Source organism: Abramis brama, assembly GCF_963993115.1.
Source record: "Abramis brama genome assembly, chromosome: 13".
Lineage (NCBI taxonomy): Eukaryota > Metazoa > Chordata > Actinopteri > Cypriniformes > Leuciscidae > Abramis > Abramis brama.
The window spans coordinates 39590095-39662183 of record NC_139975.1 but is presented as its reverse complement, the minus strand read 5'-3'; positions in this window follow the sequence as shown (position 1 = coordinate 39662183).

Sequence of the window (72089 nt, the reverse complement as noted above, 5' to 3'; positions counted from 1 at the left end):
ATGGAAAATGCATATTTTGGCCAATAACTTATGAACAGTTTGTCAGAAAATTATAAACTTGGTGTCTATCGATTCCTTGGGTCATGACAAATCCGTGGATATCGATTTTGCCATGATGGGATGTACCACGTGTCCGCCATTTTGAATGATGTCATAATTTGCAATATCTTTTAAACTATTTGAAATTTCTTCACCAAATTTGGTATGGATCATCATTAGCATGGCCCGAAGGTACCTGAGAAATTTGATCACAGCGCCACCTAGTGTTCCAGAGATATCATTGTTTTTTGAAAAAACGCTTATAACTTTTGCTAACATTGCTTGAAATTTGATTTCTTTATGTCAATATATTCCTTGGCTTATGCCGATTTCAACGATATCTCATATGTTATTTATCAACAATGTGACTGGCCGCCATATTGGAGTGAATGTAAAACAGTTTTTTCGCTACTCCTCCTTCAAAATTGGTCTAATTTTGTCCAAACATGTACTCAAATGATCTTCGGACTGAGCCGCATAAAAGTACTGTCCCCGATTTTTTTGCTATACTGGAAAAAAAAAGTTATGATGTCGCAAACTTAATGAGGTCAACCCATAATTGGTTCAGAGGCTGTAACTTGTGAACAGTTTGTCACAAAATCATAAAATTGGTGTCTATCGATTCCTTGCGTCATGTCGAATCTGAGGATATCTATTTTGCCAGCATTGGATGTACCACATCATAAGCTATATTAGCATTAAGTTAGCTTAGCATGCTAATCTCGTTAACATGATTTTGTGTGCTCATTCACACACTGAAGCCTCTCCTCTGCAGCTTTGTAAAACATGTCCTCTGGGTGGCGCAAGTGGTTCAACCATGCGTCATGAATCCCGAACCATTGTGGTCGTGGGTTCGAGACCAGTGTGGGGCGACTTTGAAATTGTGTATAAAATAATAATTTAAATTCCTTCCGGCTCTGCACTGCTGTTGGTGCTTAAATGCTAGCTGTGCTGCTGTAATTGATGTGCTTACTGTGCTTGATGTACATTAAATTTCTGATGTTTTGCTCTTCTGGCTCCGCATTGCGCTACAGCGGCTGTTGCTTGCTCTGCCTTGCAGGGCTTGGCCCCGTATTGCTGCTTGCAGCTATATTAGCAATTGTTATTGTCAGAATAACAATTCTTCTTCTTCCCAATGGAAGTCTATGGCAGCCCTATGAACCGTAAATAGGAAAATGATGAAATTTGGCACACTTGTAGTGATGGCCATGATTAGTAAATGTAGCAATTTTTGAGTCACTAGGACCAACTCTATAGCGCCACCAGCAGTTCAAAAATTCAACATTGAAATGGTTATAACTTTTGAACCCTTTGATCTAGAAAAATGAAACTTAGTACACCTGATTCATCTCATCATGCTGATCAGAACCAATATCTTACATTAAGACTCCGCCCATTACAGTAGTGGCCATTTTGAAAAGTACAGTATGCAGTTTTTTTGCTACTCCTCCTTCAAAATTGGTCTAATTTTGTCCAAACATGTGCTCAAATGATCTTCGGACTGAGCCGCATAAAAGTACTGTCCCCGATTTTTTTTATTCTTCTCTGATCAAAAGTTATGACGTCGCAAAGTTAACAAGGTCGACCTAAAATTGGTTCAGCGGCTGTATCTCGGCCAAACTTTGATCAATCGAAACGAAAATTGGTACACTTCATCGGAAGCATGATCTGAGGTTCCATGCCAAAGTTGGGAACAGCGCCACCTACGGGTCATGAGATATGGAAAATGCATATTTTGGCCAATAACTTGTGAACGGTTTGTCAGAAAATTATAAACTTGGTGTCTATCGATTCCTTGGGTCATGATGAATCCGTGGATATTGATTTTGCCATGATGGGATGTACCACGTGTCCGCCATTTTGAATTTTGTCATAATTTGCAATATCTTTTAAACTATTTGAAATTTCTTCACCAAATTTGGTATGGATCGTCATTAGCATGGCCCGAAGGTACCTGAGAAGTTTGATCACAGCGCCACCTAGTGTTCCAGAGATATCATTGTTTTTTGAAAAAACGCTTATAACTTTTGCTAACATTGCTTGAAATTTGATTTCTTTATGGCAATATATTCCTTGGCTTATGCCGATTTCAACGATATCTCATATGTTATTTTTCAACAATGTTACTGGCCGCCATATTGGAGTGAATGTAAAACAGTTTTTTCGCTACTCCTCCTTCAAAATTGGTCTAATTTTGTCCAAACATGTGCTCAAATGATCTTCGGACTGAGCCGCATAAAAGTACTGTCCCCGATTTTTTTGCTATACTGGAAAAAAAAAAGTTATGATGTCGCAAACTTAATGAGGTCGACCCATAATTGGTTCAGAGGCTGTAACTTGTGAACAGTTTGTCACAAAATCATAAAATTGGTGTCTATCGATTCCTTGCGTCATGTCGAATCCGAGGATATCTATTTTGCCAGGATTGGATGTACCATGTTATAAGCTACATTAGCATTAAGATAGCTTAGCATGCTAATCTGGTTAACTTGCTTTTGTGTGCTCATTCTTACACTGAAGCCTCTCCTCTGAAGGTTGTGATTATACGTCCTCTGAGTGGTGCAATCTGCTAAACCATGAATCTAAAATCCTGAGCCATTCTGGTTGTGGGTTCGAGTCCCATGTGGGATGACTTTAAAGTTGTCATTTAAATTCCTTCCGGCTCTGCACTGCTGTTGGTGCTTAAATGCTCGCTGTGCTTCATTTACATTTATATTTAATTTCTGCTGTTTTTGTTCTTGCGGCTCTGCACTGCTGTTGGTGCTTAAATGCTTGCTGCGCTGCTGTGCTTGATGTACATTTACATGTATATTCAATTTCTGCTCTTTTTGTTCTTCTGGCTCCGCACTGCTGTTGGTGCTTAAATGCTTGCTGTGTTGCTGTAATTGATGTGCTTACAGAACTTGCTGTGCTTGATGTACATTAAATTTCTGATGTTTTGCTCTTTTGGCTCCGCATTGCGCTACAGCGGCTTTTGCTTGCTGTGCCTTGCAGGGCTTGGCCCCGTATTGCTGCTTGCAGCTATATTCCTTATATTTGTTATTTTCATTAAAGTTATTTTCTCATTTCCAATTTATTACCCATATACAGTTTCATCTCTCCAGCTTTTCAAGTTTGATTTTTACTTGATTGCTTAATCTTTCTTAATATCTTACTACTACACATTATATATGATTTCCTATTGAATCTTTAGCACATTGTCATCTAGAGTTATAACTTTAGTCATCTAAAGTAATGCTATCTTTAAAAACGTATTTTTTCCTTACTGAATTCCTTTTACTTTCTTAAGGTTACTTCAGCTTTTATTGGTTTCACTATACCATTATAAATTATAAATTAGAATTCTTAATCTCTGCATACTACTATTGTATACTATTGTATACTATTCCTCTCCATTGTTACTAAAATGTATTCACATTTTTTGTATATTATGGTATATCTCACTTTTACTTCAGTGTCTTAATTTATTATAGTCAAATTCTTATTAAATGTTACTATAACCCAGAATACTAACACAACTACTGCTATGTTTATCAATGTTACCATAACATTTGATTTAAACAAGCCTTTCTCTTATCACTGTGTTATTCTGGAACATCTCTGTTAGTCCAACATCTCGATTCTCCCTTTCCTGAAAGATATAACATAAAGTTGAGCTTTCTGTAAGACATCTCTCAGTCATTAATCATTCGGCTCCTTCTTAGTCACTCTTCAGTATTCACTTCTAAAGTTCCAAGTTCTTAAGATTACAAGTTCTTGATTTATGTGTTAGAAGATTTTTCGCTTTAAATTGAGCTTCATTCCCCTTCTAGAAATCTACTAACACATATTCCCCTTCTGTCAAGGATAGTCTTAGTTTGTATACTTACGGTGTCAGATGTCCAAGCCATTACCAACAAATTTACAGTATTTGTTTACAGCCTCATTTACTTGCTCTGCCATATACAGCCTATTGTTTATTTTGGCTTTATTTCATTCATATCATGTTATTAACCGGTTTTAATCCTGTGTAGCTTTGCTTATTGTATTCCTTAACTTTAACTGGCTCCATCCAGAGACATGCTATCAGTAGTTTTATTACCCCATTACTCTGCATTCTTGCTGTCTCCCACACACACTGACATGCTAGAATGAGTCTGTTCTGTTCTGTTCATTGGATTTTTATCGCAGTTATCACAACTATAGGTAAGAAACCTATATCTTTATATTGTTTTACTTTCTTTTTACACACCAGAGCATGTTAGAGGTAATTCATACTCTTCTTTTCTCTTTTATTCCTTTCTTTTCCTCAATAAGTTATTCTACACTGTTGGTAAGAGCCTCTGTCTTTCCTTCCTTTCTTATTTCATCAAACTCAAATTTTTCTTAATCCAATGCTTAGTTTCTAATAACTTTATTGTATATGTATCAACTTTTTTAATACTTTATCTTTTGTAGTAATTAAATCCTTAAAAGGTTTAGTTGATAATAATGCTTAATTTATATAGTGCCTCTTCCAAGCACAAGGATGCTTCACAACAACAGTAAAGAACAATCAGGTTTTTTTTTTTTTAGATGGCCAATATAATGACTTCTCACTCTTTTCATTCGATCTTATGTTCTTATGATTTGCTCTAAATACACGTTGTAAAGTTCCTACTGCACATTACACTGCTTTCTGGTCCATTCCGCAAAGCTTTGTGCAAAACTGTACGCTTTCCATATAACCATAACTTTCCTTTGACAAAGTACATTGTTTTATTAACCCTAATATTCTCGAGTCTAACTCATACTGTCAGTAACTCGATTGCTTTTATAAAGGTATACAATAGTGTTCTTACCAATATTTGCCCAAAGACTATCTACTGCTACTAATATATATTTATTTTTAAACTGTAACCAAGTACTTAAAGGTCCAGCTATTTCCAATCAACACCCTTGGTCGATTCTTTCTGGTGTGATTGTAACATAATCACTTTTTTATTCTTCCCCTTCTAACACAATTTCAATACTTTACTCAAACTTGTCTCTATTCACTCCTCAAATAAGAAATACTAATATGCTTATTTGTATTATCACTTTTAGTTTTACAGAATATTGCATATAATCATGTATTTTTCAATACAACCGTCTCATTTTCTTTAATTATAATTCTTCGTATTATTTTTGTTTATTTATTTAATTTATTTTTTAAAGCTATCTCTGTGTTTTACTTTGACTTCTGATAAATCACTGCTAGGTCTAAATTCCTAACTTGCTCATTAATCTTCTTCCCTAATTCAGCATATTTTTTACTGTTAAACTTAGCGTACCTATTCTGTCTTTAAATGTCTAAGTTTTCATTTAAACTTGTCTCAGTCTTTTGGTTGTCCGTTATAATAATAATTTGTGTAGCTTTTATTTCTTTCAGCCCTTCTAGTGCTCTTAAATTAATACAGCTGTAACTTCTACATATTGAGCTGTACCCAGGACTATTCCCTGGTCTCTTATTTCTTCAAGAGTTTTTAATTGATCTATCTTGCCTTTAATTTCCTTTCTATTTCTTCTGTCACAGCTTACGCTCTTTATTTAATATCCCCTCTTTTGCATCTAAGCATGTATTATCCTACTGTTGCCCAAATAATTTGATCATTTTTTCATTTTATAATTATCTCTTAGTTTAATGTCTTTTCATTGTTTTATAGATACTAATTAATTTATCCTTTTAATTATTTATTTAAGTTGGTTCCTATTACAAGACTTTGTAATTCTGCATATCTTTTACTCATATTTGCTTATTTCTTCTCTACAGAAAGAAATGTCACTTAACACTTTAACACACTCTAATATACATATTGGTATATTGTTTTTCTTATTCCTTGCTATAAATTAATAACCAGTTAAATCTATCTATATAGATCAACCTCTCCTCATCTCTCCCTTCTAGAAGCTAAAAATCGCTTTTTTCCACTCTAGAAGTTTTCTTCTCTGCCTCTTCACTACAGTACAACTTATTGCCTTTTATTGTATCATTCATTTGTCTATCTTTCTGAATAAATTCAGGAATTATATTCCTCATATGATTCATGAGCCCCTTTCCTCTTTTTGTATCTTTCTAATGCTCTCTGGGGTTCTTAGACCTGTTATCCACTCTTTCATCAATTTCTTAAATCTTTTGTTTCTTACAGAGACATAATATCCTAAATTAACCATATCTGCCATTACTGCACTTTGTTTATTTATTTTATTTTATTTTATTTTAATCCAGCCCTGGTAAGCCAATTAATTTAAAGCCTTTTTTATCATGGTTTCAATATGCTCTTTTTCCTTCTTTATAACTATTATTTAATTAATATAAACATCCACAGGTAATTCTTTAATGGAAATGCTGCTGAGGAATTTATCTATCCCTTTGGTAAGCTCTAATATACTTAATGTTTGTTATTTTTAGTAAATTAAGTATTTTCTTGACTAATCTCTGTTAAGGGAATTGATCAAAAAATCATTAGCCAAATACAATTTTAAGAGAAATTTACCATTCCTCGATTGTTCAGTCGTATTACTAGCATTAATACCATAATGCCTATTTGACTTTATTACTCTAATTAGTGTTTTATAATTTGTTACTTGTAAAAGTCTCATCTAATTTTGGTGTTTATTGTACAGGACTTTTTGTTATTCCTTGCTCTAATAACTCTTGTATTGCCTTATTTAATTTTCCTTTATCCATCATATTAATAGGATATTATCTTTTTAATCAGTTTTTTATGAGTATATGCTTTACTAATTACTAATAGACTTTATTCCACAATTGCTTTTATATTTTCTTAAATAGGGAATTTCTAGTAAAGCCCATAGTAATTTCTCTTTTAATTCTTAATATTATCAATTCATTCCATTTTCATTTATATTCAATTATATTCAATATTTACTTTTAATCTCAAGACTTTCTTTAAGTCTCTTCCTTCATGTAAATTGTCTGCACTCTCCATCATTTTAATGCCGAATTCTTCTCCTACTTATTCACTTTCTATTCTTTCATTGAATACAAATTTTCATCTGTAAATAGAATTGGCTCTGCTGTTGAGGACATCTGAGCAGCTTTGTCTAATATAAATTAAATTTATTTAACCTATTTAATTAACAAAACAGTTTTTATTTTTATTACACTCTTTGGTCACACCCATTTCTTTTTAACAGCCTAAATATTTTCAATGTATCCTATCCTTCTTTTTATCCATAGCTATTTTTATTCATTGAGCTGTATTTCCTTTTCTATTGACAATTTATTCTGTTCAAGTCTTTTTATACTTGATTTTTCTATTTTACTCATCACCTATCTTCTTTATTCTAGGGTTATCTCTTTCCATTTATCATTAGATATAACTTATCTATTGTATACCATTTTTATTTTCATCCTCACAAATTCCTGTATTATTTTCTGCCAGGCTCTTGTATTCTATTCTTCTGTATTAATTCAAGTCATCTTTATTTATATAACATTTTGTGCTATCAGAGGATCTACTTTTTTTTGTTTGTTTCTATATTCATTTATTTGGAGGCTGCTTTTTCTTCACTATTCTCACATGCTGAGAGCTTAAATCATACTCAGCTATATTTTCCTCTATTTGTTTTTCAGTTACAGTATTCAAAATTGTTACTAATTTGTATCTATTTGATATTTCCTGACCTACTTCTCTTATTTATCTTACTTTATCTGTTTTACGTATTTCATCCTCTTTGATAGCCATACACTTAATAGTGTAATGTGGTCTTTAGATGCATTAACATCTCCTCTCATTGCCAATATTTCACTTCTGTCCCTGGCAAACTTCTCATTTTGTCAATAGCTTCTTGCTTTTGTTATAGCTATACTGACTTAATCAGTGTTATATCTTCTCCACTTAAATCCGCATTTTTAGATGTTTTAACAATCTGTATAAGCGTTGTGGTCTTCTCTTAAACATTTTAATTCTAAAATCTGTTTTCCAACTGCATCTTTTAACTACAGCCTCAAAAACTTTTCTCCTACACATTTCTTTGGGTTGTTGAATTCCAGTTGTCTGACTGGATTCCTCTCCTATCAGAGGTCAAAAAGGTCTCCTTCTATCATCCTCTCTCTGCTTTGCGTCTACACTCTTTTAGTTCTCAGATATCTCTGAGTTTAAGGGCTTTATAGCTTGCGGACCTTTTTATTGTTTCCAGCATTCTCTTTAGTCTCTTTATTTCAGATGTTTTAATGATTTTATAACTCTTTACATTTCTCTCACTATTCTTCTGTTAAATTCAAAACTTAAAACATAATTATATCACGTTATTCTGTTCTCCTGACTTTCACAATCCCTTTTCTTTAACTATTTTTTGAAGCCGGAGGTATTCGGCTGTTTCTCTTGCCCATAAGTCAAGTCTCTATAAGGATCTCCCTGTTTCTTATCAGCGCTCTTTTCACTGCTAGGATTCCTATTTAATCCCTTTAACTTATTCCTCAATTTGTTTAGTTAGTCTTTTCAACTGCAATATACTGCAATACCATTTTTTTTTTTTTTTTCATAGTTTTGTCATATTCCTACCTTTGTTTCAGTATTTTCACTTTCTGTATTATTTATTGATGAATACAATTCATCATTTTCCTGCTCTCCGTCCGAGCTATTTTCAGATGTCCCTGGACCTGTGTCTGTCTCCCTGGAACTTCAAGACTGCTGTTACGGCAATCATTGCTGCTACTTCTATCTTATCATACATTTGTTTAAACTCCTCTTCATTTCTATTAAGAGATTCTTCTTCTGAATTCTCTATTATTCTTCCATTAATCACATTTGTTACTTAATTTCCAATCTGTCCTGTCTCTATTAAGGTTCAATTCATTATTATAACCTTTACTCTTATTCCCTTTTTGAATTAAGGACAATATTATTATTTCAGCTTTTTACTCAAAGCATTTAGTAGTACACCATAGTGTTACAATCTGCCATCATAGCTTATGCTACTCAATTCCAAGTTATTCTTACTGGATTACACTTTTAATCTCCCTTTTACATCTTTTATCTCTTTAACGCCTGTATTTCTAACAGGTTAAAAGCTGCACTGCAGTCCCAACAATTATTATTTATTTATTTCTATTAAAAACAACCATTCTCTATATAGCCTTAACTTTAGATCATAACATTGTTATTTTTACTTTCAATAATTTGTAATTATTATTTTTTGTTCTTTAATTAATCATTAATTGTTCTCTTATTCTATCTCAGCTTGGAAAAGCTCATCTTAGTATTTCCAAAATTAATTATTTCTTCTTCATATTTCTTAATTTTTTCCTCTTCTGCCTATTCACCTGGCATTCTGTCTAGTTTATTATCATATATTGTTATTGTTCTCTCTTCTGGACTTTTCAACAATATACTTTCAACTTCTGTATCTTTACACTGTATACAGAACTGTCTCTGGCACTCTCTATCTCGTGTGCTCACTGTATTACTGCTAAGGCTACTTTTGTCTCATTAAATTTTTCTATTTTCAAGTGGTCTCTGGATGAAAACCAATGCACTAATAGATCTGACTCTATTTCTATCGCCGATCTATTTGCTCTTAAAGCTTTCTTTTCCCACACAAATACACTAAGATCCCTCTAAATGTATAGTTTTATGTGGGTCTGTGCTGTCGTGGCCATCCAGTGAAGCGTCCCCCACTGAACAGTTATACAGCTCACAAGTCCTTTTCTTCTTCAGACTTAGCTAATCTCTACAACTCATGCGTATCCAACCTTTCCTTTAGGTTGCTTTAATAATTCATTCTTGAATTATTTTCTCTATTAAGTTTTTTTTTCTCTATTTAAACTTAACACTGTAGAGATTATAGTAGTGTTGTGCATGCACTTATAACCCTGACCAGGTTATTTTAATAATTCTACGGTGAATTATTTTTCGTCTATAGGATTATCTTATCCTTTTTTAGACTTATCTCATTCTTTTGAGATTATAACACTACTTCTTTAATAACCCTTCCTTTGGGTTTCTCCAATAATTTGCTTCAAATTATTTTCTTTAGGATTTTTTCCTTACTTCTTCCTAAGCTCGCTTTTTATCATGTAATTTACACGACGGTCTTAGTTTTTCGAGCAATTGTTTTATTGATTTTGGCCAGAAATCAATAAACAATCTGCCCCTTAAAGTTGGGCGCCATGTTTTATGGTGCTTAATTTAACCCCTTGTTTGGGTCTTAAATATAGACACCTTCTACCTTATTTTGTTTATTCTCAGGTTAGGTAAAGTCAGTCGAATTCGTTCTAAACAATAAGTATATAAATTTCCATACTTACAATTCAGTCGAAAGACTGCTCCGTGGTTTAGTTCAGCTCAATATTTAGTAAAACAGAGACTTAAGGCAGGCGAGCTTCTTAATTTCAATTATATGTATTTTTTTATTAAATACAGGTTAACTAGTTTACATAAAAGGTACTAATATATAAAATAAAAATAAAAGCAAATCCAAACCAAATAATTTGCAAGCTTTCATCTTCATGAGGCGCAATGGCAAGGCATCTAACACCGGAGAGGCCGTCCTTGGTGAATCAGCGTCTGACTGGACATGTCATTCCAGCTCTTTTAAAGTCCATCAACTTTTGGACATCTTCAGGAATCTCCTCCTGGAAACTCCCTATAACTTGTTCATTGGTCATCCTCTCCTGGAAACCCCCTAGGACTTGGTTATAAAGCCTTTGTCTCTCCGTCCTCCTTCTTCTGGACCTTTTCTTCATCGCTGTATCTTCTGTGTCTCGTCCGCAACACATAGACGGTAATGATTGCATTTTTCTTCTTTCTTTGGTAAAGCTCTTTCTAATACATTTTCAATTTCTCTCTACTCTGCCATATGCTTAATAAATGCTTACAACATTCAGTGTGGTCTGTTTTTCTTTATAAACCATCTTCTCAATAAATGACTTTACATCACCAATTGCAGTGTCTCTTTTTTTATAAACCATCTTCTCAATAAATGACTTTACAAACAACAGTTGTGGTGTCTTTTCTTAATGACAATTTCTTAATAAACGTTTATAAAAACAAGTCTCAGTGTCTTTTCTAATGAACCAGATTCAAGGGTTTCTTATAAAAACTCTTTACAGTGTTTTTCTTAACAATAAGGTTTCTTATAAAAACCTTTTACATCGTTTCCATATAATAAGGTTTCTTATAAAAACCTTATACAGTGTTTTCATATAATAAGGTTTCTTATAAAAACCTTTTACATTGTTTCCATATAATAAGGTTTCTTATAAAAACCTTATACAGTGTTTTTCTTATACAACACTTTTCTTACACAAAGTTACAATTATACTTAATACCCTATTAGAAGCCTATATATTATGAGGCATAAAAGAATAAATTGCATGTTTCACACAACAATATATATAAATGCAGAATCTGAATTAAAATGCGTTTGATTTAAGCCTACATTTCAAAATTTTGTGTCATAAAATTTCTTGTTTTTAAGCCTTTCGCACATACGATCACACCGGTGTAATCAGTCTAGGCTGGTCCCTGGAGTATGATCACACCGGTGTGATTAGAACGGTCAGTGCATCACATGATCAACTGCTAAATTCAAATGTTGAATTTAGCCAGAGACAGGCGCGCTCAGAGCTGTCATATATCACAACTTTTCAGTGTTTTCAACCACATACTGTTTATTTAGGTTTCAGACATATAAATTCACATAAGTACTAAAAAAAACAATACATTTAGAATTTGTAAAATACACATTGATGTCTATGGAAGAGGTAATAATAATCCTTTCCATTATAATTCGACACGTTTTATTTTTTATTATCAGATACACATTGTGTAAGTAACTTTAATGTTTACTCTATTCTTCTCCCAGTTCACCAGCCACTTACTTTTATGTATTTCGGGAGAAGTGGATGAATTCACGTGTTGTAAATTCTCTGAACTGCGTCTGCGGCACAAACTAACATGCCGGCACCCATCGCGCATACAGCTCAACTAACGCGATCGTTATAAAGGTGTTTAAACAACAATACACTTCCACTCAAGGGCGTAGATTTGGTTTGAACATTGGGGAGGTTGAAGTTTGGGTATGCCTCCTTTTCATGTGATCATGGTATAAATATTGGGGGGGTTGTAATGCATAGATTTAAATATTGGGGGGGGGTTATCTCCCCCCCAACCCTCCCACAAATTACGCCCCTGCTTCCACTTGCATGTTTTTGACAATCGGAATATCAGATATTTCATGCCATAGCTAACACATTTGTGAATATTCTGAATAAAAAAGGAAAAATGACATAAAAGCAGATCATCATTCATTCAGTGCTGTTGACATAAGCGCTCCGTGGATAGACTGAAGGAGTGCTCCGTGGAGCTCGCTGAACTCCAGACACACACGGCCACGTTTTCTGCGCGTTTATGACCCTGCTCTACGTAAATGCATTGCCTCTTTTGACGCGTTTTGACATAGATTTCATTGAAGGTAAATTGGAGCGGCCACACTGAGCTGTGCGTTACGCCCACAGACGTGAAGTGAACGAGACAGAGGCTGTCCGGTACTGTCTGAAATGGCTAACTCTGTGGCGATGCATGTGCAAAACAGATTTAACTAATCATATAGTCAATCAGGATACATAACACAGCCTACTATAGGCCTACACTCCCCCCCCCCCTCCTCCTCTCTCTCTCACAATATAGTTCCCACGTCCCTGCATAGCATAGCCTGTTTTGTTATGATTTTAGTATCATAATAATTAATGAATGAACGCACAATTATCCTGAACTTGATTTGAACAAATGCCTTTCAACTTGTGTGTGCAAAATTCAGAATTAAATGAATGTGCAGAAATTTGTACAAATAGAGAGTCTGTAGGCCTATACTGTTGTAGCCATTAAATAAGCGCATTTAGTTTCATATTTGTTAAAATATTATAATGTTATTTTTTTTCCATGTATGTTGATTTATGAAAAGTGAACAGCACGAGTAAGATAGGATGCACAATATATCGAGAGACATGGAGCGGGTCAGACATGATTTTGACCACTTCATTAAGTTTTGTTTTGAAGAAAACCTTTCTTTAAAGTGAATTTCGTTTTGTATAAATTGTATCTTAATTTTAATAAATTTTTCATCAACCAATTGCCTGGATTTAATAAATAATAAGCAAATAGGCTATAACAGACAATAATATAATCATGCGCCCGCGCGGTCACTTGCACTGCACGTGAACTGGAGCACATCTCATCCTAAGTTAACGAAACTCAGTGTATGCCTCACACAGACATGAAAAATACATCAAATACACAAAGCTTGAAATGTCTAAATAATAAATAACTAAACGAAATAATTCAAAACTAAAAGAAAAAGGCTACTCTGATTATGTAATCCATTATGTGCATTTCTCTCTATAGGCGCGTTCACTACGAATATGGTGATCGTCAACTATTAATAAAAATCATTGCACGCGTCACCGGATTTACAAATGCACTTGCTTGTTGCACGCACACATATTGTTACAGAGGAGGCTTCCGTACCGCCTCCTCCGCACCACCGGAGGGATCCGTCTCCTGAATATTAACCATCTCGTTTTGAACTCCATTTCCCATAATGCCTCTCACCTGGGACTGATTGCGCAACACACCTGCACCTCATTTACACACACATATAAGCCACTTCCACACACCACATCTCTGCGAAGTCTTGATTTGCCCTGGCTGTCACTACTGAGCGTTATTCCCCGTGTTTGCTTCTTGTATTACGGACCTTGGACTGTTTCACCATTTCCTGATTGTTTCTCTGCCTGGCCTGACTTGGATTGTTTATTGGACTCTGATTATTGCTGCCTGCCCTGACCTCTGCCTGTTATACGGATGTTCTCTGTGATTCCTCCATTGATCTGTCTGCTGTTGTTGACCCTGCCTGTACGACTATTCTTAATAAAGCTGCAAATGGATCCTACTGAGTCTGGTGCTTCGTTACAGAAGACTTCGCCAAAACCCGATCCAGCAGCGGTAATGCAACTGTCCACAGAATTGTCAGCTCAAGCTTCACAACTCACGTTGCATCACCACCAGCTTAATCATCTGACGACGCTTACTGAGGAGCTTGTCAAGGAGCTACAAGGTCTCTGTGCGTTAGCGGCTAATGCTCCCTCTGTGCAATCTCAAGAAGTTTCTCCACCCACTGTGAGTACTCCAGTTAACCCTCGACTAGCCTTTCCTGAAAAATTCGACGGCACCTCAACAAAATGCAAAGGTTTCCTGCTTCAATGCACACTCTTCGTCGATCAACAACCATCACTTTACTCCAATGATTCCACCCGAATTGCATTTGTATGTTCACTACTCACAGGAAGAGCATTAGATTGGGCCACTGCTGTCTGGGGACCAAATGGGTCATCTTTCACATCCTTCAGGGCTTTCCTTCGACAGTTTCGCAGCGTTTTTGAGCATCCTACTGAGAGAGGAAGTGCTGGCGAACAACTGCTCAATCTTTCCCAGGGAAGAAGAACAACAGCAGAGTATGCATTAAGCTTCCGCACGCTCGCTGCACAAACCAACTGGGTAGAAGATACACTAAAGACCATTTTCAGAAAGGGATTAACTGTTGTATTGCAATCTGAGCTAGCCTGTCGGGATGAAGGCAAAAACTTGAATCAATACATCGATCTGGCCATACAAGTTGACAATCTAATCCGTTCACGACGTTCTACCCGAACATCACATCGCTCCTTCCAAGAATCAACATCCGATCATGAACCGATGCAAGTTGGTTTCACTCACCTCACGCCAGAAGAACGTGAACGAAGAATGCAGAATCACCTGTGCTTGTATTGTGGTCAGTCTGGACACATGAAGTCTTCCTGCCCAGTTCGTCCTTCGTCCAAGTCTCCACCGGTGAGTTCAAATGTTAAAACACACACAACTGTATCCAGTCTCACTCTACCGGTGCGCCTGCTGGTCCAGGGTAATTCTATTTCAACCACTGCTTTAATAGACTCAGGAGCAGCGGGGAACTTCATCTCTCACAAATTTGCTGTACAGTGTAAACTACAACTGAATCCCTGTCATACCTCCCTGACAGTGGAGGCGCTAGACGGGCGACCCCTTGGTGAGGGCAAAATTCACCGCATAACAGAAGAAGTCAAGATGCACATTGGATCCCTACATTCCGAATCCATCAAATTCTACGTCATCCATGCTCCACATCATTCCATCATTCTCGGGTTTCCTTGGTTACAGACGCACAATCCGCACATCTCTTGGAGAGACGGTCAGATTATTCAATGGGATCACACTTGTCACAGTCAATGTCTATCCAAAGTCACGCGTATATCCTGTCCAGTCCCAGTTCCCTCAGCACCAGAGCCAGAACTAGAAAACTTACCATCCGAGTATGCCGATCTCTCTGAAGCTTTCAGCAAGAAAAAAGCCTCACAACTTCCTGAACATCGCTCGACTGATTGTGCCATCGATTTAACTCCCGGTACCACGCCCCCAAAGGGAAGAATATTTCCTTTATCCCAACCTGAATCCGAAGCCATGAAGAACTACATAGAAGAAGAGCTAGCTAAAGGTTTCATCAGACCTTCCACATCTCCAGCAGCCGCGGGTTTCTTCTTCGTGAAAAAGAAAGACGGAGGGCTTCGACCATGCATCGATTACCGGGGGTTGAATGAAAACACGGTCAAGTTCAGATACCCTCTACCACTTGTTCCAGCCGCCTTAGAACAACTCCGTCAAGCCAAATATTACACCAAACTAGATTTACGTAACGCTTACAACCTGATCCGCATCCGCGAAGGTGACGAGTGGAAAACAGCATTCTCAACCACTAGTGGGCACTATGAATACCTGGTTATGCCCTTCGGCCTGGCTAACAGTCCTTCCGTGTTCCAGTCCTTCATGAATGACATCTTCCGGGATATGCTGGATAAATGGGTGATCGTATACATCGACGACATCCTGATCTACTCCAACTCCATGGAGGAGCACATCTGTCAGGTCAGATTGGTCTTACAACGTCTGATTCAATATCAACTCTATGCCAAGGTCGAGAAATGTGAGTTTCATCAGACGAGCATGTCTTTTCTGGGGTACATCATCAGCCAAGAGGGGGTAGCTATGGATGAGAAGAAAGTCAAGGGAGTCTTGGACTGGCCATTACCCCAAACCATCAAGGAGCTACAACGTTTTCTGGGGTTTGCGAACTTCTACAGGCGGTTTATAAGAAACTTCAGTCTCATAGCCGCTCCTTTGACTGCCATGACCAAGCGTCACACTGCTCGTCTGCACTGGACCACAGAAGCACAGCAAGCGTTTCAGGATTTAAAGACACGGTTCACATCAGCACCCATTTTACGTCATCCTGATCCTGAACAACAATTTATTGTAGAAGTAGATGCTTCCAATACGGGAGTAGGAGCTGTCTTATCGCAACGACAAGGTAATCCAGCCAAGATGTACCCTTGTGCTTTCTTTTCCCGCAAACTTTCTCCAGCCGAACGTAACTACGATGTGGGCAATCGTGAATTGTTAGCTATGAAACTAGCTTTGGAGGAATGGCGCCATTGGCTGGAGGGAGCAAGTCAACCGTTCATAATTCTCACCGACCACAAGAACCTCGAATATCTACGATCCGCCAAACGTCTTAATCCCCGCCAGGCCAGATGGGCTTTGTTCTTCACCAGATTTAATTTCACTGTCACATATCGACCAGGCACCAAGAACACCAAAGCTGATGCTCTCTCCCGTCAAACCGAAGAAACAACCCAAAATCCCACTCCTGAAACCATCCTTCACGAACATCTGCTAGTAGCTCCCGTTCAATGGGATATCATCACCGAAATTCAACAAGCTAACCTCCAAGTACCACCTCCCGCTGAATGTCCAGCGAATCTCCTCTTCGTCCCAGATCCACTACGTCCTCTGCTCCTCGATTAGGTGCACTCTTCACCAAGTTCTGGTCACCCTGGAATCACTGCCACCATACAATTACTCCAAAATCGCTTCTGGTGGCCCACTCTTCTGTCAGATACCATCAAGCATGTTCAGAACTGCACCAATTGTCACACCTCCAAATCACTCCGAAAATTACCTGCTGGTCTCCTAAACCCACTTCCCATACCTCAACGTCCCTGGTCTCATATCGCCATTGACTTCATCACCGACCTACCCAATTCCCAAGGATACACCACCATACTCACCATTGTGGATCGGTTCTCCAAGGCCTGCCGATTAATCCCTCTAACCAAACTTCCCACTGCATTCGAAACAGCAGAGCTCCTTTGCAACCAAGTGTTCAGATTTTATGGCTTACCTGAAGATATAGTATCTGACCGAGGACCTCAATTCACCTCCAGAGTGTGGACAGCATTCTTCAAGCATCTAAATGTCAACATCAGCCTTACCTCAGGTTACCATCCTCAGTCAAATGGTCAAACTGAACGCCTTAATCAAGACGTCATCCGCTTCCTCCGATCTTACTGCCAACAACATCAAGCTGATTGGAGCAGATATTTGTTCTGGGCCGAATACGCCCAAAATTCACTGGTCAAACCCGCCACTGGCATAACTCCCTTTAAATGTATACTTGGTTTCCAACCACCTCTCTTCCCCTGGTCCGGCGAACCCACAGAACTTCCATCCGTCACCGAATGGCTACACAAGAGCGAGGAGGTCTGGGATCAAGCACACACTCACTTACTCCATGCTGTCAGACGACAAGAGCAACAAGCCAACCGCCACCGCCGTCCAGCTCCAGAGTATCACATCGGCCAATGGGTATGGCTTTCCACCAGAGATCTACGACTCCGACTTCCATGTCGCAAACTCAGTCCCAGGTATGTTGGTCCGTTCCAAATTGTTAAACAATTATCTCCTGTATCATTTCGATTAGACCTGCCCGCTAATTATCGTATTTCTCCTACTTTTCATGTTTCCCTGCTAAAACCTGCCGGTGGTCCGAGGGGAGAGCCGGAGGAGGGGGCCGCCTCTCAGACTCCCCCACCTATTCTGGTTGACGGCGAGGAGGTGTATCGTGTGCACAAGTTGCTTGACTCTAGACGTCGGGGTAATATTCTCCAGTATCTAGTTGACTGGGAGGGGTTCGGTCCGGAGGAGCAATCCTGGGTCAATTCAGGGGATATCCTGGACCCCACACTCACTGAGGAGTTTCACCGGATGCACCCGGAAAAACCGGCCCCTCGACCTCGTGGAAGGCCCCGGCGTCGTTTGCCTCCTCGCGTCAGGAGCCGCTCGCAGGGGGAGGGGCTCTGTTACAGAGGAGGCTTCCGTACCGCCTCCTCCGCACCACCGGAGGGATCCGTCTCCTGAATATTAACCATCTCGTTTTGAACTCCATTTCCCATAATGCCTCTCACCTGGGACTGATTGCGCAACACACCTGCACCTCATTTACACACACATATAAGCCACTTCCACACACCACATCTCTGCGAAGTCTTGATTTGCCCTGGCTGTCACTACTGAGCGTTATTCCCCGTGTTTGCTTCTTGTATTACGGACCTTGGACTGTTTCACCATTTCCTGATTGTTTCTCTGCCTGGCCTGACTTGGATTGTTTATTGGACTCTGATTATTGCTGCCTGCCCTGACCTCTGCCTGTTATACGGATGTTCTCTGTGATTCCTCCATTGATCTGTCTGCTGTTGTTGACCCTGCCTGTACGACTATTCTTAATAAAGCTGCAAATGGATCCTACTGAGTCTGGTGCTTCGTTACACATATTATGTCGAAATAACAAGATATTATGTTGAAACTTTAATTGTGATCATTAAAATAATTGATTATTAAATATTTAGTGGCCAAGTTTTGCTCATTTATTTATTTATTTATTTATATATATATAACGCATTCGTTCCAATGAACTGCCGTAGCCAAGGCAACATCTATCTAGTGTATATAAACTATGACTTCGCACGATGGTGTAATTTACTTCCGGGTAAAGATGCGATCAGACCTCTTGGAGGTCTGGGTCCGTGTACTTTTTCGTTCATTCATTATTCTATTTCGGAATGAAAGATGAAATTTAACAAAAGGGTGCTGCTTGGTTTTTTGTTTAAAAGAAAAAAAGCAGAAATGGCTGTATTTTGTTTTCCAAATGTTGTTGTCATCAAATAATAGTAGCCTAACCTATTAGAAAAATGGACGACATTTCCGATCGTTTTTTAATTTGTAATATTTATTTGTACGTTTATTGTATTTCATTTGACTGATCCTATCTTTACCCGGAAGTAAATTACACCGTCGTGCGAAGTCTTAACGTGTAATTAAACGTTGCATTCATATTCTGTGCTCATCTGATTTTTTGTACATAGCATAGCCTACTTTGTTATGATTTTAGTATCATAATGATTAATAAAAGCACGCACAATTATCCGTGAACTTGATTTGAACAAATGCCTTTCAACTTGTGTGTGCAAAATTCAGAATTAAATGAATGTGCAGCAATTTGTACAAATAGAGAGTCTGTAGACCTACTATACTGTTGTAGCCATTAAATAGTTAAGCGCATTTAGTTTCATATTTGTTTAAATATTAATGTTATTTTTTTTCCATTTATGTTGATTTATGAAAAGTGAACAGCACGAGTAAGATAGGATGCGCAATATATATCGAGAGACATGGAGCGAGTCAGACATGATTTTGACCACTTCATTATGTTTTGTTTTGTAGAAAGCCTTTCTTTAAAGTGAATTTCGTTTTGTATAAATTGTATCTTAATTTTAATACATTTTTCATCAACCAATTTCCTGGATTTAATAAATAAGAAGCAAATATAACAGACAATAATAATCATGGAGGCGCCCGCGCGGTCAATTGCATTGCAAGTGAACTGGAGCGCATCTCATCATACATCCTGAGCGAAACTCAGTGTATGCCTCACACAGACATGAGAAATACATCAAATAGCCTACACAAAGCTTGAAATGTCTTTAAACGTAAACGAAATAATTCAAAACGAAAAGAAAAAGGCTACTCTCTGATTATGTAATCCATTATGTGCATTTCTCTCTAGGCTATAGGCGCGTTCACTACGAATATGGCGATCGTCAACTTCATCTTTGCAGCCGAGTCGACACTGTCAGAGAAAACACTTGTTTATTAATAAAAATCAATACACGCGTCACCGGATTTACAAATGCACATCTTGCTTGTTGCACGCACACATAGGCTATTATGTCGAAATAACGAGATATTATGTTGAAATAACATTATTAATAATAATACATCTTTTAGATTATTTGATTGAATGCTGAATGTTGCGCTTGTTCAATTTAATAAAATTAAAACTTTAATTGTGATCATTAAAATTATTTAATTTATTAAATATTAAATATTTAGTGGCCAAGTTTTGCTCATTTATATATATATATATATATATATATATATACTAGTAGCGATAGTTCATTCTAAGTTTACTCAAGTGGAAGAATGTGACTAATAAACTTAGGCCTACTAACACTATGCATTATATTTTGAAAAATAATTAGATTATCTTAATATCAAAACCTTAAATTTTCTCTGGACTCAATGATAAATACATGTCTGACCGTTGGAACGAAACAAAAAAACTAGGTGATATTATTTCCGTTAGACCTTAGCCTACATTGACGCTGATGCATTAAAGAGGAGGGGCTCCCCTGTTCCAAGATGGCGGCTCTATTGACGCATTCGTTCCAATGAACTGCCGTAGCCAAGGCGACATCTAGTGTATATATCTATGACTTCGCACGACGGTGTAATTTACTTCCGGGTAAAGATAGGATCAGTCAAATGAAATACAATAAACGTACAAATAAATCTTACAAATTAAAAAACGATTGGAAATGTCGTCCAATTTTCTAATACTATTATTTGATGATAACATTACATCTGGAAAACAAAATACAGCCATTTCTGATTTTTTTCTTTTAAACAAAAAACCAAGCTGCACCCTTTTTTAAATTTCATCTTCATTCCGAAAAAGAATAATGAATGAACGAAAAAGTACACGGACCCGTTTCCGATAGTTTTTTAATTTGTAATATTTATTTGTACGTTTATTGTATTTCATTTGACTGATCCTATCTTTACCCGGAAGTAAATTACACCGTCGTGCGAAGTCATAGATATATACACTAGATGTCAGACATGTATTTATCATTGAGTCCATAGAAAATTTAAGGTTTTGATATAATCTACTTCTTTTTCAAAATATAATGCATAGTGTTAGTAGGCCTAAGTTTATTAGTCACATTCTTCCACTTGAGTAAACTTAGAATGAACTATCGCTACTTTATATATATGTAGGGACCCCTAAAATAAATATGCCTTTTGTTTTGAAGTATTTTAAAAATATTGAAATTTGTGCTTTTCATTTTTTTTGTTTTCACATTTCAAACTAAATGTTTTTGTTTCATATCCAATGAGATAGCATTGAATGTAAATGTACTATTGCTGGCCAGTGATTGAGCATGATTAGTTTGCGTCATAACATGAGTTACGTGAAGGGGGAGGAGCATCGTACATGGCATGAGAAGACGGTAATTTGACTGCTTGTGTGAGAAGTGCGTCATTTTGGAGACTTAATATATTCGGTGTAATATAAGGCCCAAAGTGTAGAGAAACGACGTGTGGTTTATTTTGTTTTGCTATTTGAAGTGTTTTATTTTTGTATTTCTGTCATCTTCTTCGTGATCTTTGAGTCATGGCGCTGAGTCAAGATGTGCGTGATGAGGGCTTAACAGCTAGTGACATTCAAATTCATGGTCAATAACTGTGTTGAAATTATTGGACGTTCGTGGTGGACTTCGGAATTCTTTCGGGACTGGAAAGATTGTGTGGTTCGTCGTCGTGGGACGTGGATCAACTGCATTCATCGCTATCGGGACTGCTTGTGTGAAACTGTTCGTATCATAAGTGACTTCCCATTGCTTCTTTCATCGGATGGACGTAAGTGAACTCATTTTCGGGACTGTTAAATGTGCGGGAGTACATTGAATTCGTCAGCCGTAAATGTGCACCAACGAACTGGGCCCCAACGATAACGAACGACCGTATATTTGACTGCGTCACTGACTCGTGTATATTTGACTGTGTCACTGACTCATAACTGATTTTCACACTGAAAGGGAAAAACACTTATGTTGTGAATCGTGGGTTTTTTTCAAGTGTTTAATTGTTTTTGAAAGAAATATTGTTTTATTTTCCTTATTGCTCTACATGTCTCAGTAGAAAAGTGTGTATCCTATATCTAACAGGGTTCTGAATTTGTCCACTTGTATGTTGCTGATTGAGGACAGTGTTTTAAAGTAGAAAAGGAAAAAGGTAAAAATGCAAGTGTAAAAACAAACATAAGAGAGACAAGGAACAGTTCTTAGACTGAACAGGTGATTTTGTATATTTTATTTACAAAAAAAAGAATAAGTAATTTACATACCATTGGGTATAAGTCTTTATCTGTCTTCATATAAAAAAAAAGGTGTTTCCTTGTTTTGTTTTCTTTTAAAGGGGGTTATTACATTAATGTAAAATAAATAAATATTTGTTAGTTTTTTTTCCCTTAACATTTGTATTCTGGTATTTCTTTGGAGTTTGATAAGTTTATTCATTTAACAAGGTACTGATTTCTAGGAAACTATAAATAAGAATTATTCAATTTATCATTTTAGTAAAAGTATTGTGTAATTGGTATAGGGAAAAATACTTTACGTCAATTTGCATTGAAAGAAAAAATACCGGCCAAATTCACCATTCAACTGCCGGGAATCCAGGTTTTTTCTTATTTGGGAAACATTAAAATTTACCCCTAGGGTTAAGAAAAGGGTTACATTTTTGGAGGCACCGCTGGGATACATTTTTTTTCTGCTTTTTTCCTGTTTTACCAGCGTCTATATTTTCTTCTAGAATTTAGTGTAGCGGTAACAGCTGATCTGAAAACAATTTGTTTTATTTTTGCCATAATACTAGTTAGGCCTACTTGCATTTACTTTCAAAATTATGGATTTGTCGCAGACTGTCGAGTGGAGCAGAGAAGAGAGTGTTGATGTCTCACGTGCCATTGTTTTGACTAATGTTCCTTTGGACGCCAGTAACGACACTATTGAAAAAGTGTTAAACACAGTAAAAGTCTTTGGTCGCACTAGAATACGTGGTCGTCGTGGTGATGTAACGGGCAGATGGTTGTTTATTTTAGTGGAGACAAGTGCTGATCTAGAACCTGATGTTATCCCTCCTGAGATAGGTATAGAAAATGAAGCTGGACCCTGGAGTGTGAACTTAGTGGGTAGTCTAGTAGCCCATGGTCCTGCCTCCGAAGGTGATGCGTTCCAGTTCAAGCTGAAAGCCTTGTTACAGCAGGAGGGCAAGTCTATGGATGAAGTGAAGGCCATGATTTTGGAAAATCAGCCTCCTAAATCTGACATCAGTGTGGACCTAGTTGATGCCATAGGCAAATTAGTAGATCGGTGTAATCAGGTGTCTAGTGATGGGCCTAGTTACAGAAAACTGAGGTTGTTCTCGGGGTTAAAACCTGTCCCTCCAGGTGAGGAAGAGTATGAAGTCTGGATGGAGCAGGCCGCTCAAATGATAAGTGAATGGCAATGCACCGAATCTGCAAAGAAGCAACGCATCGTTGAGAGTTTGCGAGGTCCCGCGGCTGATATTGTCAGGTTTCTTAAAGTGAGTAGCCCATCAGCGACTGCAAATGAGTACTTAGCTGCCCTTGAGACTGTATATGGAACTACTGAGAGTGGGCCTGACCTTATGGCTAGATTTCGCCATACCTACCAGGAAAGTGGAGAGAAACTTTCAGCTTTCTTGTACCGACTAGATAAACTTCTCCACAGAGCCTTGTTGAAGGGTGGGATTGAGGCAGCCGGTATAAATAGAGCCAGAATGGAGCAGCTGATTAAGGGGGCTCTGACCAATGATATGGTTGCTTTGCGAATCAGAATGACTCACACTCTGCATGATCCCCCATCTTTCTCTCAGTTGATGAAGGAAGTTCGAGAGGAAGAACACTGGGTAGCTGCACGAGAGAATGTTAAAGCTTCTGTTGCCAATGTTGCCTATCCCCATGTGCCTGTGCCGCCTGAATTACATAGCCTGAAGAAGGAGGTTAAAGAATTGTCTACTCAGGTGAGTCAACTGTTGAGCGTGGCCACTGTGACTCCTGCCTCTGACCGTGCCCCACAGAAAATGCCCAGTCAGACAAAGGAAGCTATGAACCGAGACAGTACCTACAAGCCCAAAACTTCCAAGTCAACTTTGCCTGGTATCTTCTGTTATAACTGTGGTGAAGATGGTCATAAGAAGTGGGAGTGCAAAGGACCTGAGGATTTCAGGAAGGTAAATCAGAAGCTGATGAAAATGCACCGCTTACAGGGAAACTTCAGCGGAGCTCAGTGACGGAACGGCACGGAGCTCCAGATAACCTACGTTCCACTCAAGTTTCATTTCTGCTTGATGTTGGCCAGCCACAATTGCCTGTAGGTTTAGTAGGGCCTGTCTCTGAGGTGCCTGTTCAAATTGAAGGGATTTACGCAAAAGCTCTTCTTGATAGTGGCTCTCAGGTCACTCTATTGTATCGGAGTTTCTATGACACATATCTGAAGCACTTGCCTCTTCAACCTGTGGAAAATCTTGAGATCTGGGGTCTTAGCTCGCATAAATATCCGTATGATGGATACTTACCCCTCAGACTTGAATTTACTGAAAATGTGGCCGGGGTGCATCAGGTGGTTGACACTCTCGCAATCGTGTGTCCAGACCCTTTGAAAAGAGAGGGGATAGCCATTTTGGTTGGGACCAACACTAGCTTAGTGAGGAAGCTGCTTGAGTCTTGTCGCGAACAGGCTGGAGAGAAGTTCCTGAACGTGTTGACTATGCATCCTGTAATACGAGAGGCATTTGAGTCTATTCAGCAGACAGATGTGTGTCAGGGTGATCCAAACAAACACGGAACAGTTTGGTTTGTGAAGCATTCCCCTGTTGTCTTGAAGCCAGGTCAGGTTATGCAACTCCCAGGTCTACCTAAATTGCCCAGTCGGATGACAGAATCTTTGTTGTTAGTAGATAAAGCGGAAGTTGATGATACCTTTACTGTTGACTTGCAAGTGAGACCTGAAGTTCATTCTGCATCCATTGTGTCCAGCCGACGGGTCATGGTGACTGTCAGGAACACGTCTACAAGAGAAGTATGGATAAAGCGAGGAACTCCTCTTGCTCATGTATTTCCTGTGACCATGGTGCCGCAACTTTCCTCCAACCAACAGTTAGAACAAAGTAACTTGTCACCTACATGCTTTGATTTTGGAGATTCTCCGATGCCGGAAGAAGCAAAACAGAGTTTGTGTGAGGAGATGATGAAGAGAAAAGAAGTGTTTTCCCTTCATGAGTGGGACGTGGGCTGTGCAAAAAGTACCATGCATGAGATTAGGCTGAATGATTTGCGTCCTTTCAGAGAAAGATCTCGACGTCTCGCCCCTGCTGATTGGGAGGATGTAAGGCAGCATCTACAGGAACTTAAGAGTACTGGCATCATTTCAGAGTCCCGAAGCCCCTACGCTTCACCCATTGTAGTGGTGCGTAAAAAGTCAGGGAAGGTCAGAATGTGTGTGGACTATCGGACGCTCAACCATCGGACCATACCAGATCAATATACCGTACCCCGAATTGAAGATGCTCTTCACAGTCTTTCTGGGAGTAAGTGGTTTACTGTTTTAGATCTGAGAAGTGGATATTATCAAATACCAATGAGTGACCCCGACAAGGAAAAGACCGCATTCATCTGCCCTTTGGGTTTTTATGAATTTGAGCGTATGCCCCAGGGTATCTGTGGAGCACCTGCTACTTTCCAGAGGGTCATGGAGAGAACTGTAGGAGACATGAACTTCTTGGAGGTGCTTGTGTACTTAGATGACCTAATTGTTTTCGGGCGGACTCTTGAAGAGCACCAACAGCGGCTGTTGAAGGTTCTGGATAGGTTGAGGGATGAAGGGCTGAAGATCTCCCTTGATAAGTGTCAGTTCGGCAGGACATCTGTGAACTATGTTGGGCATATCGTTTCACAGGATGGAATATCTACTGACCCTTCAAAGATTGAGGCTGTTATATCCTGGCCCAAACCACAAACAGTGACAGCGCTTCGAGCGTTTTTGGGATTCTGTGGATATTACCGCCGTTTCGTGAAGGATTTCTCAAAGTTGTGCCGGCCTCTAAATGAACTGCTGCAGGGGTACCCATCCTCTAAAAAGAAACCTATCAGCTCACCTGTTTGTAATGCCCAGCCGTGCTACAAAATCTCTGAACCTTTTGGCTCCCGATGGACTGAACAGTGTGATGCTGCGTTCCAAACGCTTAAAAATTGTCTGACTCAGGCTCCAGTGCTAGCCTTTGCTGATGTACAAAAGCCTTACATCTTGCATGTGGACGCAAGTCTGGATGGACTTGGAGGAGTTTTGTATCAGGAGCATGAAAAAGGACTCCGCCCGGTTGCTTTCATCAGTCGAAGCCTTTCTCCTTCAGAGCGAAATTATCCTGCGCACAAACTGGAATTTTTAGCTCTGAAGTGGGCAATTGTGGACCGACTGCATGACTATCTTTACGGTGTCCAGTTTGAGGTTAGAACTGACAACAACCCTCTAACCTATATACTGAAGTCAGCAAAACTTGATGCGACTGGTCATCGTTGGTTGTCAGCCCTCACCACCTACAATTTCAGTCTGAAATACAGGCCAGGCCGAAAGAACGTCGATGCTGATGCCTTGTCCAGACGTCCACATACCCACCTAAGTGTTGATGATGAGTGGCAGGAAATTCCAGCGGCAGGTGTCCGAGCTCTTTGTCAGGAAATGTCTGTGGAGAAAAGAGCAGGTTGTGTCTCTTATCCATGTGTTGCACAACAGATAGGGGCCCATATGTCTGCTGTTCCTAAGGCTTATTGTCAAGCTACTGCATTAGTTGCTGACCACTTACCTGAGCTTAGTCCAAGTGAGCTTCAAGTTGCCCAAAGGAAGGATGTGTGCCTGGCAGAGGTGTGGGAAGCTGTCTGTAATAAGAAACCTGCAAGTAGTGTCCATCACAACCACCCTGAGATGAAGTTGTTGAAACGAGAATGGGAGAAGTTGTCAGTAGATAATGGCTTGTTGTACAGAACCATTAGGCTGAGTGACCAAAGAGTAAAGCGACAGCTTGTGCTTCCCAAGCAGTACCACAGTATGGTGTTGAAATCTTTGCACGATGACATAGGACATCTAGGCTTTGATAAGTCTTACAGTCTGGTTCGTGACCGATTCTATTGGCCACGCATGAAGCGTGATGTAGAGGCCTACTGTAAAACATGTGAACGCTGCATAAAGAGGAAAACGCTGCCTCAGAGAGCTGCTCAATTGTCCCACATGCAGAGTTCAGGGCCTATGGATCTTGTATGCATTGATTTTCTTACCATCGAAGCAGATTCTCGCAATGTGTGTAATGTTTTGGTGGTCACAGACCATTGCACACGTTATGCTCAAGCCTTTCCCACTAGGGACCAAAAAGCATCTACTGTGGCAAAGACTCTTTGGGAAAAGTATTTCATCCATTATGGCCTTCCAACTCGAATACACTCAGACCAGGGCAGGGATTTTGAGAGCCGGTTGGTGTCTGACATGTTGACAATGCTGAATGTGAAGAAGTCAAGAACCTCACCTTACCACCCGCAAGGTGATCCTCAGCCGGAGAGGTTCAACCGGACCTTGTTGGACATGCTGGGTACCCTTGAGCCTAGTCAGAAGTGCCAATGGAGTCAGCATATAGCTCATCTTGTCCATGCATACAATTGTACTGTCAACGAGGCCACTGGTTTCTCACCATATTTTCTTATGTTCGGCAGGGAGGCCCGATTACCTGTTGATGTATGCTTTGGAGTTTCCCCTGACAACACCTCGCCTGTGTCATATTTGAAGTATGTGTCCAAAATGAAGCAGGAATTACAAGCAGCTCATCAGTTAGCTCAAGCTACTGCTCAAAAGATGAATCAGAGTAACAAAGAGCGGTATGATCAGAAAGTCCGTTACCATAGTCTGAATGCTGGAGACAGAGTTCTGATTCGAAACCTTGGCCTAAAGGGAAAACAAAAGCTTGCAGACAGGTGGAGTGCTAATCCTTATGAAGTGGAGAGTCAATTCTCTGGCATTCCTGTGTATCGTTTGAAGCCTGTTGATGGTAAGGGGCCAGTCAAAGTCCTGCATCGAAATCATATCCTGCCTTTGGGACAGGCAGTCAGGCTACGTACACAGGCAGACATCATGCCTACTCCATCACCTAGAGCTTTGAGGCGGAGGAGAGCAAAAGAGAAGCGAAAAACTGCTGAGTCAGCAAACTCTCCTCTTGTAGTTGATTCCTTTCCAAGAGAATGCCATTCTTCTGATTCAGAGCCTGAGTCTGAGTTTGGGTTTTATGTTGAGGATGTGGCAGATATTCATCCAGTGGCAGAGATCCAGATTGAAACCCCTGTACGAGATGTAGAATGCTCAGAGTCTTGTGATTCTCATAGTAGTTCCCAAGCACTTATAGCTCCATGTCAAAGTGAAACTTCTGCTGTTCAGCATGAGCCTGATGTTGAAAGGGTTGATGTGACTGACAATATAATGGCTGTAGGTCATGACAATTCTATGCAGACTCCAGCTACTAGTGAAGGTACTGAAGTTCAATCAGATGTGGTACCTCCTGTAGTACGAAGATCCTGTAGGGAGAGGAAGCTTAATACCCGATTTACATATGATACATTAGGAGAGCCACATATTGAGACTGTTGCATCCAGGCGATGTAGTGTTAATGTATCAGCTATCAATGCTTTGTATTTTTCTAGTGGCTACAAAAGTTCACATGCTTGGTGGTGCAATGCAGATGCATTATGCAATGTGTGTAAAAATATGCCCACACTTGTACCAATTAGTCTTAGCCCTGTCTAAAAACATGGTCACCCCTTAGATGGTGTGGGTGTTTTCTATGACCAGCATGGGGGCATACTGGACTTTTGGTGGGGGGAGTGTGTAGGGACCCCTAAAATAAATATGCCTTTTGTTTTGAAGTATTTTAAAAATATTGAAATTTGTGCTTTTCATTTTTTTTGTTTTCACATTTCAAACTAAATGTTTTTGTTTCATATCCAATGAGATAGCATTGAATGTAAATGTACTATTGCTGGCCAGTGATTGAGCATGATTAGTTTGCGTCATAACGTGAGTTACGTGAAGGGGGAGGAGCATCGTACATGGCATGAGAAGACGGTAATTTGACTGCTTGTGTGAGAAGTGCGTCATTTTGGAGACTTAATATATTCGGTGTAATATAAGGCCCAAAGTGTAGAGAAACGACGTGTGGTTTATTTTGTTTTGCTATTTGAAGTGTTTTATTTTTGTATTTCTGTCATCTTCTTAGTGATCTTTAAGTCATGGCGCTGAGTCAAGATGTGCGTGATGAGGGCTTAACAGCTAGTGACATTCAAATTCATGGTCAATAACTGTGTTGAAATTATTGGACGTTCGTGGTGGACTTCGGAATTCTTTCGGGACTGGAAAGATTGTGTGGTTCGTCGTCGTGGGACGTGGATCAACTGCATTCATCGCTATCGGGACTGCTTGTGTGAAACTGTTCATATCATAAGTGACTTCCCATTGCTTCTTTCATCGGATGGACGTAAGTGAACTCATTTTCGGGACTGTTAAATGTGCGGGAGTACATTGAATTCGTCAGCCGTAAATGTGCACCAACGAACTGGGCCCCAACGATAACGAACGACCGTATATTTGACTGCGTCACTGACTCGTGTATATTTGACTGCGTCACTGACTCATAACTGATTTTCACACTGAAAGGGAAAAACACTTATGTTGTGAATCGTGGTTTTTTTTCAAGTGTTTAATTGTTTTTGAAAGAAATATTGTTTTATTTTCCTTATTGCTCTACATGTCTCAGTAGAAAAGTGTGTATCCTATATCTAACAGGGTTCTGAATTTGTCCACTTGTATGTTGCTGATTGAGGACAGTGTTTTAAAGTAGAAAAGGAAAAAGGTAAAAATGCAAGTGTAAAAACAAACATAAGAGAGACAAGGAACAGTTCTTAGACTGAACAGGTGATTTTGTATATTTTATTTACAAAAAAAAGAATAAGTAATTTACATACCATTGGGTATAAGTCTTTATCTGTCTTCATATAAAAAAAAGGTGTTTCCTTGTTTTGTTTTCTTTTAAAGGGGGTTATTACTGTAACGGTCACCAGCTGGAGTGCCCTTGAGAGCCACCAGAGGGCACTCCACATAAGACTATTATCACTCACAAACTACATTTCCCAATACTCACTGCCCGGACTCATCACTTATCACTGATCACATTCACCTGTACCTCATTCACTGATTGCATTCACCTGTCTCATCCTGTTAGTCTGTCTATTTATACCATGTTCATTCATTCACTCACGGCGAAGTCTTGTTTGTGTCACACTGCATTTCTGAGCGTTTCCCTGGTTTTCTTGTTTCTTGGTTCTTGATATCTTGCCCTGTTCCCTGGATTACTCTCTTGCCTCTGGTCCCTGCCTGCCTGCCTGTTTGTTTGTTTTGTTTGTTTCTTTGTTTTGACTACCTGCCTGTGTATGACCCTAGCCTGTACTTTGGATTACGCCTCTGGATTGCCCCAGCCAATAAAGCTGCATTTGGATCTCCTACTTCGTGTCTCTGAGCAGTTTCGTGACAGAAGACTTCGCCATACCCAGATCCAGCAGCAATGACAACATGGACCCAGTAACTAGACTCTGCTCCATCTTCCAGGATGGTCGCCCCATAGAGGACTATGTGGGTGAGTTTGTGGCTTGTTGCCACCTGGCCCCGCTGGATGACGGGGAACTCAAGGATTGCTTTTGGATGGGACTGGATCAGGACGTGAGTTTTTATTTGCCTGAGGCTGACCCCAGATGGACTCTGGTTCAATATATAGATTTTGTCTTGCTATTTTGTGGGTCTCCCTTCATAGTGGGCGAGGTTGAGCCCGCACTTCACGTCGCTTCTGCTGATCCAGAGACTGTTCACGTCGCTTCTGCTGATCCAGAGACTGTTCACGTCGCTTCTGCTGATCCAGAGACTGTTCACGTCGCTTCTGCCGATCCAGAGACTGTTCACGTCACTTCTGCCGATCCAGAGACTGTTCACGTCACGTCTGCCGAGCCAGAGCTTCACGTCACGTCTGCCGAGCCCGCACTTCACGCCAGATCTGCCGAAGCCAAGGCAGTATGCGTCATGCCCGCCGCCCCTGAGACAGCAAGCGACATGCCCGCCAAGCTAGAGTCTTCACCGCTGGTCCCGTCCAGCACAGAGCCCTCTTCAGCGCTGGTCCCGTCCAGCACAGAGCCTTCACCGCTGGTTCCGTCCAGTCCAGAGTCTCCTTCGCCGCTGGTCCCGCCCAGCTCAAAGCCCTCTTCACCGCTGGTCCCGTCCAGCCCAGAGCCTTCACCGCTGGTCCCGCCCAGCTCAGAGTCCTCTTCACCGCTGGTCCCGTCCAGCACAGAGCCTTCACCGCTGGTCCCGCCCAGCTCAGAGTCTTCTTCGCCGCTGGTTCCGTCCAGTTCAGAGCCCTCATCGCTGCCCAGCACAGAGCCCTCATCGCTGCCCAGCACAGAGCCCTCATCGCTGCCCAGCTCCAAGCCCTCTTTGCCGCTGGTCCTGCCCAGCTCAAAGCCCTCTTTGCCGCTGGTCCTGCCCAGCTCAAAGCCCTCTTTGCCGCTGGTCCTGCCCAGCTCAAAGCCCTCGCCACCGCTGGTCCCGTCAAGCTCAGAGCGCGCTGATTCCGATCCAGAGACTGAGCTTCACGTCAGTCCTGCCGAGCCAGAGCCAGAACTTCACGTCAGTCCTGCCGAGCCAGAGCCAGAGCCAGAGCTTCACGTCAGTCCTGCCGAGCCAGAGCCAGAGCTTCACGTCAGTCCTGCCGAGCCAGAGCCAGAGCCAGAGCTTCACGTCAGTCCTGCCGAGCCAGAGCCAGAGTTTCAGGTCACGTCTGCCCGTCCAGAGTCTCGTCCCGCCGAGACTGAAATTGTTCCTGAGCCTGAATCTGATCCTGATACTGATCCTGACCCTGAATCTGTTCCTCTTCCTCTTTCTGCGCCTGTGTCCTCGGACAAGAGGGCCGACTCCACGCCTGTGTCTTCGGACAAGATGGCCGACTCCACGCCTGTGTCTTCGGACAAGATGGCCGACTCCACGCCTGTGTCTTCGGACAAGATGGCCGACTCCACGCCTGTGTCTTCGGACAAGATGGCCGACTCCACGCCTGTGTCTACGGACAAGATGGCCGACTCCACGCCTGTGTCTTCGGACAAGATGGCCGAATCCACGCCAGTGTCTCCGGACAAGATGGCCTCCACCGATCCAGTGTCTGTTCAAGTCACGTCTGCCGAGCCAGTGTCTCCGGACAAGATGGCCGCCGCCAAACCAGTGTCTCCAGACAAGATGGCCTCCACCGATCCAGTGTCTGTTCAAGTCACGTCTGCCGAGCCAGTGTCTCTGGACAAAATGGCCGCTGCCACGTCGACTGAGCCCTCAGCAGAGATAGCCGCCGACATGCCTGAACCTGAGCCCTCAACAGAGATCTGTCACGCTGTCACGCTGTCTGTTCCTGTCCTTGAGCCGGTCCCTGTGTCTGTTCCTGTCCCTGTGTCTGTTCCTGTTCCTGAGCCGGTGTCTGTTCCTGTGCCCTGGCCGCCTGAAGGGTCGTCTCCGCCCTGGCCGCCTGAAGGGTCGTCTCCGCCCTGGCCGCTTGAAGGGTCGTCTCCGCCCTGGCCGCCTGAAGGGTCGTCTCCGCCCTGGCCGCCTGAAGGGTCGTCTCCGCCCTGGCCGCCTGAAGGGTCGTCTCATCCCTGGCCGCCTGAAGGGTCGTCTCATCCCTGGCCGCCTGAAGGGTCGTCTCATCCCTGGCCGCCTGAAGGGTCGTCTCCTCCCTGGCCGCCTGCACGGTCGTCTCCGCCCTGGTCGCCTGCACAGCCTGCTCCGCCCTGGCCGCCTGCACAGCCTGCTCCGCCCTGGCCGCCTGCACAGCCTGCTCCGCCCTGGCCTTCCGCCCTGCTGGAGTCTTCAGGTCCTCTTCCGCTGCACGGGCCTGGCCCTCCATCCCGCCCCCGGGTCCGCCTCCGCTCCACCTCCCTCCTGGACAGTTTTAGGAGCGTCTGGAATCCGCTCCTTAAAGGGGGGGCTATGTAACGGTCACCAGCTGGAGTGCCCTTGAGAGCCACCAGAGGGCACTCCACATAAGACTATTATCACTCACAAACTACATTTCCCAATACTCACTGCCCGGACTCATCACTTATCACTGATCACATTCACCTGTACCTCATTCACTGATTGCATTCACCTGTCTCATCCTGTTAGTCTGTCTATTTATACCATGTTCATTCATTCACTCACAGCGAAGTCTTGTTTGTGTCACACTGCATTTCTGAGCGTTTCCCTGGTTTTCTTGTTTCTTGGTTCTTGATATCTTGCCCTGTTCCCTGGATTACTCTCTTGCCTCTGGTCCCTGCCTGCCTGCCTGTTTGTTTGTTTTGTTTGTTTCTTTGTTTTGACTACCTGCCTGTGTATGACCCTAGCCTGTACTTTGGATTACGCCTCTGGATTGCCCCAGCCAATAAAGCTGCATTTGGATCTCCTACTTCGTGTCTCTGAGCAGTTTCGTGACAATTACATTAATGTAAAATAAATAAATATTTGTTAGTTTTTTTTTCCTTAACATTTGTATTCTGGTATTTCTTTGGAGTTTGATAAGTTTATTCATTTAACAAGGTACTGATTTCTAGGAAACTATAAATAAGAATTATTCAATTTATCATTTTAGTAAAAGTATTGTGTAATTGGTATAGGGAAAAATACTTTACGTTAATTTGCATTGAAAGAAAAAATACCGGCCAAATTCACCATTCAACTGCCGGGAATCCAGGTTTTTTCTTATTTGGGAAACATTAAAATTTACCCCTAGGGTTAAGAAAAGGGTTACATATATATATATATATATATATATATATATATATATATATATATATATATATATAGGCCTATATGAGCAAAACTTGGCCACTAAATATTTAATATTCAATTATTTTAATGATCACAATTAAAGTTTTAATTTTATTAAATTGAACAAGCGCAACATTCAGCATTTAATCAAATATTCTAAAAGATGTTTTATTAAGAATAATGTTATTTCAACATAATATCTCGTTATTTCGACATAATATGTGTGCGTGCAACAAGCAAGATGTGCATTTGTAAATTCGGTGACGCGTGCAATGATTTTTATTAATAAACTAGTGTTTTCTGACAGTGTCGGCTGCAAAGATGAAGTTGACGATCGCCATCTCCATGTGAACGCGCCTATAGAGAGAAATGCACATAATGGATTACATAATCAGAGAGTAGCCTTTTTCTTTTTTTGTTTTGAATTATTTTGTTTAAAGACATTTCAAGCTTTGTGTATTTGATGTATTTCTCATGTCTGTGTGAGGCATACACTGAGTTTCGTTAACTTAGGATGAGATGTGCTCCAGTTACCTGTTACCTGTCCGTTTAATTATACGTTACACGTTCTCCTCCCATAGAAAACCAAGAAAACGCTTAATGAGGCTTAATGGACCAACAGTTATATATATATATATAAAAAAATAAGCACAAAATACATTATTAATAAAACACAGGCAGCAGATTTGGTGATTTGCACTGACCACAAATTTGCTTTATTTTGGGCTTATCTGCTTTTCTATACATAGTATGAGGTTTACTGAGTTTGGTCTTTTAATACCACTGTCTTAATACATTAAGCCATGATAAACATTTTCTATGGGAGGAAAATGCTTAACATGTAATTAAACGTGTTGCGTTCATATTCTGGGCTCATCTGCTTTTCTGTGCATAGTAGGCTATGTTTAAAGGGGTGGTTGATTATGATTTGACTTTTCTAACTGTAGTTAGTGTGTAATGTTGCTGTTTGAGCAGGAACAACATCTGCAAAGTTACAACGCTCAAAGTTCAAAGCAAAGGGAGATATGTGCTTTTAAAGAAGTCATTTTTAAGGACTACAACAAACGGCTGGTAGGGATTACACAACATTCCTCCCGGGTTAGTGACATTATTAACCCTAAAATTTGGAACACGCAGTCCATGTTGAGAAGAGGAAGAGTTGTTGTAGTCAAGCATATTTGTGAGTTCAAGCTCAAGCTGTCGCATCCGCAGGGCTGCCAACTCTCACGCATTGAGCGTGAGACTCACGCAATTGACACTTTTCACACGCTCTCACGCCACACATCCATTTTCTCACGCACAGAAAAATTGTGGAGCAAAGAGGTACTTTTCATATTAAACTAATTCTCAGCTCTTAGATTCCGTCAATTTTATTACGAAATTCAGACAAAAATACGTTTGGCGCTTGTAAATGTGACGTGACAGATCGCTGAGCGCCTCAGTTCAAGTGCACGTGAACCGATCACCTGTTACTTTTTTATTTAAAGATGCAGTACAACTTACCGAAAGTATACATAATATCGACCAATTAGTGTTTTTCAACCACGGAAAGAGGTCAATATAACAGCAGGAGAACAATTATGTCACATAACGTTACATTTACCTCAGGAAAGCCATTTAACGACCATAGCATGTTAATTGAATAGAAAAAATAGCTAGAGAGGAGATTTTGCTGAGCACTATATTACATATTTATTATATTTTTACTTATGTCATTAAATAATTGTTATTATAACAAAAACTGCATTATATTTAATTTAATGTTATTTTTAACCTTTAATAATACCAGCAGATTGGGCCCTCTATGTTTACAGCATTAGGTGAGATTATATTTTTAAATAAAATTTAAAATAAACATGTATCTAAATTAGTCAATATTGAATCAAAATCGGAATCAAATCACAAGAATGGAATTGAAATCTTGAAATTTGTCAAGCAATAATAAAAACTGTATTTTATAAAAAATTCTATTTAGTTACCAAATGTTTTGACAATTACACTTATTGTGATGCAATATTTGTTTTTACATACCCCCCCCCCCCCCCGCCAAAAAAAAAGGGCAGCCCTGCATCCGTCTTTTCACATGCAATACAGTACGAAATACAAATGCAATATCATGTCACTGTGTGTGCATCTCAAGTGATTTATGGATTATCATGACAGAATATGCTAATCAGTGACTTGAAGATAGTTAACTCCACATCAGCTACATAAAATCATAACTAACCATTCAGAGATGTCCTGTTGCTTCTACATGTTGTCACTTCTTCTCGAGTCTCTCCATCATTGTCTGACTCCGGTTTGAACATAAAAGGCAGAACAGTTTCTGACATTCTAGTGCTTGTCTGCACGAGGTAATCGGAGCTGCTAACACACACACATACGCACACACACAAAAAATGACGTGTTTTTACTGACTCAAAAAGTGACACACAGAGACTTATTTTACATATTATAAAAAGGGGTATTATACCACCCCTTGGCTTTAATTAGTATAATAATATCATTTACTTATTTTAAAGGCCCACTGAAGTGCCTCGCAACGCGCAGCTTTGTTTGATGCATTGACGTAATATCCACTGAAACAGGAAGCTAAAGCGGGACATATCGAATGGCTCCTCCCCCTTTTCAAATAGCCAATAGCGTCTAGTTTAACTCACAGACTGCGAGTCGTACTTGACAGCACCACGGAAGCGAATCCGAGCGCTGATGATACGCTGGATTCAATAGTAGAGGTGTGAAACCAACGTACTGTTTGAAAACGGAATAAAACTTGAGCAACCGAACACACACTCCAACCAGTGGAGTAATTTTGTTTTAGAAAGTTGGGTGGGACAGGTGTGTGGGCTGTGGGGGTTAGGAGGTTGCTATACAATGCTAAATATATGTACAATATATGTGTACACTAAATGATTTTGGAAAAAATTACATTACGATGTTCAGAAATCAATTTCAAGAGTACATTGGGTTTAATCTGTCATTTAATGAGCTCTACTAATATAAATATTATTAATGCCAAGAATTTTCACGTAAATAAATGCATAGAATTCTTGCTGATTCTAAGTGTTAAGACTAGGTCTCAGCTCCTAAATGATTTAAGAGTGCTGGAGAGGTATCCTAACCTTAGGAGTCACAAGATGGCAGCAGAGAGGAGGAGACACACACTTTCCATCAAAGATAAAATGATTTGGAGTTATGTATATGTATTTGTAAATGTCTTTTATGTTATCTAGATTATTATATGATTACAGGGGAAAATGGAGTAGTGCACCGGTGTTGTCCACAGTAAGCAGGGTCTTAAAGTGATGTGGAAGGGTTTTTGTTTTTGTTTTTAATGACCTTACAAGTTTGCTTAAACCATCAAAATATGAGTATATGTATACATTGTAAGAAATTGTAGTCTGCCTCGACCCCAGAAGAAAGGCTTTCTGCACCATTTATAATGTGACCTGGTTGATCACATCCTGAGCAAATGGTCATTAATTAGTAGAATGGGACTGGGTGTGGGACACAGAGAACCGTCTCAGACAATGGGGTGTCATAACTTCATTAACATACAGACTACAGCTGTTGCAACAGGAGCAATTTCATTTACAGTAAAAGTGGTAAACTGTAACAGGAGAAAAGTTTTGGGATGTTCTGGGTTCATTCTGATGCCGGTGAAGCTGAAGTGCTTGATGTACTTTGCCACTGATATACTGCAATAAACATCTTTGAGATATTCAATGTCCTCATAATTAATGTTACTAATTTGTTATAATAATTACATAATAATACAATGATATTTGGATAAAGGGTGAACACATCCATTTTTCTAGGCTGGTCAACACTTTTGGCCACTTCTGTATGGTAGTTCATAGACTTCCCAACTGGTCTTCAAAGCATGCGCTAAAGCAGGCCACTTTCATGAGGAGTTGTTGGAGCCGTTGGTGGAACTCATGTTCGCATCATTGCTCCAACTACAAATGAGGACACATACTATATCAATAGAAAAGGATTCCGTAGCATCAAACCTAATTTGTGATAATTTTCCACAATGAAAATCCATATTTTTAAAAAGATTTAAAAATGAAAATAAATGTTATTATAATTACATGATTGGTGTCATGCTGCTGTGAAGTCCCCCTAGCAGGCTCGCTATTGGCTGATTCAGTGGTTGAGAGCGGCCATTTTGGGTTGATATCACTGTAGTCTTTAGTTCACAACACTTAAGTGACACTTCAGACAGCACTTAAGAATCAGTCTTAGACTTTGCTGAAAGTTGTTTTTAGCTTCTTTATCAGTCTCCTACTCTTAGACAAGTCCTATTTTTACTAAGAATTTTTTGTCACTTAAGTCAAGCCTTAAAACTATTCTTAAGAGCATTTCTGAGAAGTTTTATACATTTGGGCCCAGATCTGCTGACTAGGACTGGCTCTGGAACAGACTTATGTACTGGGACATGCTCTGACTAATGTGCAGCTGTCTTATTCAAAGCCATTTCAAAGAACATCGACCAAACACACCACAGCACCACCGCCATCAGTGAAAGCACAGAGGAAGAGCAGATAAACTCAGGGACCAGAGAAATGTCAGCAGGAATACTAGATTATAGTGGCTTAGGAAACCCGGCTTTTCTGACCGTTCTCAGAGGTGGATCTGCCAATTTAGCAATCAAGACCCAACATGGACTGGAGGCCTTGGCGTCCTCAATCGCTGCTTCAACGACACCCAGGAACGATGTCTGTGATGACTGAAGACTGAAAGGTTTCATCCTTAACAACTGGACGATTTGAATTGACAATCTTGATCACCGAAGACTAAGACATGACTGTGCTGACAACTGATGACTACCAGTGGCTCCTACAGACTAGTTCAACTGCTGGATCCATAATGATGAAGTCTTCTGTAATGATTTAGTATTGGTGGAAAGACAGCATACAGCAGAAGGAGTGAGAATCCAAAGGCAGTTTAATGACAAGTATAATCCAAGGTCATAGTCCATATACCAGTCAGAGGGTCAAACACATATCATCAGTCTGAACAAACACACACTCCACGAAGGGCAGACAGGAACCAGGAATCAGGCAGAGATAAGACACAAGGAACACAAGAACTGATCGAAATGCCAATAGGGAATGTAAACCGAAACAAACAAGACTTCATAATGAATGCAAGGCAAAAGGCGTTTAAATAGACATGGTAATGAACTAAGACACAGCTGAAATACCCTACTTAAAGAGTACCGCAGCTGACAGATGTCACACTGTCAATCATTATGTAATGTTTAATAAGTTGTTATCTCCCAGCTATTTAAATAAATATTAACATATAGTGGAGTAGATCTCATTAAATGTCTAAGTAAACCCAGTGTACTATTTAAATCGATTGCTGGACATCATAATGTTATTCTACATACATCTTATTTATGATTTAGCATTGTATTAGCACGGGCACGAGGCTACATTGCGCATGCGTTGAACCGTGCGACGCACACACGCACCGAACTGAGACAAGCGAACCGAATGGTTCGGATGTTTTTTCATGTACCGTGCCACCCCTAATATATATATACTAATTATCTGTTAAGCATTATATAATGTTTGTTAATGATTTATTAATGAAAGTTATTATAAAGTGTTGTTGCTAATAATAACCAGAAAAGACTGTTGACACCTGGATAAACAAGCAACAAGGATAAAAGGAAAAGTTTTTGCTGTCGCTAATTAGCCTCTGAGCAATTTAATAAAAAGCTGCTTCCAAATCTTCAGTCCTCATTCTCCTGGATCTGCTGCCCTTCAACACTGTGAATTATCAGATCCTTCTGTCCACCCTCTCATCACTGGGCATCACAGGTACTCCTCTCCACTGGTTTGAGTCCTATCTCACACATGGAGAGGCGAGGTATCCAAAGCACATCAACTGACCACAGGGGTTCCTCAGGGTTCAGTGCTGGGACCCCTCCTCTTCTCCATTTACACCACATCACTGGGACTATAAGACTGAGCTTCTCGTCCTCCTTGCCAGTCAGTCTCTACAGCACAACTTCACCATCCAGCTAGATTCATCCTCAATCGCCACATCAAGATCGGTCAGAAATCTTGGAGTAACATCTGATGACCAGCTGACCTTCACGGATCACATTTCAAAGACAGCTCGATCATGCCGGTTTGCACTGCACAACATCAGGAAGATCAGACCTTTCCTAACTGAGCATGCAACACAACTCCTCGTCCAGGCCCTGGTCATCTCTAGGCTTGACTACTGTAATGCTCTTCTGGCTGGACTTCCATCATGTGCAACTAAATCCCTACAGATGATCCAGAACGCTGCAGCTCGTCTTGTCTTCAACGAGCCCAAGAGGGCCCACGTCACTCCTCTGTTCATCTCTCTGCACTGGCTACCTCTCGCTGCTCGCATCAAGCTCAAGGCATTGACGCTTGCTTACAGATCTACCACAGGCTCAGCCCCCTCCTACTTTCACTCACTCCTACGAGTCTACATCCCTACCAGAAGCCTACGATCGGTCAACGAGGTAATGATGGACCATTTATAGGGATGCTGTGATAGGCGTCGTATTCCTGTAGGTAGACGTGGATCAGCTCATGTGAGCATAACTAACGTGACCTGCCAGAACTGATTGATTTTGTGTAAGTTTTCTTTCAAAACCCCACCATTTAAGAGATTTGAACAAGATTATGTAATACTGGACTAAAAGAAAGAGCATAATTTATCCTAATGGCCATTAAAAGTGTTCATTTAGGAGACGAAGATGACCACATCAGTTTCACTCAGTTTCATTTCCTCTGATTAACTATGCTGGGTGGGTTCAGTTAATGACAGCTAATAGTTCTTCCCATCATCATCCTCAATATTACATTTACAGAGCTCAATGATCTCAATGTTATGTTTTTTTTTTTTGGTAACTACTTTTCAATTCATGCCAAATGACTTACATGAAACGGTATCAACAAGTATAAAACAACAAGAAACAATATAAAATAAGACCTATTATAATTATAAATAAAATAATAAATAAAATAATAATAATGAATAATAATAAAATAATTATAATAAATAATATTAATACATAATGTATGCTGTATGTATGCTATTCAAAGACTTTTTGCTCATGATAAGCATTTAGGACAGTTTAGTACTCACTTAGTGAATGCCAAAGATGTTTTAAATTAAAGGGATAGTTCACTTTGAAATAAAATTTTGGTATGTTTTAGCTTACCTCAAGGGCATCCAAGATGTAGGTGTCTTTTTTTCCGCAGTAGTTTCAATTTTGATATTTTTAGGTCAAACCGTTCTTGTCTGTCAGTCATTTCATGCAGGTCTATGGTCACTGTCTCAAAGAGCATGCACAAAGTCCAAATTAAAACAATTCCCCATCGTAAGTACACATTGATGGCCTAAGACACGAAACGAGCGGTTTGTGTGAGAAAACGAACAGTATTTATGTCGTTGTTAGCTCTTGAACACAGCCGCGTCCAAATGATCTGAGGGCGCGGGCGGGTATAGATATATACACTAGATGTCGCCTTCGCTACTGCAGTTCATTGGAACAAAACCGTAGCCAAGGCGACATCTAGTGTATATATCTATACACGCCCGCGCCCTCAGATCATTTGGACGCGGCTGTGTTCAAGAGCTAACAACGACATAAATACTGTTAGTTTTCTCACACAAACCGCTCGTTTCGTGTCTTAGGCCATCAATGTGTACTTACGATGGGGAATTGTTTAATTTGGACGATGGGGAATTGTTTTAATTTGGACTTTGTGCATGCTCTTTGAGACAGTGACCATAGACCTGCATGAAATGACTGACAGACAAGAACGGTTTGACCTAAAAATATCAAAATTGAAACTACTGCGGAAAAAAAGACACCTACATCTTGGATGCCCTTGAGGTAAGCTAAAACATACCAAAATTTTATTTCAAAGTGAACTATCCCTTTAAGATTCCAAAACTGCTTCAGTACATCTTTGTTTTCGATGTTAAATCAAACCATATGACTGTCACAATTTTATGAGGCAGTTTATATTATTTGAATGGTTATTTAATGGGCATTTTGTTAAGGACAGGCCACTTTTTATATTATTGATGCTTATTGAGGGGTTAGTGCAACCCTGCGTTATGTGAACTAAATGGGCCCAACAGGGAGAGTGAATCTGCTTTACTGTTTTTGTATCTTCCAACTTCCCCAACTTCTGAAAACATTCAGCCCAATCATGGCCCTAATACTTCTATGCAAAGCTTACTCACCCCCTCAGATTGTAAGAAGAGAACAGGGGTCCGTTATTCGTAACTCACTTGAAACTTTTCAGTTATTTTTTTGAATTGTAAAAATCTGCTCATATCTTATTCATTTCTGTAAAAGTGTTGACGCAGGTGGACAGAAAGGGTAAGCTTGGGTATTTTCTGCGTTCCGCTCCATGTAATTAGGCAGCTACTACATGTATTTGAGCTGTTGTCACAGATTCAACCAGCATGGCATCCGCACCAGGTCCTTCAGCGCCACTCATTCAGATCAGACTGTGTGTTCATCAAACCTTCCAGCAAGAAAGAAAAGACTCTTCAGTTAAGTGTGACTGTCTATTGAACTGACAATCCTAAAGATCTAAACCTATCTGTGAATAAAATCCTGTTCGGTTCATCTCTGTGTCTCTCCTCCTGCTTTACGACAGCTGTGTACTGGTTAGTTTATTCAAACTAAGATACAGATTGATAAGGTACATACTGTATTGACACATGAAGTACACTTAAGTACAAGCTGGATACACTTTTTTATTTTACAGTAGATTATCACACACAGCTTATCTGATAAAATATGCATGCAAAATGAGACAAAGAACTTGTAAGCAACTATCAAGAGAAGATATGAAGCCATGCTACTATGTCTGCAAGCATTTGGATTCTCCCTTAACCTACATTTTGGTGGATGTTTAATATACAGTACCGGTCAAAAGCTTGGAATCATTTCTATTTTTAATGTTTTTAAAATAAGTATTTTATGCTCATCAAGCCTGCATTTATTTGATAAAATAATGTTTTTCTAGTTTAACATATACTTTATTTCTGTGATGCAAAATGACTCTGCTAAATGAAAAAATTTAAATGATGCAAAGCTGAATTATGCCTGGATCCAGCTGACTACATCATAAGTTGTGGTCATGTCTAGGCGCAGGTCCTCCATCTGATCTGGATACGGCCCGGATCCGGCTGACTACATCATGCGTTGTGGTCATGTCTAGGCGCAGGTCCTCCATCTGATCTGGATACGGCCTGGATCCGGCTGACTACATCATGCGTTGTGGTCATGTCTAGGCGCAGGTCCTCCATCTGATCTGGATACGGCCCGGATCCGGCTGACTACATCATGCGTTGTGGTCGTGTCTAGGCGCAGGTCCTTCATCTGATCTGGATACGGCCTGGATCCGGCTGACTACATCATGCGTTGTGGTCATGTCTAGGCGCAGGTCCTCCATCTGATCTGGATACGGCTGACTACATCATGCGTTGTGGTCATGTCTAGGCGCAGGTCCTTCATCTGATCTGGATACGGCCTGGATCCAGCTGACTACATCATGCGTTGTGGTCGTGTCTAGGCGCAGGTCCTTCATCTGATCTGGATACGGCCCGGATCCGGCTGACTACATCATGCGTTGTGGTCGTGTCTAGGCGCAGGTCCTTCATCTGATCTGGATACGGCCCGGATCCGGCTGGCTACATCATGCGTTGTGGTCGTGTCTAGGCACAGGTCCACCATCTGATCTGGATACGGCCCGGATCCAGCTGACTACATCATGCGTTGTGGTCGTGTCTAGGCGCAGGTCCACCATCTGATCTGGATACGGCTGACTACATCATGCGTTGTGGTCGTGTCTAGGCGCAGGTCCTTCATCTGATCTGGATACGGCCTGGATCCGGCTGACTACATCATGCGTTGTGGTCGTGTCTAGGCGCAGGTCCTTCATCTGATCTGGATACGGCCTGGATCCGGCTGACTACATCATGCGTTGTGGTCATGTCTAGGCGCAGGTCCTCCATCTGATCTGGATACGGCTGACTACATCATGTGTTGTGGTCGTGTCTAGGCGCAGGTCCTTCATCTGATCTGGATACGGCTGACTACATCATGCGTTGTGGTCGTGTCTAGGCGCAGGTCCTTCATCTGATCTGGATACGGCCTGGATCCGGCTGACTACATCATGCGTTGTGGTCGTGTCTAGGCGCAGGTCCTTCATCTGATCTGGATACGGCCTGGATCCGGCTGACTACATCATGCGTTGTGGTCGTGTCTAGGCGCAGGTCCACCATCTGATCTGGATACGGCTGACTACATCATGCGTTGTGGTCGTGTCTAGGCGCAGGTCCTTCATCTGATCTGGATACGGCTGACTACATCATGCGTTGTGGTCGTGTCTAGGCGCAGGTCCTTCATCTGATCTGGATACGGCCTGGATCCGGCTGACTACATCATGCGTTGTGGTCGTGTCTAGGCGCAGGTCCTTCATCTGATCTGGATACGGCCTGGATCCGGCTGACTACATCATGCGTTGTGGTCGTGTCTAGGCGCAGGTCCACCATCTGATCTGGATACGGCTGACTACATCATGCGTTGTGGTCGTGTCTAAGCGCAGGTCCTTCATCTGATCTGGATACGGCCTGGATCCAGCTGACTACATCATGCGTTGTGGTCATGTCTAGGCGCAGGTCCTCCATCTGATCTGGATACGGCCCGGATCCGGCTGACTACATCATGCGTTGTGGTCATGTCTAGGCGCAGGTCCTCCATCTGATCTGGATACGGCCTGGATCCGGCTGACTACATCATGTGTTGTGGTCGTGTCTAGGCGCAGGTCCACCATCTGATCTGGATACGGCCCGGATCCGGCTGACTACATCATGCGTTGTGGTCGTGTCTAGGCGCAGGTCCACCATCTGATCTGGATACGACCCGGATCCGGCTGACTACATCATGCGTTGTGGTCGTGTCTAGGCACAGGTCCACCATCTGATCTGGATATGGCCCGGATCCGGCTGACTACATCATGCGTTGTGGTCGTGTCTAGGCGCAGGTCCACCATCTGATCTGGATACGGCCCGGATCCGGCTGACTACATCATGCGTTGTGGTCGTGTCTAGGCGCAGGTCCACCATCTGATCTGAATACGGCTGACTACATCATGCGTTGTGGTCGTGTCTAGGCGCAGGTCCACCATCTGATCTGGATACGGCTGACTACATCATGCGTTGTGGTCATGTCTAGGCGCAGGTCCTCCATCTGATCTGGATACGGCCCGGATCCGGCTGACTACATCATGCGTTGTGGTCGTGTCTAGGCACAGGTCCACCATCTGATCTGGATACGACCCGGATCCGGCTGACTACATCATGCGTTGTGGTCGTGTCTAGGCACAGGTCCACCATCTGATCTGGATACGGCCCGGATCCGGCTGACTACATCATGCGTTGTGGTCGTGTCTAGGCGCAGGTCCACCATCTGATCTGGATACGGCCCGGATCCGGCTGACTACATCATGCGTTGTGGTCGTGTCTAGGCGCAGGTCCACCATCTGATCTGGATACGGCCCGGATCCGGCTGACTACATCATGCGTTGTGGTCGTGTCTAGGCACAGGTCCACCATCTGATCTGGATACGGCCCGGATCCGGCTGACTACATCATGCGTTGTGGTCGTGTCTAGGCGCAGGTCCACCATCTGATCTGGATACGGCCCGGATCCGGCTGACTACATCATGCGTTGTGGTCGTGTCTAGGCGCAGGTCCACCATCTGATCTGGATACGGCCTGGATCCGGCTGACTACATCATGCGTTGTGGTCGTGTCTAGGCGCAGGTCCTTCATCTGATCTGGATACGGCCCGGATCCAGCTGACTACATCATGCGTTGTGGTCGTGTCTAGGCGCAGGTCCACCATCTGATCTGGATACGGCCTGGATCCGGCTGACTACATCATGCGTTGTGGTCGTGTCTAGGCGCAGGTCCTTCATCTGATCTGGATACGGCCCGGATCCGGCTGGCTACATCATGCGTTGTGGTCGTGTCTAGGCACAGGTCCACCATCTGATCTGGATACGACCCGGATCCGGCTGACTACATCATGCGTTGTGGTCGTGTCTAGGCACAGGTCCACCATCTGATCTGGATACGGCCCGGATCCGGCTGACTACATCATAGGGGTGTAAATCGGACAGTTCATCACGATACGATATCGATTCACTCAGCCAACGATACGATATTTGCCGATACCTCAAAAAATTCTGCGATACGATTACGGTTCGATTCAGGGCTATATCGATCGATTAATCGATATTTAGATATTATGTTCACACAACCAGTTACGTTTTTATTAACTCATAAATGCAACCAAAATATATAACATGAACGTTTAATTAAACTCTTTGAAAATTGCACACCCTCTCCCAATTGGGACACTTACAACAGAAGAGGTCATTTGCAAGTACTCCGTTCTTGTTCATTTTCATAAATCATGTTTTTTATTATTATTGTGCATTCCAAGTAATATTAATCAAACTGCAGCTGGGTTATTATTATTATTAATAATAATAATAACTTAAAAATGCAGGTAAATTACTAAATTTAAGTTAATTGAAAGTGCTTTAATATGTTAAAAGTTTTTTTTTTTTTGCAGAGCAGATACATTCACATTTCATGTTCCAGAGTTAAACAAAACCAAGTAATTGCTATGATATACAATACAACAGTTACAATCTTTGTAACGTTAATCTCCTCAGCTGACAAATGCCTGACAAACTTTGTTGTTGTGATTAACGTACACGCAATACAGTGAGCTTTTCCCTCAACACTAAACGAGCTGCTTTAGCAAGGTTCCATGAAAAGGTTTGAGGTTTTATTTTCCTTTTACGCCCTGAAGAAGATATCACGGGTTCATCAAGTTCATTGAAATTATCCATCCTTGATCACTTTTAGTCAGCTTTGATGAAACTCCTCTTAGCCAGCGCGTCTTTTCAAAGTGACATCTGACCTGAATACTGCGCGCTGAGTCGCTAAAATGGACTTATCGTGTTGTGTTCAACAAGTGTGCGAGTGCTTCTCTGTTTCTGCTGTAAAACATGAACTTGCGATGCCTTGACCACGGACAATACCGACTTTTATAAAAAAAACTTGTTTAGGGTTCAGTCAGTGTTGTCAGGCGTCTATTTCAGATGAGGAGATTAACGTTATAAAGACACACCGGCAGGCAGTATGGTTGGTGAGTAAACGAAAATGTGCGCTTTGGTGGAAGGATGTTACGTGAGAATGTGGACAGTGTCAAAATCAAGGTATATATCGATATTTTACGCGTGGAATCGATGCATCGTATCGTTAGACGTTATATCGATGCATCGATCCATATCGATGTATCGTTACACCCCTACTACATCATGTGTTGTGGTTGTGTCTAGGCCAGTGTTGGGGAAGTTACTTTTAAAAAGTAGTGTTTGCTCGTTACTCGTTACTTTTTAAAAAAGTAATCCGTTACTTTACTTAGTTACCCCGTTTGGAAAGTAACTTTTTACGTTACTCGTTACTTTTACGTTACTTTTATGTTGCTTGACTTTAGGCAGAACCCAATATCTGTTCCTAAATATGTAGACATAAAGTTATACAATGGAGGACATAACAGGTAATTATTTTGTGCTCTTTATTATAAAAAATAGTATCAATTTCGAAAGAAAAAAAGTCCTTCTCATTGGCGCTGCTGTGTGCGGCAACTTTTATTCTCAGCCGGCTCTGCATCATGGGGTAGAGTGCGACACTCCGCGATGAGCAGCTCGCCCGCGCCACTTCTCTCCGCTCCGCTCCCCCTATCCACCGAACTTTAAATTTCGGCAACAGCCAATAAAGCGCTCCTGCTCTCTAACACCGGTGCGAATCGCGTCTTGATAGCATAGGACAAAATGATATAGAAGCCATAAGCTTAGTTTTCAGACATACGACTCACTCTATCAAGGGAGTAGGAGAAAAAAAAAGAGATTTTGAGAGAAAAAAATATATTTTGTTTAAAAGTACACATATTCAAGCTTTCTATACATTTCTCAGGTCTGTGAAACAAGTATAGCTTATCTGAGTTTCGGTTCATTTACAGTATGGAGACGAGCTCCAGTTCACACGCTGGTGCCGTCATGATTATTTTGCATGCCATATTTACTTATTTATTAAATTCAGGCAATTAATTGGTTGGTAAAACATTGATTAAAATTAAGATACAATTAATACAAAACAAAATTCGTTTTAAAGAAAGTCTTTCTACAAAAACAAACTTAATAAAGTGGTCTAAATCATGTCTGCCCACTCCATTTATCTCCCGATATATTGCACAAAATTATGATCTTACTCATGCTTTTCACTTTTCATATAATCAACATAGATTAAATTATTTATTTATTTATTTTATTTAAACATAAATATGAAACTAAATAGTTTTCTTTAATTTACTTCTTATTAAATTCAGGCAATTGGTTGATAAAACATTGATTAAAATTAAGATACAATTAATACAAAACGAAATTCACTTTAAATACAGGTTTTCTACAAAAACAAACTTAATAAAGTGGTCAAAATCATGTCTCCAAACAAATTTTTTATTTTATTTAATTTAAACATAAATATGAAACTAAATCGTTTTCTTCAGTTCTCAACAGTTCTCTTCTCTCAAGCGCGCAGCTGAGGCAGTGTCGCTGTCAAATATATCCATGGGAAAAGTAACGTTGCGCCGAATTGAAAAAGGAACTACGTTTCGTTACCAAATTTTTAGTAGTAACGCGTTACACTACTTTTTACCCGAAAAAGTAGTTACGTTACTGTAACGCGTTACTTTGTAACGCGTTACACACAACACTGGTCTAGGCGCAGGTCCTCTATCTGATCTGGATACGGCCGGATCCGGCTGACTACAGTAAAGCTTGGAATAAACAGAGAGACTAATATTAGTGCATGTGTTGTTTATGTTTCTTTTTATAATATTTGAGAAGATAGTCCATCTAGCTTTGCCTAGTTCCATATTGAAAGCATGGATGCTGTCTTTGTAGATGTTATAATGGACTACAAGTTTTGTCTTCCGCCACATGCGCTCTGCTTTTCTGCATTGTCTTTTCATATTTTGCACTGCTGTTGAGTTTCTCCAAGGTGCTTTTTGTCTGCCACTCTTCTTCCTGACTTTCACAGGAGCAATATCATCCATTACACTCTCTACTTCTGAGTTAAATGACTCAAGGAGGGCATCAACAGTGTCTGATATGCTTGGTGTTAAAGATACGGCCTTCATAAATAGTACACTAGTGTTCTCATTTAAGTGTTCTCATTTAAGCAGACACAGATCTAGCTTCAGTAGCAGGAGAGATCAATAAATCAAATAAAATACAGAAAAGATCAGATAGTGCTACTATTTTAGAGAAAGCACCACAGGTCAGAACGCAGTACAGGAGGCAGGAATCAGTTTGAACACTTTACTTAATCTTTCTTCGGCAGCACAGCCATACATTAGACAGCAGGTTTGAATGTAGTAGTTGCCCTTCAGAAAAATGTTTCCTGTCTTTGAAGCCCGTATTAATGAATCTATCCTCATAAGCTGCTTCAGGGAAATGACGACAAGACTTACAAAAAACAGCATCTCTTGAGTATGTATTCCAGCCACGGAAAGTTTGAGTACCACCTGTCAGAAAAACTCCTATCTTTCCCCGATATGTGTGTGGCTGGGAATGCATGGAGTTTGGGCTGGCTTGCAGCCTCATCTATTGATGACAGGTCTAGCGGAGGTTGTGACAGGTCTTCTTGGGGAACGGCATTTGTGCTAGGCTGCTGAACCCTGTCTCCTCCTATAACACATAAAACGCTATCATAAGCAGTGGCAGTCTTAACATAGAGGCATAGGTAGGCGGCTGCTTGGGGCCCCCTACCAGCAGTCGTAGTAGGGGGGCCCCCAACCAACCTCAAAAAAAAAAAAAGCATCTTATCATCATGAACGCTACAAAAGCATGGTAAATTGTATTAATATTCTTAAGAAATACGTTGAAACGTTGAAGTAGTAGTTAAAATGTCCAGTTCATGCCTTCATGGTTATCCGTCTCTACACATACACCCCCCGACTTTCACAATGAAATGGACTAGTCCGTAACGGTGCGCGGCGCGAAAGATAAACACGCAGTGACAGGAGGACTGGGACGTACACAAACAGAGACGAAACAAGACGAGTCTAAACGCGAAAATGAAACGAAGTTACCCAAGCGGCTCAAAAGCGAAAAGACGCAGATAAGTATTTGGCAACGCTGCCAAAGATGACAATTTTTTTTACGGCTACTGTTGGGGATACAGACAGGAACAACAACGTCCAAAGCGTTGAACATGCCTCTACAGCAGCAGCATCGAACTTAACGTTAGCTGTGAAGTGGCGCTAGGTGAGAATAATGTTAACACACTCACATGGATATACGTGGATTTGCTTGGAGCAAAATGCAACATCACCTCTCCCAAGTTCGCCCCATACGTTACCCCCTTACTATAAATACCGTTTTGGCGCTTGTAAATGTGACGTGACAGATCACTAGCAGCAGGTGAACCGAATCGATCCTCTCTACTAGCTAATAGTGAATAAACACGAATGAACAATGTTGAAAGATATAGTACAACTTACCGAAATGTATATTCCTTATATATCGATCAATCAGTGTTTTCCAACCTTGGAAAGACGTCAGTAAAACAGCTGGAGAACAATTATGTCACTTAAAGGTAGGGTAGGTAGGAATTTTATAAAAAACTTTTTTCCAAATTTGCTTAAAATTTTTATATATATCAATACATAATTAAAATGTAAGTACTCTGAAAAAAAGAGTATAAAAATCGAGTGACTCTAGACCGTTTAATCTGCATTAAACACAGCTCATTATTTCCATTCGGGGACGAAACAAAGGATTGGCTTAGGCAACTGTCACTCTCTCGCAACCATGGCAACCACCCTTTTGCAACACAGGATCTGCCCATATGCGCGCGCACCCGTTTGATTTGAGGAATTCAAGAGGCAAGGAACCTAGGAATAGCAAAACAATGGCAGAGAAAGAGCAATCAAAAATTCACATTACCGGCATATGCAGTTAGCGAAGGCAAAAAAGGAAGACAGTACTAGAAAAGGTAATGAACAAAAAGTCTTTGAATAAAACGCGTGTCAATATCCTCGGACCCTAGTTGCATGGCCTCTTGCACGACCTCCTCTGCTTCGCCCTCGACCCCGGACCTGTCCTCGAGCTGACGATGCGGTACTTGTCTCTGGAGTGTAGTCCTCATCAGAGTCAACAATGCTTTCATCATGGAAACTCTTACATGCAGAACACCATATATGTTATGAATCTTACACGAAATTCATCTTCATCACAGTGTAACTGATGGTAATGGAAAAACGTGTATGCAATGCAACCTGTTTTAGCTTTGCCTTATAGATATAACTAGCTCATTAGCGAATCAAAAAATATATATTTTAAACTTTACCAATATCAAGCTTGGTAAAATGCTATATGCTAGCTTGCTAGTGAGTACTAAAATACATCTTATTTGTTTATATTCATAATGATGAAGTTAGATTTTTTTATTACATGTGATTCTGACATGATGTCACTGCATGCACTGCGCTCCTTCCTCTCCACTCGTCTCAGGTAAATAATGCGTCTTCCAGCTCAGCGGTCGGAGTCGTGCGTTCATGTGTTTTGGGGGCGTGGCTTTGGAAGGAGCCCAGAAGGGAGGGGGTGGAGTGAATGGAAATAATGAGCTGTCTTTAAAACAGTCATGAGAGGTCTACAGACACTCGATTTTTATACTTTCTTTTTCAGAGTACTTACATTTTAATTATGTATTGATATATAAATAAAGTTTAAACAAATTTGGAAAAGAAGTTTTTTAGACAATTCCTACCTACCCTACCTTTAACGTTACGTTACCTCAGGAAAGCCATAATATATGTTATAGCATGTTAGTTGGCTAGAAAAAAGAGATTATTTTGCTAAATATGTGTAATATATTACAGTATATTTTTTACTTATATTATTAAAATTGTTATTATAATAAAAACACATTATGTTTTACACATTCAGTCTGTAAAAAATGTTTTCGTTCTCTTTTAAAGATCGAATGGGGGGGCCCCATACATACTTTCGACTTGGGCCCCCAATTTGCTAAATCCGCCACTGATCATAAGTTACCTCTGCTCTGCCTACTGCCAATATTATTTTTCCCTCCAAAAAAATGTGCCCACAGACAGCCAGACACTAATGTTAACGTTAGCCTAACTGTTAGCGGCCTACTTGCCTTGCTGGTGTAAGGGAACCTTCAAACCGTTGGTTGCCATTGAAGTCCATTATATGGAGAAAAATCCTGGAATGTTTTCCTCAAAAACCTACATTTCTTTTCTACTGAAGAAAGAAAGATACGGACATCTTGGGTGACATGGGGGTGAGTAAATTATCAGGAATTTTTTATTTGAAAGATCAACGAACCAACTTCTGCTGGCAGTCCCTATTCTAAAAAGAAGTCAAAGGGTGACCGAGCTTTCTCAGTTGTGGCTCCCAAGCTGTGGAACAGTCTTCCCTCTCATATCCGGCTAGCTCAGGCAATAGAAAATTTTAAGTCTCAATTAAAAACTTATCTTTTTAACCTAGCTTTTAGTTAAGTGTATTGTACATTGTAGATATAGTTTACTCTCTTTTAGTTTTCATTCATTTTAATTCTTTCTACACTGACCTCACTATACTGTTATGTGAGGGGGTATGTCCAAGAGTGTGTGGTCTTACCTTCATATATGCCTTTATACATGAATGTCTTACTGTTTTAGTTAACTGTGAAGCACTTTGGGCAACAACGTTGCTAGTAAATGTGCTATATAAAGTTGAAGTTGAACTAATTCTTTAAGTAGTAGGAAATTACTAGTCATCCAAATTTTTAGCCAAATTTTAAATTTTAATCAGCTATGCATTGCGTTAATTTTGTGAATTGGTAAGTTTCGTCGGGGCGCTAAGAAATATAGAGCTGAGTTGGTCACCCTGTCTGTAGAACATGCAGTCATCTTCGTGACCACCACCCATTAGTATAGAACGCAAGGCAAGTTAAATTTGAACTCAATACCTAAACTAAGTTAGGGAAATAATAGGACACAAAATATTGTTTTGAGTAGAAATATTTTATTATCTCTCTTACTTGTAATTAATGCGAAGAAAAGTTTGCATCAAATTGGCCAAGACGAACCAACAGATTTAAACATGACAATTAAGGGTGACATTTAAGGGATAATGTATATTCATTGTAAACACATTACACAGATTTTTTACCACATAAATAATTAAGGGGGCATGAAATGTTTGAAATGTGAAATGTCACTGAGATGTTTTTAAAATCTTACCTGTTTATAAATCCTTTTTCTACAATGTACAAAACAATGGGCCAGACAAGATGATCACTACAACAATATTATAGTAGTAAGAATACTAAAGTCCTCAGATTTCATTTTCAATACAATCAAAAGCTAAGACACAAGACGGCAAGTTGCATTTTAATGAAACGAGAGAGCGAGTCCACGGTGATACAAGAGATGTGTGCACTGTGTTATAATTAAATTTTTTTGTTTATTGATTTTCAAATATAAAACTTTTCAAGGGAACTCGCACTACGTCTTTGTGGAACTTTGGGGAATGCACTTAGCGTAACACGTCTGAAGCATGAATTAAATTAATCCAATGCCTCAGGATGTTTTTTGCTACCTTTTTTTCACTATTATTTCATATTTTCTTATACCTTGGGCCATCACAAGTTGTTGTGTGATGTGAGTACCTCAAATCGGAGAAAACAGACCTTTCAAGCATTACAATTCCATATGGGATTAAGCACATTTTTTGCACATGAACAATATTTCTAAAAAGAGTTGACTTGAGACTTGACTTATGTACTGCTATACTATATGAAGTGAATTACCTTATAAGTGAATAATATTAAGCCCCCAGGTGGACTGGGGTCAGTGTGTACAATAAAACAATGGTAACCAGGTAACACACATAAACACACTAACCAACCAACACCCTAACCCTTCATGTCACATCCTGAAGTTATTCAGCACAGACAATTTGGAGGTAAGTTGATTATTTTTCTGGTTATAGAAAGATATTGATTCTATTGGGATATTGGTGTCCTATATTTTTCTACATGTAAGGCGCCCACCAATCCTTCTAGACTGATAACATTAGTCACCGTAATATGTCACTGTTATAAATATACAGATTTTATGATGGTTGTCATCAGATCATCAGTCTGTGTTTAAGGGTAGACTTCAATGAAATATGAAACATGGGATCTCAATGCATATTTGTACATTGAATACTACACATGATTTCATTGTTGTAATGAATAAACTGATTTTCAGATGGGTGTAATGCAACAATATATCTAAACCAGTCAACATGTAAAAAAAACCCCCAAAAAACGACAAAATGATGAAGACTGGACAGCCGGCCAGAGTTCTTCAAAGCAGAAGTCTCCACCTCAGCCATCTCTAGAAAACTGCATCCTTCATGGTTACCAGGGGACAGTACATGACAAGTTCATACCTTTGTCTTCTAAGGCTGATCCACTGAGTGCATTTACTGCTATCCATGATACGAAAAAGAAACTTCAAACACAAACGTTTGATTGTGGTGGTATGCAAGATGTTTTAAAATCAATTCCTGATGAATTGTCTTCTGATTGTGGGTATCATTAAAACTGTTGATGCATGTTTTTCCGCAGTGCTATCTGTTCTTTAAGCAAGTGAAGCAAGTGTCCGGCAACAGATACAACTTGAAGAAATTCAAACTCAGGGTCTGGGACATATTCTACTGGGATCTGTGGAATAACCAGTAATTATGAAGCGAGCGTCATATCCTGAATGCCCATGCCAAAGGAGAGTTTGTAGAAGCAAAGCTGGATTAGTACCCCCAGGGGCCCCTGGGCACTGAAGCTCATGGCAAACTTCAGTACGGCGTTGCTGGTGTGGATGGGTCTGCAGTCGGCGGTGTAGAGTATGTAGAGCAGTGGGCTCAGCACACACCCTTGTGGGGAGCCCGTGCTCAATGTTCGAATGGAGGAGTGATTAGGCCCAAGTTTTACTGACCGGGGTCTGTTAGTGAGAAAGTCTTTGATCCAGGAGCAGGTGAGTGGGTGGAGTCCCAGATCAGACAGTTTGCTGACCAGGATGTCGGGAATGATTGTGTTGAAGGCTGAGCTAACGTTAGCATCAGGTGGTATGTACACAGCCGTGATTAACACTACTGTTAGCTCTCTGGGCAAAAAAAATGGACGCCATTTAACGGAAAAAGACTCAAGATTTTCAGCGATTTCCTTCGGTGAGTAGATTCAACTTGTCCATTTTGTTGGCCAGGGATCTTGTGTTGGTGAGGAACATACTCGGAAAAGGAGGCTTGTGGCGATCTTTCCTTAATCTCACTAGGAGGCCGGACCGGCATCCCCGCTTTTGCTTCCTCTCCTTCTGCCGTCTTCGCCGCCTGCCGACACTGACAAAAAAAACACGGAGCACCCACTGGCCTCGCTATCTCTGTTGGGGTGTTATAAAAGCGGTGAGACTCGACTGTAATTTTCAGCTGTGAGTTCAGTCCAATGTCCAGTAACTCCTGTCGACTCTAGTAGTGTGCAAAAAAGCACAAAAAACACAGAAATAACACTAGGATTGAAGATCTGCAAGCCGCTGCATCCGAGCGCGCCGCCATCATCATGATCACACGAGGAACAGATTCAAGACAATGTCGTCTACCACACCTAAAAGGAAGCTTGTGGCATCAAACCAGAAAGTGATCCAGTACAAGGCCACAAGTGGGTTTCATCCAATCACAAGAACTTAAGTCACAAATAAGCATCTCTGACCTAATGACCTATCCCTTGACTCTGACGCCATACTCCATCTCAACAATCGATGGCTTTTTTGCAAAAAACAACAAAACAAAAGGAATGAATCATGATCAAAGATGCTGAGAATGCACAACTTCCTTCTCCAAGCCAATGTGCTCTCATTCAAGATGGAAACTCCTCATTCCACATGCGCGATGTACCGCAGACAATGAAGACTATATCAGAGCGCACCTTCAAAAGTCTACCTGCTGCAGCTGAAACAGTATTCAGCACAGACACTTACATTGAACATCTTTATTCACCTAAATCAGCTGAGAGAGATCGCAGAGGTTGTGGTGAACGTTTTATAGTTAATGGGCTGAATGTTCGTCGACCCGCTGACAAATGATGAAAACAAGAAGGCACTCATTCATTTACTTCTGGATCACTGGAGCTCTCATGATATGATGGAAAACATCATCCGAAGGCCTGTCATTTTCATAGAGGCTGGTCAAGCTTTCAAGATAGAATGCAATGATGGAGTTATGTCAAAATAACTTATACCAGAGATCTGTTCAAAACATGAAGAAACAGATGTGAGTGTGATCATTTACATGCAGTATATCCAAACCAAAATGCCTCACATCAGAACAGTAAGAGTCAGAGGAAATTACTTTTTCTTCATCCTCCTGTATTATGCCAAGTCATCAACTGTCAACCTCATCTTTGACATGGGAGATTGACTAATCAACATCAACCAGCTGGCTGAAGATTATTCACAGGAACACATTTCTGCTCTTCTGGCCTTGCATGTGTTCACTGGTGCTGACTGCACTTCAGCATTCAAAGGCAAAGGGAAGGTCCGTCTGATGAAGATTCTTAATCAGAATTCAAAGTTTATTCAGATCTTTGCTGAAGTGGGGAACTCTTGGGAGCTCGATGAACAGATTCTCAGCGGTGTTCAAGAGTTCACCTGTCGCCTCTTTGGTTTCAACCATCGAATCAAGAAAGTTGATGAGGCAAGAGAGATTAAAGTCAAGGAGATGTGTGGCTCAAGCCTTGAGCTTCGACAGGGTCTCTCTGTTCACCTCTCAACCTTCCCACCTTCCAAGAGGGTCCTCTTACAGCACATGAAAAGAGTAAACTTTCAAGTATGCATCTGGAAGAGGGCTCATGAGCACTACCCGGAAATCCCAAGCCCTCTCGACCATGGATTTCACATAAACACAGAGACAGGCAAGCTAGAACCACTATGGTTTAAGGGGGGCCTCATCCCCAAAGCCCTTGTTGATGTTTTGGCAGAAAATGAAACAGATGAAGATGACTTGACTGATGAAATCCATACGAATATAGGTGAAGATGAGGAAGAAGGGGAAAATGATGATTGAGAGTTTATATTCTACACTAATACAATACACTAACATGACCAGTTGTCGAAGTACAGCATAGATAAGCAGCAAAAAGATCTAAGAACCAAAAAAATGTTTTCTATTTTATGTTTGAGCTGTATTTTAAAGAAATGTTTACCTGTACAGAAGGTTACTAACGTTTACTCTTTGGTTATACCAGCTGTAATCCTCTAGATAGAAAGGTCATCTTGGACTTAAATTGAAGCTTATAAACTTGGGAAGTTTTTCATGTACATCTGAGGCAGTGATATATATAATAAAATGCTTGAAAATGATCACTTTTGATGACAATTTGTCAAGCGGACAGACATTTTTTAGTCTTTTGGGGTATGTTGAGGGTGATATTTGACAGAAAAAAGGCAGCAATCCCCAGAATCTTTTCTGCTAGTTTCCCCTATGTGTCAGGATACACCAAGCAAAATATTAGGGTTATATGGCCATTTATGTAGCTGCAGTATCTTAATATTCACAATTACATCATTCCGCCAAAAGCTTTTCCCAAAAAGGGTGTTTTTTGGCCCCTGAGACCAAACGGGGCCGAGTTGGGGGTGGTCGTTATCAACTTGTGATGGCCCAAGGCATAAGATAATAGGAAATAATAGTGAAAAAAAGGTAGCAAAAAACATCCTGAGGAGTGGACCTGGCTCCCGGCCTATGACAAATTATCAATTTTAAAGTTTCACATGTAATCCTTTTTCAAAATGTAATAAATTTCAGGATGTGATATTACAATGTTACATAGCTGTTTCAAAATACTGTTTTCCCCTGAAAGAACTTTCTCTTCATCTTTTATTCCTGGACAAAAGAGTTTTCTTCATTGTTTATCCAAAGGCATATGCTATTAGCGACATCATGACTGTTGTGGTTAATGTTTTTTTTTTCCCCTGGCCAAATTAATTATTCAAAAGCTTTGCTAATGGGTTTTTTTTTGTTGTTGTTTATTTGTTTTTTGCCAGTGGGCAGTGGGAATTTATAAAGTCCAGCTGTCTCTATATGTCCTGATATTAATAAATATATGTCAGGGAAACAATAGCATAAGACAAATGAAATGGTGTTTGACCCCAGAGGAGTTGGTGATCACAGGCCTGTGATTATCCACAATGAAATCATCATACAGGTCCCTTCACATAAATATCTTGGTGTCTCTTTTGATAATTTACTGACATGGAATATCCATGTAGATAATCTTTGCAGTAGATTACAACAACGGTTGCACTTTTTACGGCGTCTTAGACTTTATGGTGTGGATCAAAGTTTTATGATAATTTTTTATCAGGCAGTCTTCGAGAGTTTAATTAGATATAGCATTATAGTCTGGTGTGGTAATCTGTCCGTAGCACGTAGAACTAAACTGTTACAGATGATCCACACTGCTTGGAAAATTATTGGAGTGAAAGAACAGACATCATTGCAGACTCTCTATGAACAGGCTACTTTAACGCAAGCTAAAAAGATTGTGTGCGATCCGTCGCATATCCTGTACACAGAGTACGAGCTGCTGCCTTCTGGGAGGAGGTTTAGAGTTCCTCGCTGCAGACAGAGTCAAAAACTCATTTATCCCAGTGTCTGTAAAGATGTTAAATAGTTGTGGTATGGAGCTGTAACTTATGAAATTTATATTACTAATATTGTCTGGTTTGTTAATTTGTTGTATGTTAATTGTTTACTGACGGCAGCATGGGTGACGGCCCAAGACAAATTTCCCTTCGTGGGACAATAAAGTTTTACTTACTTACTTTACTTGCTTACTTAGCATGTTGCTTGCACCATTGCTTCTCCATACACTTTGGATGCTGAATGCAAAATTTGTGATTTTTCCCAGAAGGCTTAATTTGGTTAATATGGGCCTAGGAAAAGGCTACACGCATGTCTTGTGCTTTGGTTACAGTAGATGCTTCCTGTGAAGACAACAGCCGTGTATTTCTCTGCTCATGTTGTATCTTACTGTGCGAGATGAAACAGTCCCTCTGTCATAGCTCTGAGACACTTCCTTCCTGCCCTTTTATTAGCAAAAAACCTCTCATCACGAAATGAAAGCTTAAAGTGACGGCCTGATCATTTCAGTGACAGAATTATACTGTCTCCTGGCATTTCTCTCCCAAGTGGTTCCGCTGGTGTCAGCATCACACCTGTGAATGGTTCAGTGGACTCTTCACCACTTTTAATGTTAAAAAATTACTTCTAATCAATTGTTTTTGTTAAACATACTCACCGGTTAGTCAAAATCCGCCTTTAACTTGCCCCAGAAAAGTTTTGTTTATTTTTAATTTCTAACTTTCTGAGTAATGTACTCCAGTTTGATAATAAATCTTATTTCCCTAATGAATATGTACATGCTTATTTGGTAATTGATCAACCAGACTTGCTGGGACATTATATCTTCAAGAACCTCAAATATATCGATGTGCAGGAGAACTGTGTCATGTTTCGGAGGTGTGTACTCGTCTATGCTGTGGACTGTGGTGGTGAGCACAACATCGTGTACATTTCTGCACCAGGTTGAAGGCGACTTGCTGTGAAGACTCAACATTATGAACAGTTATTTTGGGGAGAAACGCTCTGACAGTGCTGAGCTGATGTCTAAATTTAAAAGCTATCAGTCTAACTCATCAGCCATGTTGACAGAAACCTTGTTTCCTGACCTGAAAGCGTGGTTCGCACAAGCAACTCTCATGTAAATCTTAGCCACAAAGAAGTTTTGATTCAGATGAAATGTCAGAGCATTGCTGTTCACCAGAATCGCTTCCTTCTTTGAAAGATAATGAGATAACACAGCAGATATCTCGGCCTACATCTCGCTGTATTGATCTGTTTTTCACTAGAAGTGCACTTAGGCCCATTTCAAAGTGTGTGCAGGACTGATTGTCATCAGAGCAAACACAAAACAAGTGTCATTGATTTGAGAAAAATACAGCACTAGAAAACTCAAAACATTTCACAATAAATATGTTTGTTAACTTTGAAATGAATTAGCAAAACTGTGGATATAGACAAATGAAGACAAAGAGTATTTGTGATGCTGTGTTTGTCAAAAGCTACATGTCCATACTTGTATGAATTTGACATCAAATATGCACTAAAAAGTAAACATTTGCTTAATCATTGCAAGTTATAAATAAATAGCTCAAGGCAAGCACATGCTTGAGGTAGAAAAGTGCACTGATCTCCTGTGATGCAGAAATGAGGATGGCTGAACGTCAGCCAGAAACAGGAGTTCGCCACTCAAGCACAGAAATATGGCTCTGATGATCTCAGCTCTTGCCAAACGCCCACCGCATCAGGTCAGCACACTTCTTGCTTTCTGGCTCGGCTGCGGTTCCACTGGCAGCTTCTGTTCTGGAAGACATGATCAGAGCATGATCCTTCAGATCCTGGCATGAGGGCAAGCATCACTATTACCATTGCTCATACTTCCCAGCAAACGTTTTGAAGTTTAATGACCGATGAAAAGACGTCCCTCCGACACGTCCCGTCATGGTTGAAAAATAGTTCCAAAATTTTCTTTTCTCCGCGTCCCTGGGTTTATTTTTTCAGTTCTTCTGGATGTTTATAAAATGTGTTGCTGCCACGTTTAGGTGTATATATAAGCCTGCATATACAATAATCACACCCATATTGTGTAACATCGTGAAGGCTATTTTTACACATCTGAACTTTACAAAGGTTCTAAAAAGGTCCAAAATCGGTCCGGTCTGACCTGGACGTCTGTAAAGCAGTTTAAACGTGTACATCAACACATTATTTGTGGACTAAAGCAAAAAATATTTAAAATTTTGCACAACATTTATTGTGAATAATCCATTTGAAATGTCTTACAGGTGTTAAACAGCTACTATTCAGAAAATATAATAACAGTAGTACAATGTGGAAAATTCTGTGGTAATGGCATTTTCTCTAACAGTTTCACATTAAGGTTAAACAGCCATTAATCAAACTAGAATATATATAAAAAAACAGGAACAGTCAACATTCTACTTTTAGTCTTTCTATAATATTGCATCATTGATGAACAGAAGTCAGAGCTGTGGCAGTACTAGCTCTCAGTTACTAACAGTCTCACAGTACTGTTAAACAGGCAAAGTCTATGACATTTGTTTATGGCTTTATGGTTGTTGTTTTGTTTGTGGCTGATTTTTTATAGCGTGTTCCTGGAGCGTGCTTCAGCTGTTCCTCCACTGCTGCATCAGTGTCTGAGTCTGGAGCATTTGGGCTCCACCTCTTCACAGCATCTGACGGAAGGGAATATGGCTTTGGAAAATAAAAAAAGTAATTTTGAGGTAAATGACATGTACTTTTTTTGAAAATGTCAGAAAATAACCATGTTATTTTACAGCATAATAATCTTATGCCAATAAAAGATGTTCTGCATTAAATGTGTTTGAATAGTGAAAAAAATAAAAATAATGTTGCCCTCTTAATACTGTGGTGCTCTTAAGAAAGACTCCTAACTAGGTGTGTAACTGTGAAAGTGAAAAGGACATTTCTGATAAAGACAGGTGGTCTTTTAAAGATTGTCCCCTGAATAGATAAAAAGTTAACAATAAAAATTACATTAATATTAGACAAGGAGCAAGATATTTTTTTGTTTGTCATAAGGCCAAAATTACCTTGAATTACATGGTATAAAGCTGTGGCTTTGAATGGCTTCTTCTCATGTTGGCCACCACCCCTCTTATTGAAATCCGCCATTAAGGCATTTGACATGATTCTGTGAAGAAATTACACAGGATTACTTCACCTCAAAAACAAACTCCACTTAACGGTCACTATTACAGTTAACAATAATGTGCAGCGTGGCAATTGCATGCAATGTTGAAACACGTGGTTGTACACTTCCACAACCACTCATCTATCATGTGATAAGAGCGATGAACTATGTCCGTATCCATATCCACAGCTGTTGTGACAAGTTATGACTGTCATTCATGTGTGATGAATAAAGTAAACTCTCTAAGAGAACAGAACCATCCATAACTATTAACAGGGATCCAATCAACACAATCCCTGGAGTCCCCGCTCTCACTCCCAACACTCTTTAAAGTGCAAAGAGTGAATTTATTAAACCTCAGTAAATAAGGAGCAACATCAATTTCAGGTCAAAACAAATAACAAATCAAAAGCTAACTAATTTAAGGATGCTAACCTAGAAATCAGAAAACAAACAAAATATACAAAAGCATCCCTCCCTACTCATAAAGAAGAGAAAACTAATAAATGAAAGAGGCACCCTCCTCTTCCCTTCCACGCTCCGGTTTAATGCGGATTAGGATGAAGGATGAGGCTTGACATAACAAATCACAACTTAGCAAAAGGTAGTGGTTTACATCAAATGTCTCATGTACCAGTTCTTTAACAATCACTGTGTACACCGTACTGCATAAACACTGAACACGTCAGTCCGTCCGTCAAGGAAGCCATGAGAGCTGTAGATCCTTCCATTACACCAGGGAAAACTACATCATGAATATATACACATCTTCCCCAACAACACAAAGCAAATACACTCCCACGTTTGATTTCTTGCTTTCAGTCTGACTGTCTGAGTTAGTACGGACATCTTAACCTGGCATATATACTGTATATACAGAGATATAATGGTGTGAGACATTAAATCCTGAATTCAATTAATATAGAGAACACAAACTGCCCTCCAAGTGACAGTAATACACAATACATTCCAAATTATCAAAAACAGAAGATTCACTCTTTGCATACAGACAGGATTTATATTCATTATGCAAAAAGGCACGGCCATAAAGCATTACTTTACTAAGCTGAGGCCATAGGTGAGGAATCAGGTAGTCTCCTTCCTGAATCTTGCCTATTTTCACTGTGTATTACCTCACCTGCACAAATAGTTCATTTTATGGTAGTGTAAGATATAAACACAGTAAATCACAGAAAAGTTTGGGGATATTATGTTGACATTTATGCAAAACCCCTCCTGACTCATGAAATATAGCTTTAGCTCCAACAGTAAATGACATCTTAGTAATAAAATTCAAAACTGTATGCATTTTGGAGACAAGCAAATTTGTTTTCATAGTTTGAGAATGCACTCAGGGACGCGAAAAAACAAACAAACAAACAAAACCCTGCATCAGTAGCACGTACGTCTCATTGTGACGTTGGTTACTCGAGGGTGTGGATCAATCAAACCTTGATACTGACGTTCACTGTCATGAAGCCTGTGATCACCTGTGGGGAAAAACAACAAAACATATACTTCAAAATATCTAGATGGCTTTAAAATTGAAGATAAACTCGCACTAACAATCAGACATTATTCCGGAAGGCAGATTATTTTCATTACACTCTAGAGATGAATTTAAAATTTGAAAGTAAAGGTTAACATTTGTGCTTATTGGATTTGTGGAGGAAAACAGAAGCCTACATTAAATTCTGAACTACGCCGTCGGGTGTGCCCTGTTGTTCTGCCCAGTGTTTACTGCTCCCTCTACAACGACAAGGGCAATGATCATCTGAAAGCTTACTTCAGCTTTTATGTGCTTACAATGACAATGGTGTCGTGACCTGAATTGCACCCTTGGGGAATCAATAATGTGTCACTTGGACATTCATAATAATAGCATATTCTTCACGTATTTCTAGATGCTGGAGCTGGTATTTTAGGGGAACATGGAGTTCTTGTAAAATATGTTGTTGACCTCCAAAGGTGTTCTGTTGTGCATCCACTACTGAAAAAAGTCAAGCAAGTAATGGAATTAAAAGACCATTTTATCTATGGAATTGTGAAGATGTTTATAAAGAACTTTGCAATCACTTCCGTTAAATTTTATACATTAGGACAAATAAAAAAAAAACACAGGGACATCCTTCTGGGGGTAGCCGTCATTGCTTCATGAGATGTGGGCCATTGCCTCTGTCTTATATGGCGATCCAGAGGGCTCAGAGTAAAATGTCCTTCATGGAAATATTACGATGGACGTGTTTGTTTTGGAGCATTTCACTGTAAAATGTGTTTGTCTTATGAATTCACATAATGGAGGGAGGAAACTATTATGTGAAATCAAAGCTAACAAACAATATCTTGCATCCAAAACTTGCATGCCTGCTGAATGAAGCGTTTAAAGTACTTTTAAATTTGCCATGGAAGGTGACATTATTTCCATAACCCATTCATGAATATATACAAATCAACTGAGAATACTTCTACATTCACAGTAATGTAACGTGGCATACCTGTTCTTTCCTCCTGGAAGTGTGACAGCCTAGCTGTACATTAAATTCAAGAAGTGATTATTTTGTACTGTTATAGTGTTATAGTGCAACTGACTTTAGATTTCACATACTTGCTACTGGTGAAGGCGTGATTGTTGGCACCTAAAAATAAAACAACAGGACAAAGTTTAACTTTCAGGACACTAAATTCTGTCCATTGATTCAAAGAGCGAAAAAACAATTTGACATTATTTTGCATCATACTAGTACTTGTGTTAGTATGAATTACACCCATGTCAGATCATGCAGACTACAACAAGACTAAACCTGCCTGGTGTATTTAATGTTGTTCTCTTTCCGAACTGAAGCACCAGTGAAAAAAATATAACAAATGTAATAATCAATCATCATTACCAAATCTAGTTATTCTGATTTGTGCAGCAGGGGAGATAGCAGAACCGTTTGTAAGGGAGACAAACTGCCTTTTTGTAGACACCTCCTCTGTTTGTCAGCATTCACTTTTCCATTGTCAAGTCACTGCTAACAAACATGATGTTGAAGAGCTTTGAGTTGCATGGCTTTTCAAAGATACCGTCACAGTCAGTTTCCCCGACCACATCTATCCTTAATGTTCCATTACTTCTTTTCTCTCGAATAAATCCCACTGCATTATCCATCAGCACACAGTTGTCCGGCATCTTTGCTGTTATTCAGGTTGTATTTTGGGATCGTCTGACATGCGTTTCAGTACATTGTCTTTCAGCAAGTCTTTTGTGACCTGCACCAGTGGTTGTTTGCCGCTTCTCACCAATTTTTTGATAACCTGTAAGTGGTTCTCAAATGGAAAACATGATATGTGGTTCAAAGAGCTGTGGAAGTTCACAGCATCATCTGACAAGTGCTTGAATGTTATCCTAGATCCTAGATAAAACTCTCTTCCCATCTGCTTCACCCAAAAGAATGTTCTTACCAACACTCAGACAAAGAAAGTGATGGTACTGGTCATCAGGAAGCACATCCTTTAAGACTAACGGTACTGCGGAGAGCGTGAACTGACGTAGCTCAGTGTGTAGAGCATGAACTGTAGAGCATGAACTGACATAGCTCAGTGTATAGAGCATGAACTGACGTAGCTCACTGTGTAGAGCATGAACTGACGTAGCTCAGTGTATAGAGCATGAACTGACGTAGCTCACAGGTGTAGAGCATGAACTGACGTAGCTCAGAGGCTTTCCACCTGTCCAAGTCTTTCATGCTTCTTGGCTGCCTTGAGAACTCTGCGGGCAAAGCTCCCTTCAACTGACTCGTGTTAGTTTCTACTTGCTCTCTCTTAGTCTTACTCAGTCAACAGATAGCTGGCCCACGCCACAAGTATGTCAGTCTTTTCATGGCTCCAAGACATACTAGCTGCATGTAGTGAAGGGGGAAGTGTTTCACACACAGAATACCAGCTCTAACAAGAGGTGATATTTGTTTTTGATGCTCAGGGTATCCAGCTCGGTTGAATACCTCATCTGTTCTTCCTTCAGAAGGACCCTTTGTCAAGTAAACTACCCTTCCCTCAATCATTTGTGCCACTGCAACACATCACTCACATCCATGCAGACGATTGTGACTTTTAATACATTTTAGAAATGGCCTGGCTTGTGGATCACAGATGATGGCCTTCACTGTAACTGTGTGAACAAAATTCTGGAATGAAATGCCATTTTGACAGAGTTGTTGCAACTCCTCCAGGAAATCTTGTAAATACTCCTCAACATTGTCAGGCTTGCTGGACTCATAGTACAGTGCTACAATAAATGGCTGACAGTCTGGAATTTGACCAAGAATGGGCCAGAAGCATGTTTTACTCGATTTAAACAGTGGCACGCCATCCACATTAAAGCACAGTTCAACTTGTCCTGGCAGTGTCTCTTTTGAAAGGTATTCTAGAAGGTAATGCTCAATACCGTAATAAATATACTGTACATTGCATTTATTTTTAACTGGCACTCCTTGTGGAGTATCAAGAAGGCTTCTAGCGTCTTTCGGGAGGGCCATGACGTCTGAGCACATGAAGAAACTCATTTAGTGCCTTGTGGCCCATCTAGCCAAGTCCTGTTTCAGTAGAATCAGTGTCATAATTGTATTCTTCAATCTCATTTGTAATGGACACAGCTGCTGTGCTAATGGATGATATCCTCCATAGGATGTAATTCATCATGTGTTGATCCCTCGAGAGGGGATTGCCCTCCCCGCCAAGGCTGGCTCCACTGACCTCGGCTTCAGAGCTGCTATCATGTTCCACTAAGGCATCAACCCTTGCCCTTCGTCGTCTCCACTTCCTTTGGTACTCAGAGGACATGTTTAACAAATCTAAAATTACAAAATATTTTTAAAGCAGTTACCAAAAACATCCATGTTTAATTCATTTACAGACACTCACGCATGCGACGTGGCTCTCGTGAACTCGCATCAGAGGCCCACACAGAAGAACATGAAGAGTTGAATAAAGTCGTTATTTTGCATTTTTTTGCGCACAAAAAGTATTCTCGTCGCCTGATAAACTTAAGGCTGAGCCACTGTAGTCACTTGGACTATTTTAACAATGTCTTTACTAACATTTCTGGGCCGGCAGATGCAATTACCTAGCAGCCTATGGAGGAGTGATCCAGCTCTCAGATTTCATCAAAAATATCTTAATTTGTGTTCCGAAGATGAACGAAGGTCTTACGGGCTTAGAACAACATGAGGGAGAGTAATTGTAAAAAAAATTGTAAAAAAGGGTAGCAATGATAAATAATAATAATTATTATTATAATGGCTGATAATAAAGCACTGAGCTAACTAACTTTAATTATTATCATTCATAATGTATTCAAATTAATTCAAAAGCAAAACGAGTGGAAAAAAATGGATATTAGGGATTGAAAATATCCAGTAACCGTCCTCTGCAGCTACCTACTGTTTACAATGGTAATTTAATCTTTTTTATTTTTAAATAAATGTGAGTTTTCCTACCATTTTATAACACTCAGACGACCTTAGTAACCGCAAGTTTCGCAAGGGCAAGAACCACTCACGCTTTTTACAAATCAGCTTGACAGCAACACAGACACAAAATATGAATTATGAATAAATATGAATTCAGTCACTATCATTCATTTAGGGAATTTCCATCATTCATACACTTTATTTAATGTTCATCTTGACGTTGCCGGTCTGTGACACAGCTACATTTATACTTGTTTATCTCTTCACAACAGAATTTCCGTCTGACATCTCTCTTTTTGCCCTAAATCATTAATATTAATTCACTCGGTCTGAAGCTCTCAGTCCACTTAGAGACCTACTTAGTGAACAATAGTGTTCAATAATGCTACAGTTCTGGAGTCGATAAAGTGTGTGCTTTGACCAGTGGCAATATAACCAAACTGAATGTAGGAAACAATTGTCAGAATGAGAGTCGTAGATCCAATTGCAAGTAAGCAGTTTATTGTGACAAACAGGACAGCGGAAAAAAGACAGGAATCAAACACAGCATGGTAACTCAGACCGGACAGCTGGTTGAAGAAAACTCTAGAACGATCTCCGAGCTGCTTGGGAGCACAGACGAGATGCAGGAAAGACTTGGAACTCAGACACAGGAAGTGGGTGAGAGAACAAAACAAGAGTTACGAACCGACACCAAGCATAACTCACTCCAGCTAGATATCGGCGGCTGAATGACTGATTGAGTGATCAGCTGGTTACTAGTCAACAAACAAGCCACCACACACACAGACCCAACACCTACAGACACACCAGACAGATACGCAAGATGAGCACACGGATCTATGAACCATAACAACAATAAATTAACTAATATCATGTACTAATACTAATACTACTAATAATTTGTACAGTATATGTCACCTTTGTTTGTTTTATGCTTTATACAATACAGATTGTTTCAAAGCAGCTTTGCAGTGATAAACAGGAAAATGATGCGTTTGGACTATTGTTCAGCTAAAGTCAGTTCAGTGTTGATTCAGATCCGTTAATCAATTATTTAATTAGTTAATTCCATGTATAAAGCAGTTTTGAAAAAAAAAAGAAGAATCTCACATCGTCGGTACAGGCAGATCAATAATATTGTTGAATATTAAGTGTCCCCAACTACAACAGAGAAAAAAACCTTGGGAGAACCCAGACCCAGTCGCTCAGTTCTCCTCTGGCCAGCGAACCAACACAGTATGATTCAGGTTGCATCTGTCACGGTTTACGAATGCATTGCTTCCTTTTTGTCTCGTGCGTTTGTTATTTGTGTATGTGTGTGTGTCGCGTGGATCCTTGGGTGTGGCCGGAGCAATCATGCTCATTCATCAATCTGCAATCATTATCGGCGCCAGCTGCGACTCATCATCACTTCCTTAAATACTCACAGTTTTCTCCTCTCCATTGTCAGATCGTTGATTGATGTCTTGCTGTCTGGTGTTCCTGTTCCCGTTCTGTGATCGTGTGGTGTTCGTTCCTGGATTCCTGTTCGTTGTTCTGTTCGTTGTTCACGCCGGAGATCACCATCACCATCACTTCACTCTGCACCAGCTCAGACTCACCTGTGTTTGACCATCGAGGTCCCTGCGCCACCCGCCAGTGTTGTTGCCTTATATGTGTTACATCTGTGTTTTCAATAAAGAGTTTATTGCACCTGCTATTGCTTCCTCGTTCTATCAGCATGACAGAACGATCTGACCAAGGCATGGAAGCAGCGGGCGGAGCTCAGATTTCCATGGAGACGTTCGTCAATCGCAGCATTCAACGCATGGACGCCCAGGAGGAGGGGCTTAACAACACTGGCCGTGCTGTTCAGGCTCTGGTGGCGCAGGTGTCCGAGCTCACCCAGCAAATCCAACAACTGCGAGCTCCCACTGCGCCGCCCACACCGGCCGTTCCTCCCACACCATCGGATCCTCTCTCCCAGTCGGAACCTCGTTTACCTGTACCTGAGAGGTATGCCGGAGAACCCAGTTTCTGTCGAGCGTTCCTGACTGGATGCTTAATGCACTTTGCACTGCAACCGAGAACCTTCAACAATGAGCGATCCAAGGTCGTGTTTGTCCTTTCACTGCTGACTGGGAGAGCGGCACTTTGGGGAACGGCGGTGTGGGAAAACCAAGACCCATGCTGCGAGTCGTTCCAGGCACTCTCCGCCGCCATGAAGCGAGTCTTCGACCGTGCGGTCACCGGAAGAGAGGCGGCGAGGGTGCTCGCCGAACTTCGCCAGGGAGAGAGGTCAGTTTCGGACTATTCGATCGAATTCCGGACTCTCGCGGCAGAGTGCCAATGGAACGACGAGGCGCAGTGGGACATGTTCCTGCATGGGCTGGCTGACCGCGTCCAGAGGGAGATCTACGCCCTGGACCTGCCCACTACCTTGGATGGACTGATTGACTTAGCACTACGAGTTGATGCTAGACTGTCAAGAGTCAAGCGACGCGTCCTTTCCAGTCGAGCTCTTGGAGGAGCGGAGAGTCTGCGGTCCAGCGGCACGGACGCGGTCAGCCCTACCAACGATCCCGAGCCCATGCAGGTAGGGCGAGCTCGGCTTTCCCGGGAGGAGAAGGAGAGGCGGAGGTCCCAAGGCCTTTGCCTTTACTGCGGCGGAGCTGGACATTTTTCGAACACGTGTCCGGTAAAAGGCCACGCCTCGGATCTCTGCCGAGAAGACCTCATCGACATCTACCCTCCTACCGGTAAGACTGAGATGGTCAACGCACCAACACGACTGTCAAGCACTATTGGACTCCGGGGCGGAAGGTAATTTTATGGACTGCACTCTCGCACACAACCTTCAGATTCCCCTCCAGTCACTCCCACATGACATTTCAGTTCACGCACTCAATGGTCAAGAGCTTCCCATGATTTCACTATCTACTGGACCCATTACCCTCATCACATCTGGTAACCACTCAGAGACTCTGTCATTCTACATCATGGACTCACCTCTTGCACCTATAGTACTCGGACATCCTTGGCTGACTCAACACAACCCAAAAGTGGACTGGCTCCGGAGGTCCATTACGGAGTGGAGCACTAAATGTCATGAGTCCTGTCTTGTGTCTGCCTGTTCGTCTGTTCCTATGTCTGTGTTACAGGAGGAAGCAGTGGATTTGTCTAACGTGCCCGCGGAGTACCACGACCTGAAGGAGGTGTTCAGTAAGTCTCGAGCTGCTTCTCTGCCTCCGCATCGTCCCTACGACTGTGCCATAGATTTATTGCCAGGTAAATCTCCGCCTAAGGGCAAGTTATATTCGCTTTCTGCTCCAGAAAGGGAGGCCATGGAGAAATACATTTCTGATTCTCTAGCAACGAAGTTCATTCGCCCTTCCTCTTCTCCAGCGGGGGCGGGGTTCTTTTTTGTGGGGAAGAAGGACGGATCTCTGCGACCTTGTATTGATTACCGGGGGCTGAACAACATCACGGTAAAGAATACTTATCCTTTGCCGTTGATGTCTTCAGCTTTCGAGAGGTTGCAGGGAGCGTCACTTTTCACGAAATTGGACTTGCGTAATGCTTATCATTTGGTCCGCATCAGGGAGGGGGATGAATGGAAGACTGCTTTTAACACCCCCAGGGGTCACTTTGAATACTTGGTCATGCCCTTCGGGTTGTCCAACTCCCCAGCAGTCTTCCAGGCCCTCGTCAATGACGTGCTGCGAGATATGGTCGATCAGTTCATATATGTCTACCTGGATGACATATTGATTTTTTCTTCTTCTCTCCAGGAACATGTGCAGCACGTCCGACGAGTACTTCAGAGGTTGCTAGAGAATGGGCTTTTTGTCAAGGCGGAGAAATGCGAGTTCCACGCACAGTCGGTTCCATTTCTTGGGTACATCATTTCGTCTGAGGGAGTACGTATGGACCCTGAGAAGATTAAGGCTGTGGTGGAGTGGCCAATCCCAGATTCCCGCAAGGCCCTGCAGAGGTTTCTGGGATTCGCCAACTTCTACCGACGTTTTATTCGTAACTTCAGCCAACTAGCCGCACCTCTGACTGCCTTGACCTCCCCCAGAACTACGTTCAGGTGGTCAAGCCGCGTTTGCCAAACTGAAGGACCGCTTTGTTTCGGCCCCAATTCTGATAGCCCCTGATTCCTCACGTCAGTTCGTGGTGGAGGTCGACGCGTCAGAGGTGGGGGTAGGTGCAGTGTTGTCCCAACGTTCTTCCACGGACGAGAAGATGCATCCCTGCGCGTTTTTATCCCATCGCTTGTCCCCAGCCGAACGTAACTATGACATTGGTAACAGAGAGTTGTTGGCAGTCAAGCTAGCGTTGGAAGAATGGCGTCACTGGTTAGAAGGGTCGGGGGTACCTTTTATCGTCTGGACCGATCACAAGAATTTGGAATATATCAGGTCGTTTTGATTTTACTCTCTCGTACCGCCCGGGTTCCAAGAACATCAAACCCGATTCTTTATCGCGCATTTTTGATCGTTCCGAACGCCTGGTTACTCCCGAGTGCATTTTACCCGAGACCCTATTTGTCTCCACACTCACATGGGAGGTCGAATCGAAGGTCAAGAAGGCCTTAGAAGGGGTAA